At 40.6% G+C, this 70,200-nt stretch overlaps 5 protein-coding genes and 6 non-coding genes across 13 annotated transcripts in view; 5 read left to right on the forward strand and 6 right to left on the reverse strand.

The window, feature by feature from the left end:
• The window catches only part of LOC116319054 (15-hydroxyprostaglandin dehydrogenase [NAD(+)]-like), a 3,106-nt gene extending 2,692 nt beyond the window's left edge, over positions 1–414 (forward strand). For both annotated transcript variants that reach the window (XM_031738280.2, XM_039617872.1), the window contains 2 exons: positions 1–121; positions 217–414. The exon at positions 1–121 is cut by the window's left edge and continues 37 nt beyond it. In XM_031738280.2, the coding sequence (XP_031594140.2) occupies positions 1–121; positions 217–340 (245 nt within the window). In that variant the 3' untranslated portion in view covers positions 341–414. The remainder of the gene's footprint in view (positions 122–216) is intronic.
• Positions 415–3,694: 3,280 nt separating this feature from the next.
• LOC116319042 (15-hydroxyprostaglandin dehydrogenase [NAD(+)]-like) lies at positions 3,695–10,665 on the forward strand. The gene is made up of 7 exons (XM_039617871.1): positions 3,695–4,038; positions 5,200–5,323; positions 5,972–6,078; positions 6,293–6,389; positions 6,503–6,579; positions 10,153–10,310; positions 10,454–10,665. The coding sequence occupies exons 1-7, from the start codon at positions 3,946–3,948 to the stop codon at positions 10,584–10,586; spliced, it is 789 nt and encodes a 262-aa protein (XP_039473805.1). The 5' UTR covers positions 3,695–3,945; the 3' UTR covers positions 10,587–10,665.
• Positions 10,666–10,834: 169 nt separating this feature from the next.
• LOC116319031 (15-hydroxyprostaglandin dehydrogenase [NAD(+)]-like) lies at positions 10,835–26,004 on the reverse strand. The gene is made up of 7 exons (XM_031738253.2): positions 25,827–26,004; positions 25,093–25,216; positions 19,182–19,288; positions 18,995–19,091; positions 18,752–18,828; positions 18,486–18,640; positions 10,835–12,996 (listed from the first exon to the last, which is right to left on the reverse strand). Exons 1-7 carry the CDS (start codon positions 25,917–25,919, stop codon positions 12,879–12,881), a joined length of 771 nt encoding a protein of 256 aa, XP_031594113.2. The 5' UTR covers positions 25,920–26,004; the 3' UTR covers positions 10,835–12,878.
• Positions 26,005–26,030: 26 nt separating this feature from the next.
• LOC116319047 (15-hydroxyprostaglandin dehydrogenase [NAD(+)]-like) lies at positions 26,031–34,804 on the forward strand. Of its 2 annotated transcripts, XM_031738273.2 has the most exons (9): positions 26,031–26,124; positions 26,194–26,313; positions 28,490–28,623; positions 29,842–29,965; positions 30,056–30,162; positions 30,439–30,535; positions 30,649–30,725; positions 34,144–34,301; positions 34,413–34,804. In XM_031738273.2, exons 3-9 carry the CDS (start codon positions 28,531–28,533, stop codon positions 34,546–34,548), a joined length of 792 nt encoding a protein of 263 aa, XP_031594133.1. In that variant the 5' UTR covers positions 26,031–26,124; positions 26,194–26,313; positions 28,490–28,530; the 3' UTR covers positions 34,549–34,804. The 2 variants fall into 2 exon arrangements, with proteins under 2 accessions (XP_031594133.1, XP_039473804.1); XM_039617870.1 differs by lacking the exons at positions 26,031–26,124; positions 26,194–26,313 and adding an exon at positions 26,399–26,639.
• Positions 26,419–26,491, reverse strand: trnav-cac. Its single transcript has one exon. It is a non-coding gene; the product is annotated as a tRNA-Val (tRNA).
• Positions 27,356–27,428, reverse strand: trnav-cac. Its single transcript has one exon. It is a non-coding gene; the product is annotated as a tRNA-Val (tRNA).
• An 817-nt stretch (positions 34,805–35,621) lies between the features above and the next one.
• trnav-aac lies at positions 35,622–35,694 on the forward strand. Its single transcript has one exon. It is a non-coding gene; the product is annotated as a tRNA-Val (tRNA).
• Positions 35,695–39,023: 3,329 nt separating this feature from the next.
• Positions 39,024–39,096, reverse strand: trnav-aac. The gene has a single exon. It is a non-coding gene; the product is annotated as a tRNA-Val (tRNA).
• Positions 39,097–39,772: 676 nt separating this feature from the next.
• On the reverse strand, positions 39,773–39,845 carry trnav-cac. Its single transcript has one exon. It is a non-coding gene; the product is annotated as a tRNA-Val (tRNA).
• Positions 39,846–40,449: 604 nt separating this feature from the next.
• On the reverse strand, positions 40,450–40,522 carry trnav-aac. Its single transcript has one exon. It is a non-coding gene; the product is annotated as a tRNA-Val (tRNA).
• A 307-nt stretch (positions 40,523–40,829) lies between these two features.
• znf346 (zinc finger protein 346) lies at positions 40,830–48,464 on the forward strand. The gene is made up of 7 exons (XM_031738294.2): positions 40,830–40,978; positions 42,805–42,908; positions 43,646–43,741; positions 44,501–44,648; positions 44,738–44,965; positions 45,092–45,191; positions 46,798–48,464. Exons 1-7 carry the CDS (start codon positions 40,921–40,923, stop codon positions 46,997–46,999), a joined length of 936 nt encoding a protein of 311 aa, XP_031594154.2. The 5' UTR covers positions 40,830–40,920; the 3' UTR covers positions 47,000–48,464.
• The last annotated feature ends 21,736 nt before the right edge of the window (positions 48,465–70,200 follow it).

Consider the following 70,200-nt stretch of genomic DNA (forward strand, 5'->3'; position numbering starts at 1 on the left):
ATGCCCTCTGCCCGGGATTCGCTCAAACGGACCTCTTCTCCTCTGTCCAGTCCAGACTGGGACAATTCTCCAACTTGGCAGGTGCCAACCAGGAACTGATAGAAAAACTTGGCGTGTTAACGTGAGTCTTTAAAATGTCTGTACAATTGCATTATGTTTTTAAAAGTATTTTGCAGTGGACATGAATATTCATGGTAACTGTACCTCTTGATGCAGGTCTGCAGAAGTAGTCCAGGGCTTCCTTGAGCTGGTGACCGATGAGACCAAAAATGGACAAGCTCTCATAGTACTCCCGAAAGAGAAGAAATATGCAACTTTTCCAGTATCACCCACGGATTAACTCATGACAATATTTCAAGTCTTTCAGGCCAGAGTTTAAACTTCTGTACAGCAATAAAAGATGAAAATATAAAATCTGTGTGGGTGTTTGATCTGCAACATCCTGCTACTGGCAAATTTCAGTATTGTTGTTGCACAAGACTCACACTTAAACCGCGTGACAGTAGGAGCTGCTAAACCATGCTGAACTTGTAGTGTTGCAATAAAGGTAGCAGATGTATTCGTACTAATCGTTATTGGTGGCCCCACTGAGTCACCACACAGAAGCAAAATTTCATTCAGGTTTCCAAAACATTGCCAGGTCCTGGCTGAAATGGTCTTAATGCAGTGTTTTATTGACAGAAGCTTTTATAGGAATGCTTGCTTGGAGAAGGTGACCAATATTAAAATTGCTTTGTTTTATCCACATGCTGGCATACATGTGGTGTGTGGGGTTTTTTTTTTTTGGTTTTTTTTAATACTTGACACAAGTAGAATATTGAGTCCAGAAGTGTAGAAACTCAAGGGTAAGGAATCTTTATGACTGAATTTCTTATGGCTAGGCCTCACACTAGCAAGAACAAGTATTTGGCCCAAATGTTAACTGCATCTGAATACTGTAGCTCAGAGCAAGATCATAGCCTTGCAGGCACCGCAAAGATGCAGCGTCACCTGTATCTAGCTCTCCCAGTGTAACTTTTTTTTCTTCTTCCCCTATTTAAAATATTTAAACTCATGCCTGACAGGGATGTAGTCAGTCACCGTACCGGCATAGAATAAACTAATGTATCTGAACAGAAATCAACTTCCTCTGCCAATACCCGAAATGACAAAGGAAAATGCATTGTCATTGCAAAATATCACACCATATGTTTGAAGGCACGGCAGTCAGATCTCACATAGATACACACGTCTCTGTATTAAGAATTAATTATCACCCACAGTCAGCTGTCAAAGGGAAGTCACCAAAACAAAGATTTTTTTTTTTAAAAAGGGGAAGCTAGTCTGCACTCACAAGAAGTATGTCTAGACAATGGTTTTATCTGCAAGGTTAAACAGCAAGGTGGACTAATGTGAAAAGGCTACGAGTGAAATGAGAGGACGGCGAGAAGCAGTCACGAAATCAGTATTTGACCGAAAATCAGCACAATGTAGAGAACTGATGAGGAGCCTACAATTGGTATTACATGTGCAAGAGCCTAAAACAAAGATGTACTTAAACACTTGCTATTACTAATGGTACAAAAGTTTAAGTTTCAAAGTACGAGTATACATTAATCATTCATATGTCACATTGGTGCTGGGCAGATTTATCCATAACAACACTTCGTCATATTAGTAGATTTGTTTAAAAATCAGTGAGTTACTAAGTAATTAAAGCTTTTTGATGGTATTGAGTACTTTGTCTTTCAGCTGCTTCCTTTAGGGGTCGGCTTAAGAAGAAGTACTCTGTACCATTAATTTAATTACTTAGTATATCGCTGATTTTAAAATATAGTGTGTCACGATTTATGAGACAAATCATCAATTTAGAAATTCAGAACACATTTTTATTTTCCGCAGTAATTACTTAATGCAACAAAACAGGTTTCAGGTTTTCATGTACTTCAGTTGTTTTTGTAAATGTGCGTTTCTCGGACTTTGAATCAACTTTCTTTAGTTTCAATGAGTTACAGGCTAAAAATCAGACAGATGTGACAGTTACCAGTATTGATCCTATTAGGCTAGTATCAATCAGATACCAACACCAGCATTGGCATCGATACTATTGATATTTGGATCAATCTGCTCATGTTTACTCCTTGTTTGTAAGGGGTTACTGCAGTGGATGGACACGCAATACTCAAAATATACTCACATTTAATTGTCTCCTGAGAATGTAATGACACAAGGCAGAGTATTCTGGTAACATGACTAATCGCTGGTCCTATCCATGTGTATTATCCAGTTATATTGGGGGTAGTAAGATTAACAGTACTCCTCTCCAGGGACAGTGATGCTGGAGCAGTCACTTCAGGCAAACTGGTGTCACCCATGACCCCCCTCTGGGCACGCCCCTATGATGGAGTTGTAGGCCCACATTAAAATAAATAAATACATTAATTAATAAAAAAAATATATACATTATTAATCATTTTGAGAATAAAGTTGGAAATCTATTTTGAGAAAAAAGTTGACTGATTACAGTTTTTTGTTTCAAGACAAACTGCTACGGTTGGTATATCCTCCGACTTCGTGAACTCGTACTTCAGAATCGGTTTTAGTAACAAGGAAGGAAATGGTTTCTCTTTTACCACATTGACACAGCTGGTGATCCGTATAAGGACGTTGAAAAGATGGTGCAGAAAGCTGCATCTGGTCAAACAGAAAAACACACAAACTCTGAAGAGTGGATTTGTACAAAATGAAATGGCGCGTAGTGAACAGAGCCGAGGTTATCGGGGATGTACGTTGTATCACAAGATGGCTGATCAATTTGTTTAATTAAGTCATCTATACGAGGCATTTTGTACATTTGATAAAGCTGCCTAGAATTATGACTTTATTCTTGAAATTTTGACTTTATTCTCAAAATGGTCAGTAATATTTTTTTTTTCTTAATGTGGCCCTAATACCCCTTCAAGCATTATGAAACCATACATCAATACTTAAAATATACTTCAAAGATCCAAGATTCAAAGTGTTTATTGTCATGTGCACAGAGAAATAGCATTTCTCTGTGCAATGAAATTCTTCCTTTGCTGTCCATACACAAATGCCAAGTTGGGTAGGGTTGAAGGAACAAGATAAATAAGGATAAAAATAAGACAAGATATTAAGATAAATAAGGTAAAAATAAGGATAAAAAATAGTGAAAGATAAATAAGTACAAAATAAGTAAATGAAGACAAGTGAGGTATGCAGTTGTCAGTGTAAAAAGGATGTACAAAGGAGCTTTCCACTAAATTGTCTCCTGAGAGTGTAATGACACCACGCACAGTTGTCTGGTAACATGACTAATCACTGATCCCATCCATGTGTTTCATCCAGTGGCATTGGGGGTTGTAAAATAACTGTACTCTCTAGTGCACAGGTGTCGAACTCCTGGCCTCAAGGGCCAGTATCCTGCAGGTTTTAGAGGTGCCCTTGTTCCAACACAGCTGATTTAAATGGCTAAATGACCTCCTCAACATGTCTTGAAGTTCTCCAGAGGTCTGGTAATGAACTAATCATTTGATTCAGGTGTGTTGACCCAGGGTGAGATCTAAAACCTGCAGGACACCGGCCCTCGAGGCCTGGAGTTCGACACCCCTGCTCTAGTGGTATCAACCACGACCCCCCTCTGGGTACGCCCCTGCTGCACGCACCATAGAAAAATGATCGCGAGAAGAGTTTTTGCACAGTTGGGATGAATGCACATTAACTGTGCATCTAATCTGACTATCCTCACACTCTGACCGCCTCCAGTCTCTCACTCAACCTTCGCACGGTTGCCACACGTTTGAAGCCCCGCGCGTCTTTCTGGTGGGCGGCGACAGATGGGCAGATTAAAATAGCGACCAACTTCTCTCTATTTAACGTACTCTCAGTTCTTTGCGTGTGTACGGAAGCTGACCACCTCCTGGCTCGTCTTAATAAACAGCTGAAATGGCTCTGGACGGTAAAACTGCGATAGTGACAGGAGCGGCGATGGGAATAGGAAAAGCGATAACGGAGATTCTTCTGAAAAACGGTGCCAAGGTAGACATTAAGCTCGGATTTGGATTTCTTTCTTTCTTTCTTGTGTGTGTGTGTGTGTGAGAGAGAGAGAGAGAGAGGGAGATTATATGTGTGCGCTTGTTTTAAACAGTGGTGTAGAAAATATTAATTTACATTTACCGGCACCCTTTAGTTGGAAAAACAAACAAAACAAAACAACCCTCGAAGAGTTGCCAAGCTGTTGACACAATGCCAAAATGTGTCACATAAACTGTAACACTTGACTAACAGCATGTAATCCATGACTAAATGTGGAAATTCACCTGTTGCACACGTCTCTCTTTTTATTTAAGTTTTTTTCCCCCTTTTTTTTGTTGCTGTTTTCTTTTATATTGTGTTTTTGGTTGTTCATGCCCCACAGCCAAGAAGTTTCTAATCAGCCTGTGGGGCAGAGAGCAGCTGGCGATGGAGTCAGCAAGAGCCTGTATATTTAAGGGGTGTCTGAACATGTAGGTGTGCCCTTTACTTAAAAACATAAACACCTTGCAAAGCTGCCAAGTTTAATCTTAATCCTTATCTTAGATTAAATGTGGAAATCCACCTGCCGTGTCTGTTTTTGTGTCAGCGCTGCATTTGTTATGCGGTTGTAGTTTATGTATTTTTAGTTCATAAAGGTTGGGTGTGGATGAAAAGTGGGCAAAATATTGAGTTTTATGGAGAAAATAAAATAAGACACATGAAGAGGGGACACTCATGTGACATGATAACTCCTGTTTGAAGAGCTGACTTGGTAAGGCCTTTATTATGTAAGAAAATATTTCGAGTGCAGCTTCTTATGGCAAAACTAAAGTAGCCTAGTTGTGTACCTAACAAACTGACAGCTGATCTCTCCTTCATTGTGCCCACCGGCACAATGTACATTTCAAATTCCTTTAATTTTAAATATGTTCATATTGTCTATTTTGTAAAATAGTCAGATTGTCTATTCTTATTTAATTCACTTAATGTACAGAATTCACCTGCTTGCTGCATACATGCTACTACTGCACATTCACCTAATGTTCTTCCTCCCCCCCCCTCCTTTTGCACAAGTCGAGGAGCGTGTCAGGTTACATTTCACTGTGTGTTATACTTGTATAACTGTGCATGTGAACCTTGAACCGTGAACCTTGAACCTTGGCCCTTGAACCTTCTTGTTAATAGGTTGCCGTCCTGGACGTGAATAAAGTTGAAGGAGAGAATCTAGTTAAAGACCTGAATAAAGAGTATGGAGCAGACCGCGCCCTGTTCCTGAGCTGCAATGTTGAATCAGATGAGGAGTTCAAAGGTAATGCACACAAACCTGGAAAAACAAATTGTGAATGGTGGAGGTACCGAAAAGGGGGAAACAGCTGGAAATGCTAAAGTAAACGGGTCACCGCCTCGTCCTGAAGTAAACAACTGTCGAAACACATGAAACTGATCAAACGCTCTGTGATTTCGTAGTATGTGTTCCAGGCGGCAGATGTTTACCAGATGAAAGGAAGTTTCCAAAATCTGGGGACATTTTGTCTTGAGTCATGCCACTGGCATTTGATTGCAGCTGGAAATCCACACTCAATGAAATGCAGAGTAGAATGAGGTCAATGAGGTCTGAAACTGTGGGTACAAGGGAGAGAAGAAAAGCACGGGCTTGTTTTGTTTCATCAGAGCTCAGAGGAACATTTGAGTCAGATTATATTGTGTGGGAATATACAGGAACATTTAATATTTCCTAGCATTGTTTAGAACGGAATGTTTACATGTAAAAAAAACTGCCGGTCTTTATCATGACATTTCCCATGCCAATTATCCATAAAACCTATCCTAATGTCAAAAAATGTCTCGGGGTTGCCAGTTTATGAATAAGCCTAACCCTATAAAGGTGGGTGGGAAAGGTCAGCATAGTTGTGAAGTGACTCTTGTAAAGTTAAGTGACTCCTGTAAACTCTCTCAGCTGCCTTTCAGAAAGCTGCAGAGACCTTTGGAGGAATCGACATCTTGTGCAACAATGCCGGCATCTTGAATGAGGAAAAGTGGCGGGATATGATCTCCATAAATCTCGTAAGAAGCTGAAAGCACAACAGACGTGTTAGATTTGCTCTGTCTCCAGTGGATTAATTGCTGAAGATTTCAGAGAGACATTTAGGACAGTTATTGGTCTGACATAATAATGTCACAATAATATTCCTGTTATTCATTTCACAACATTTTATATGCAGGCAAGTGTTCATAGACAGTTGAAAGATTTTCGCCAAATATAAAGTTTGTGTTGTAGGCGGGTGTTATTAGGGGGACTTACCTGGGGCTGGAGCACATGCGCAAGACGAATGGAGGTCGAGGAGGGGTCATCGTCAACGTAGCATCTATGGCAGGTAAATACTGTTTAATGAAAACTTGGAGAGATCACAGACAAGAGTGTTAGAAGTCATGAAATTCATGTTTAAACTTTAATGTTTTACAATGATTGATACAACCCGTCCTACAGGTCTGGGCCCTTTGCCTACCTGTCCTGTCTATACGGCTACCAAGCACGGAGTGATCGGATTTACTCGAGCCGTTGCGGTAAGAAAGGTTTCCTCGTGATATTGTTCAAGAACATCGAGACGATATTTGTTTGCCTTGTGATATGCTAGCTAGCAGTCTCTATGAACATGCATGCGTGATGCAAGTTTTGCCTTAGTTTTTTTTTTTTGTATTAAGTAATCACATTATGGAAACATCTGAAAGTGCAGGGTGGTTTTTGGTGTGGCCTGTCATTGTGTCAAAATGGTGGAGTTTATCAAAAATTTGATCGGGGTGGTGATTAATCACTGTTTCTTATGATCTAAGTTAGAGAGGGGTGGCTAGCCTAGTGAGTTGTGGTTGTTTCTGTCGCAGCATAGCTGATAGTTGAACAGCCTTCAACTACACATAGACGCAACTCATATGCGTCATATAATTGAGTATGCAGAGGTGAGAAGACAAATGCAGAGGTGAGAAGACAAATGCAAAGATGACATGAGGCAGAATTAAATGAGAAGAGGTGAGACATATATTTGTAACACACAAAACCCCCAAAACAAATAAAAGTCCTACAAAAGTTCAGAAAAATGAGAACCAAAACCTAAGAAACGCATAAAGCAGGCAGAACACAGTGCAACTTAGCAACAATGTAATAAAAGGACATAACTATTTAGAACTGAGCATTAACTGATGAGTTGAAACAGCTGGAACTAGTCAAGTCCAACTAACTCAGGGATGTAAACTACAAACGGTGCTGAAAATCAGATATAAACAACAAACAAACTAAGAATGAAACGGCATCAAATAATCAACAAGATTTTAAAATTTAGCAAAAACTCAAGGTCCAACACTCAGGAGCGTGACAGCATGTGTGAATGCTCCTTTAGTCATTAAGAAGTTCTGAAGAAGGTCTGACGATAAAGTTACAAGCTAATCTTTACTGGTAGTACTTGCAAAGCTACATTTTTGCAGGGCAAGTACCAACTTGCCCTCTCAGAAAATGTGCATTATTATCATATTAGGATATTGTGTAATGTGTCTTAGCAAACAACAGTGCAAAGGAGTTAGCAATGATTACTCTGTTGGGGGATTTTTTTCTGTTGGATAACAAAGAGATCCAATAAAACACACACAACTGATATTAGCCTCTTAAAGTGCTTACAGCCTCACAGCTTTTTCAACCTGTTTGGTGCTAAGGACAGCAGACATAACTTATTAATCTTGAAAACTGTGAAAGTTTAAATAAGTGTCCAAACTCGTTATTAAAATATCATTCGATACTTCAAAAGAGCACAAAACATTATAAGAGACTGCTCTTAATATAACACAATAACACTTGCACGCACTGACCAGTGACTGCAGTGGTAACAGACTATTGCTGCTATTGTGCTGCTCTCTGGATAGTTGGAGTTTATTTATGCTATTGTATCATTAGTGTTGTTTTGCAGTTTTATACTTTAATTTAAACACCATATTGCAGCTGCACTCTTAAATTGTTGTTATTTGTTCTGCTTACAGTGGCAATAAAGCTATTCTCTTCCATTGAATTAAAATGGCAGCGCCTTGGTTCAGTAGGTCTAATACCAGTTTTATAAAATACATTAGATTAAAAGAGAATTATGAAATGTTCAAAGAAATCATTTATAGCAGCTATTTTTTGTTAGTGTTCCTGTGATATTATTGAAGACTGGGTGATTTAGTTATACGTAAAACCAGTTGTACACTGGTGTGTTGGTGTGCTGCCAGATGGTACTTCATTAGAATAAGCACAAGCTAAATGAAGACATCCATCACCATATAAGTGACTAACCACACAAAAAAGAAAGTGTCACTGCAAATTAGTTGTACCAGCAATTGTCAAGGCAGTGTCATTATGTTATTTTGAAATCCTTCCTCAAAATACAACCCCCCTGCACAGAAAGCCTTAGAGCTATGTTGTTGAGTCATTCATCTGATAGAACACAGTTATGCATTTATTATTAAAGTGACCTGTATGGATGATAAGAGCTTTTCTTCTATACACCAACAAAGTGGATTTTAACATTTCTTGCAAACTCTCAATGTGACGTCCAATTATATGTTGACACAAGTGAAGGAGGCCAACATTATAGTGATGGGAATTCTGGCTCTTTTTAGAGAACTGGCTCTTTCGGCTCCCAACCGGCTCTTCAGGTTGTTTTGTTGCTTTAATTAATTTATTATCAACAACAATATAAAATTATGCACAAAATGAATTAATAATATAAAAAAAAAATGTTTTTTATTTATATATGTTTATTATATAAATATGCTTTTATTTATCCACTCCACATAAAATAAAAAAATAAATTATAAAATACAAAACCAACTATTGGTTTTGTCACAGACTTCTGCAAAAACTGTCTAATAGAGCTCTGGGTTGGTTTAGGTGGTTGTGGTGGTATACTGCAAAATGCTGTAGATGCAGCAGCAGCAACACTTAATATCACACTCAACTGAGTGCGTTTTATCTTCCCATTGCACTGATGGGTGGACAATTCTCAGGTGCCTGTGCATGTTGTTTGTGGAGCCTGCTCTATATGATATCCTTTTCTTGCAGACTCTACACTCTGCCTATGTATTGTCAATAAAATTGAAATGGTTCCAGATTTTGCTTATTTTCTTGGTGTCACTCATTTTCACTACTATACCTTTCTAATGTGATGATGTTGTCTCTTGTTGTTGCCCCTGGCTCTCTTTCTCTTTCTCTCCCTCTCTCTCCTGCTCAACATCGTCACATTAGAAAGTTATAGTAGTGAAAATGAGTGACACCAAGAAAATAAGCAAAATCTGGAACCATTTCAATTTTATTGACAATACATAGGCAGAGTGTAGAGTCTGCAAGAAGAGGATATGCACAGGCACCTGAGAACTGTCCACCCATCAGTGCAATGGGAAGATAAAACGCAGTCAGTTGAGTGTGATATTAATGAAGATGCTAGTGTGTCTACTGCACAGGTGCAGTTTTAGATGTGTCCTTGATCCAACACAGCTGATTTAAATGCCTAAATCACCTCCTCAACATGTCTTGGGTTCTCCAGAAGCCTGTTAAATCGTTTCGAGGTCCGTAAGCGCAACCAGAATTCATACATAAGGCGCACCGAATTATAAGGCTCACTGTTGCTTTTTGAGAAAATTAAAGGATTTTAAGTGTGCCTTATAGTGCGGGAAATACGGTAGTCACTAACTGCAGTGAATTATCACTCAAGTATTTAAAAAAAAAAAAAAAAAAAAAGCCTCAGATTTAAAATAATGTTACTCTATCCTACTACTTTTGAGCCTCTGAAAGTGGGAGGCTGTGTTTAAACTCCACTGTGTTGGTGTATTAGAGACAAAAACAATGGGTTGTCCAAAAATCTGCTGCTCAAGTTCATTCAGTGCAGAGTTATGAATCAACATGTACATGCACTCTGTGTAGCTTCAACCTACTGCTGTTTTTTTTCAATTTCAAATGCACAAATAGTCCTCATCTATTGGGCTCTGAGCACTTGAGAAATGCATATAACTTTATTTTAATGCCTCCGATTAGAAACAAATAGTAACTTAATGGTTTTGCCTGTGCTATGCTTTACTTAACTCAAGAAGGCTAATTATGTGAATTTTTCTTTTTACTAGGCTGCCTCTGCAGCATCAAACTATGGAATACGGGTCAACGCTCTTTGTCCAAGTTTTGTTGAAACCGAACTTTTTACGACAATCAAACACAACCTGGGACAATTTGCCCACCTGGAGGGTGTAGCCAACCAGCTTGTGGAAAAGCTTGGGGTGTTAAAGTGAGTAATTTTCTTCTGTTTCTTGTTAAAGCTGTCGTAAACCTTACAACATCGACATTTTGTTTCTCTGCTCCATCTGTATAACTTGATATAATAATGCATACATGCATATTCACTGATGTCACTGTACCTTTTTGATTCAGTACACCTGAGGTAGCAGAGTGCATCCTTGAGCTGGTGACAGATGAGACCAAAAATGGAGAGGCCTTCATGGTGTCCACAGAAATGAAAGGTTATGTCCCTTTTCCATCCCTAAGTAGCACCAATAAACCTTGAAACCATCATGTTGATGTCTGATATCATTCCTTAAGTATGTAGCAGATATGTGAATAATAAAAAAACAAAAAACTTTCAACCATGATTTCTTGTGTCTTTATTTAAACTGCTGTAACCAACTGGAAATCTGACGAAAGTAGAAAAAGGTTATCTAAGAGACCAAAACTGCACCTGCTCTGCTAGATTACTGTAAAGAGTAAATATTTAAACAAGACATTCTTCAGGCGAAATAAAGACACTCAAGACAGTTTAGATGGTAACAACGTGCGCACGCTGGGTGAGCGCTGCTGTCTCAGGCTCACAACCAGCGTATGCGGCAGTTCTTTATTTATAGCGTTTCAGAGTGTATGTGTGTGTGTGTGTGTGTGTGAAGTTTATGATCTCAGAGTGTGTGTGTGTGATTCTGAAGAATGGGCCCCTCTTTGTATTTGGGAGTGTAGATAAGAACATCCTGCTCTCCCCTTCCTGGGAGTGAAACGGCTCGTAGAGAGCCAGGTACAGAGGAGATGTACTGGGTGAATCATATCTGAGAACACTATGCTTTTGTCTTTCATTTAAGCTTCACTTCAGTAAAACAGTAAAATCATAAAATACAATTAAATGGAAAGAATAAATGGGTAAACAACTATTAACACTGAAACTAAAGATAAACTTTCAATAACGTGGCAGTGGGAATAATACTTGAAACATTTGAAAATCTCTTAACAATTACAATCCCATTTATGATTCTGGTCCATTCTCAGAAAGTGCAGCAGTGCTCGTGTGACATCTATTTGCCATGGCAAAAGGGAGGATGCACTCATATCTGACACTCCTGCCCTGCCCACCTGAGCCTGAACCACAGTGTATGGAAGAGAAAGAGCCGAAAACAGAGGGGGTCACGGCAATTAGGGATAAAACTGAATTGTCTTAGGTTTACCCAAAAACTTAATTCTGTTCATCTGGACGTAGCGTTTTTGGTGGGAGAAATGTTTCATCACTCATCCCACTGACACTTTAGGTTTCCCCAACCGTATAAACAGTACATTTGCATATTGACTGAAACTAGCACCACTGACTAACATGGTGAAAGATCTACCCTTAGGCCCCTGTTTGGGTCAGAAATAGTCTTTCCCTTTTCACGTAAATGACGTCTTTAACCAGTCCTTGATCCTTACGATTTAAAAACACGCTTGGAACAATTTGTGATGGGCTCTTTGGGGCAGATGGCCATAAGCTGTGATCACTGTACTTAGCATCTAGCTAGCATTACTGAAGAGGAATGAGGATAAAATGAGTACATTTCATTTAAGCTGGCAGATAATTTCAAACGAAATGTTCTAGCAGCTCAACAAATATCAGCAAACACACAAAAGCTTTTGTGGAGTTTGTCATGCAGCGTGTCTGTTAGTTAAAGGTACAGCTGCTATATTTCCCATGCAGAGTGTGTGAGATAACTTCACTCTGAGATGGAAAAAGATGTAAGAAAGACAGGACTGTAGAAGAAGAAGAGTGGTTATAATCAAAAGTAAGGACTTTTAAAATCAAGATAGTTCCCATAGTAGTTTCTCAGCTTCCAACATGTTAAAGTACTTTATGTGAAAGTTGTCTGTGTAATTTGGACAATGTAGCTGTTTACTGGGACAGAGAACTGTTTGTTGTATTTTTAGCTTAAGAGGTCTACAAACCAGGTAAGACACATTGCTGATCAGTCAGCCATAGTTTAACAGAATTATTTAAGCAATTTGTTTAGGTGGGACAGAACTGTCATGTTTTGCATTGAATTTCTTAACATTTACCAGACCACAGGTGACGTTTGGCCCCACGATAAAGCAGCACAGCAGATTTTACTTTTCATTTTCTAATTTTAAACATTTTCCAGTAGCAAACAATCATATTTCTACTTAATATAGTGGATTTTTTTTTTGTTTTCTTATAACATGTAAGTGCACACTATAGCAAGTAGAGCGAACCATCTTGTTGTTGTTATGTTAGAAACTTTTCTTTCTTCAGTGCAAGTGCAGTACAAGGATGGAAGCTCTTATTAACATTTCTCTTAAATTTACAAGAAATATTTTCTGCATCATGAAGGATCCAAAAAGTTTAAAGCACAGTCACAGCCGTTTCTCCTCTTAGTCAGAAACTGGACTTTCACTCATTTATTGTTTGCTTCTTTCTCCTAATCACTTGTGGTGATTTACAGATTTATCTTTCACAAACAAAACAAAACAACACTGTGAACTGCAGCATTTTCCTCTAATAGTTTTAGGTTCAGACATTACTCGGGTTGTTCACTGCCTTTGCCAGGACCCACTAGATTAGTGTGGGAAAGGTCATATATTTCTTCATGCTTGCTTCCTTCATGAGGATCTCTCCATTCTTCGCCTTGTCTGTCACTAGCTCGAAGACACATTCAGCAATCTCCGATGGACTGAAATGAAAAGTGTGTATATATATATACGGTGATTTAACAGAATAAGGATGTAAATGGGTTCACAGATTTTAACCGAGCGATCCTCTTTTGTCGCGTCTCAGTTTCTCGACTCCTTTACAGTCTTTCCTGTTTCATACTTGAACAGAAGACGCAAGAAGAAGAATAGTTTGAGCCAAATTAATCATCCTCGCCTTTGAATTGAATGAAAAATATAAAAGTTATAACCTCCTTCTTTGCGATGACACCCACCGGCTGTTTTTACACACTGCTGTAAAAGGTATGTGCTCCTTTACCGATTTCTTCTTTACATGTTTCAGATCATCAAATATTAAATTAAATATTAGACAAAGATAACTCAAGTATATTCAAAACACAATTTTTAAATGAATCATTTATCAAGGCAAAAAAAGCTATCCCAACCTAAAGTAATTGCCCTCTAAACACAATAACAACAAGCATCTTTATCTGATCTAAGACTGGACTTTGACTCGGCCCCTCCAAAACCTTAATTTTGTATTTTTTGAACCATTCAGAGGTGAACTTGCTGTTGTGGTTTGAATCATATTAGTGATCAAGAGTTCTTGAGCTTAAAAGCATAAACTGATGACATTTGAAGATTTTCTAAGAGCAGAGATCAGGGATCCATCAGCTACAGCAAGTCATCCAATTTCATGCAGGTCTGGATGCTTTTTTCCCATCCATCCATCCATCCATCCATTCGCTTCCGCTTATCCTTTCCAGGGTCGCGGGGGGCGCTGGAGCCTATCCCAGCTGTCATAGGGCAAGAGGCGGGGTACACCCTGGACAGGTCGCCAGTCTGTCGCAGGGCCAACACACAGGGACAGACAACCATTCACGCTCACATTCACTCACACATTCACACCTAGTGACAATTTGGATTATCCAATTAACCTACCCCCTCAAACTGCATGTCTTTGGACGGTGGGAGGAAGCCGGAGTACCCGGAGGGAACCCACGCAAACACGGGGAGAACATGCAAACTCTGATGGTGGAATTGAACTCAGGACCTTCTTGCTGTGCGACTTTTTTCCCCTTAATAAAAAAAAAAAAAATCATGTTTTAAAAACTGCATTTTACATTTACTTGTGTTCTCAGTTTCTAACATTTAAATTAGTTTAATGATCTGAAACATTTAAGTGTGACAAAGATGCAAAAAATACATCAGGAAAAGGCAAGTACTTTTTCCAAGGGACTATATGTCAGATGTTAAAAAGCCTCCTTCTCCCAGATGGGATTTAAGTAACTGATACATGGATGAAGAGCGCTGAGGACAGATGTTGGAAGACATTCAGAGGAGGGGGAAAGCAGTAGCCATACAGTCCATACGAAGTGGATGGCTTCACTTTTCAGGTCTGAGAAGTGAAGCCATGCAGTGTGGAAGTGGAATGAAGCTACATTCTTTTTGATTAAAAAAACAAAAAGAAGTCTGTGGGAAAACTGTCCTCACTTTCACCACGAGTTTATGGGCTGAATGACTAATTTCTGATGAAATTAACAAGTGAATTTTGAACATTTCTGATCAGTGCAAGAGTCAAAGTCAGCTCAAGGCTTCAAAATGGGGCTTCACCAACCAATGGGTGACATCACAGTAGCTACATCTGTCTGTAGTACCATCTGTAGGGGTGGCACACAGGATTTTTAGAAGCACTACTTCAGTTCGATTCAATTCAATTTTATTTATATAGCACCAAATCACAAAAACAAGGCGCTTAATATTGTAAGGTAGACCCTACAATAATACATACAGAGAAAAAACCCAACAATCATATGACTTTTCATCTAATTAGAAATCCCAGTCTTCAATTAATTCAATACAAAATACTACATAGAGTGCACTATACAGGTCATCGGATGTTCAAGATGGGCTTTACGTCTACCAACAACTGCTCACACTGCCAAACCAATTCACCGGACAATTATATCCACGCACTTTGGTTCTGTCCACCAGTTCAGAAGTTTTGGCGTGAGATATGTGAAGACTTATCAAAGTGTCTGAAATGTAACATTCCAACTTCCCCTTTAGTATGTTTGTTGGGCAGCTTAGATAATGTCACTCCGGAAAAGAATATAGCCCATATGGTTTTCACTGCCCTATGCATAGCCAAGAAAACAGTCCTCATGAACTGGAAAATAAAAATAATCTTAATTCTAACCAATATAGAAATTATCTATTAGATCACATTAGTCTTGATACAGCCTCTGCCACCACATCAGATCAATTGCTCTGGGCTCCTTTGATCAGCTCCATCACCTAGTGGGGGTGGGGGGTCTTAGTTTGGTCCCATCTTCACTGTTGTGATTGGTGTGGGGGTAGGGACAGGCTTAGGGCATCGGGGGGTTCCCCGGGAGCATCTTCCTTGGGGGGCTCAACCCGGGGTAGCGGTCATGGCCAATTAGGGGCTCTGTTGGCTCTTAGGTGACGGTTTCCTCGTGGCTGCGTGCAGCAGGGCTAGGGGAGGGTCTGTGCTGACGGACGTGGGTTACTGACCTGGTAGCCTGGCTGCCCCTGGGTGGGTCCGGGATGGGCGTGAGGTTCTGGGGGCGCTCCGTCTCTGGGCTGGGGCCCTGGCCAAGCCTCAGGGGCTTGGGTCCTGGTTGGTGTGTTGCCGGGGTTGTGGGCGGATGGGTGTATGGGGGCCCAGTCCTGGCGCAGGGTGCCACCTGTGCATCGAACCACCTGGGGGCTCTTCAACTGGTGGGGAGGTTGTCACATCCTGCAGGAGCCTTCCTCTCTTCAGGAACTCTCTCTGCTGGAGGGGAGATACAGGAGAGGTGGAGGAAGATCTCAGCCTGGGCGTCTATTGTCTTGTGTAGTCTGGAAGATGAGTGGATGATGGGGTGGGTGCAGTTTTCTCTGTGGTGGGGTCGGGTGGACTGTCCCGGGCTCTGTGGGGCTGGGCGGCGCTGCTGCACTGGGCCCCGGTCCGGATGGGCCTGGGCCTCCCTTTCCCTGGCGGGTTGCAGAGTATGGGGGTGCCTACTGGGGTCAGCGGGGAGCTGACCCCAGGAGGGGTCACTGCCCCTCCCTTCCTTCCCTCCCCATCTCCAGCTGCCTCCTCTTCCCGCTCCACCACAATCACCCCCACACATGCAGGGCCTTGGGGTAGGGGTGTGTCACCAGGGTGCAGAGGAGACATCCCCCATTCTGTCCCCTTCTGGCTGCCTCTGCCTCAATTTTATCCCACAACTTAGACATTCACATTACTCACACTCTCATTACACATACATATAGGATCTTGGGGTGGGCACACTACACGGATTCCAATCACCATCAGGGTGTACACCTCACCCCTGGCGTCGCTGCCCACCTCTCAATTTTAAATACACGTAGACATTGAGGGCTAGCAGGAGGGGCTATACGCTTACCTGCTGCTCTGGCAGGTAGCTCCATGCCCTCCTGGGTTTTAAATGCACCTTAGAACACACATACATCAACACTACATATGAGCGGGTGGACGGAGGTTTGAGTCTTCCCTACACCCCCGTCTCTCTGCGGCCTGCTGGAGCGGGGGCTAGGAGGAGGAGTTGGCCGTCCGACTGGGGTCTGGAACGTGGGGCCTCCCTGCTGCTGCGGAGTCGGGCGGTCTGCTTTCCCCACCGCAGGGAAAAGGATAACACCACCTGGGTCTGGGCGCAGTTTCCCCTCCAGGGGCAAGGGTACCTAGACCCGGGCTTAGAGTATGCTTGGGGAGTGTGATTGTGTGTACAGTGTCTCTCTATGTCTGTCTCCACGTTGGGTGAGTGTTGAGAGCATGAGGGTGGGAATAGATGTTTGTATCTGTGTGTGCCTGTTTGTCTGTGTCTATATGTCAGGTTGGGTATCAGACCCCACCTCTCTGGGGACATCTCAGGCCCTCCAAGGTTTGAGGCCCATCTCCCCACCACTTCCCCTGCCGGTGGCAGACGCCCTCAGACATCGGTGCATTGGTGGTTCTTTATGTCCGGGGTGGCGCCCAGGTACCCACCGGCTCACTCCTTGGCGGCTGCTTATCGGGCATGGAGCCTGGGGCTCGCTCGGGCCACTTGGGATGGGGTGCCCTCGGCCTCTCGGCCCGGGGCTCGGTCACTCAGGCACAGCTGGCTGCCGGCGGAGCTCACGGGCACGTCACTGAAACCCCCTGGCTTCTGCCCGCGGCTGCTGAGTGACCCCTCATCTGGGACTCTCCTCGGCTCTTTCTGGGATAGTGGCGCGGCTGCCCTCTGTTGGTCTTCCTTGGTCTCTTGTGTTCTGGGGGCCTCTGGATGTCTGGAGTTTTGATCTCCTCCATACCTGCTTCATGCCCTGGAGGTCGGGGCAGTGGCCCCCCACACCCTCTAGCAGATCATTACATGAAGGAACCTCTTAAAAACAAGCGCGTTCATGCTCACAGGTGTACACACGGGTGATCACACACACAAACTACACCCTTTTGGGCTCCTACCTCAAAGCACACTGTGCGCTGTCGATCTCACGTGCTGCACCATAATGTTTAATATTTAGTATTTACTGTCATATTCCCATATATCATTGTGATCTTGTTTATTACTCTTGTCTTCTTCTGCTTGCTTTCTTTTTTCTTTCTCAACAGGTGATCCAGGTGATCGATATGTATTTTTTTTTTTGTCTGCTTATTCTGATGGTTTTTGTTTTTTGCCCTTTTTCCCCGTCCCTCTTCTCAGGTTTTTTTTTTTTCTTTCCCTCTTTCTTTCTCCCCTTTCTTTCCACCAGTCAAGTCTGTCCCGTATTCAGCAAGTGAAAATAAAATAAACAATAAAGGTGAATCAGATGGACCATTACGGCAAGGCTGGGATGGTCCATTTGGTAAAGTAAATCCGTTGGGCATCTTTCTTCGCCTTTAGACAATAATTCTGATGGCAAAAGAACCAAACGGGACAGGTTAAAAAAAAAACAAACAAAAAAAAACAAAACAAAAAAAAACAATCATATGACCCCCTATGAGCAAGCACTTTGGTGACAGTGGGAAGGAAAAACTCCCTTTTAACAGGAAGAAACCTCCGGCAGAACCAGGCTCAGGGAGGGGCGGCCATCTGCTGCGACCGGTTAGGGTGAGAGAAGAAAGACAGGATGAAAGACATGCTGTGGAAGAGAGACAGAGATTAATAACAAGTGTGATTCAGCAGAGAGGTCTATTGAGTGAGAAAGGTGACTGAAAAGGAAATACTCAATGCATCATGGGAATCCCCCAGCAGCCTACACCTATTGCAGCATTACTAAGGGAGGATTCAGGGTCACCTGATCCAGCCCAAACTATATGCTTTAGCAAAAAGGAAAGTTTTAAGTCTAATCTTCAAAGTTTGTTTGTTTTTGTTTTTTCAGATTTATGGTTTTTAGATGATGTAGTCTGATAGTGGTTTCTGTGATGTGGAAAACGAGAGGAAAAAAATTGAAGCTTTAGGGAAAAAATGCTGCATGAAATGTTTTGCATGAATGAAAAACATAATTAACAAAATAAAAAGGCACTTACTTCATTGCCCTTTGGACTGAAGAACATTGAGTAGCATAAGCCAGGTGGGAGAATTGTCCCAAATTGTCCATAAGGGAGGCAATGAGGTCAGTTTTGACCAAGCTTGGGCAAACTGCATTGAAGCGTAAGCCGTAGCCTGAGGCGGACGAGGCAGCCTAGTAAAAGAAACGCACATGACTGAGGCTCATCTTAAAATACAAAACCAAAATAAAGTCAAGTTTCTATGAATTACTTTGTTTAATCATTATAACTTATCATATCCTTACGGCCATGGCCCGAGTGAAGCCGACCACAGCATGCTTGGTGGCTGTATAGACGGGACAAGCTGGTACTGGAGTGAGGCCTGCAGGATACAAGAGGAAACAGCCCACAAACAGCAGGTCACCTTTTTGTTGTTTGGAGGATTATGTCCCATATTTAGAAGATATTTTTTTAAAAACTCAGAGGGGAAATGAAATGTCCACTGCTGTTTCCATCTGCTTAATGACTACCTGCCATGTGGTGTTTACCTGCCACAGATGCTACGTTAATCACGGTCCCTCCTTTTCCTCCATTCAACTTGTTCATATACTCTAAAGCCACATAGCTCACCCTGATTAGACCCATCTAGACAGCAAGACAGGTATGCACAAGTCACTGTGGTCCACTATGAGCATTTTCTTTTTATATGATGTAAAAATGAAACTCAATCCTTACCACGTTTACGGAGACAGTTTTCTCCCACTGCTTCTCATTCAAGATGCCGGCATTGTTGCATACAATGTCTATCCCTCTGAATGTGTCTACTGTGCTCTGAAAGGCAGCTGGAAAGTAGAAATGAACAGTTTCCTGTTTTTATTTAACCTAAAAGGTAAAATAGTCACAAAGGAGTAAATACACCATCTCAAGCAAAAAATGACTGCAGACAAAACAGAAGCCCTGATAAACCACCAGTTTGTTCATGGTTTGAATCCTTTTTCAAGTGTTCGACTCCCTGGTGTAACTCTTAAACCCATAAACTAGAGAGGATATTGCATCTCACTAATTTAGAAGATCTTTATTTAACCTGGAAAACGAGTCTGTTCATTAGAACATCTCACTATTGATCATTGGCTGAAGAAAATAAGACCAACCCAAAGTATCTCTTCAGCACTGTAGCCAGGCTGACAATAAGTCACATCCAGCCACTTTAAGTACTACTGATATTTATTTGCCATTTTTGTCACTAAATGATATTTCTGAGTTAACTTCAGTAATTACTTCCTCCAAACCATCAACATGTCTTTTAGACCCCATTCCGGGGGTCCAAAAGCCTGCTCAAAGAAGTCCTACCATTAATGAATGCTTCGATCTTAAATATGATCGATATATCTCTATTAATGGGTTACGTATCACTGGCCTTCAAGCTGAAAGTAATGAAACACCTACTTAAAAAAGCCATCACTTGACCTAGCTGTCAAGCTGTTTGTAGGAAATGATAACCCCCCAAGAACTGCAGCTCTTGTGGGGTGTTCCCAGTTTGCAGTGTCTACCAAAAGGGGTCCAAAGAAGGAACTGTGATGAACCAATGACAGAGTCATGGACGGCCAAGGCTCAGTGATGTACATGGGGAGGGAAGGCTGGGCCTGTGTGACGTGCTGCTGTAGCTCAGACTACTGAAAAATCTAATGCTGGTCTTGATAGAAAGGTGTCACACCACACAGTGCATCGCAGTTTGTTGTGTGTGGGGTTACATATTCGCAGACCAGTCAGGGCTTGTATGTGGCCTCCTCTGATGAATCACGTTTTCTTTGACGTCACGTGAAAGGCTGGGTGTGTTTGTCATTTTTTTTCTTTTTTTAAATCTTCTTGTGTAAAAGTCTATGAAAAGCTAAGTAACTACTATAAAAAACTAAGTATGCCCTTTCTGCTTTCATAGGAATTAAGAGGTTAAGTATGTGAAGCCCATCCAGGGTCTGCTACTTGTGAATTATTGTCTCACTGCAAAATGACTCACAAGTAGGAAACATTCAGATGAAGACATTTGACTTTGTGGACATCAACCCAAGGTCAGAGTGTAGATCTCTGATCTGCTTCAGTTAGCACGTGAAAGACTGAACACGTATTCCTTTTTTGGAAGGGTTGGTAGACTTGTTGGAATGGTTTCTCTCCAAAAAGAACAGGTCAACACAAAGTGGACACCTTGCAGTCATTAAGTCAACCATTAACTCCTCTGTATACCAAAGTGTTCTAGAGTCAAATGTGAGGCCGTCAGGGAAAGCTGGCCTGAAACTGGATAAACAGGTTGATAGGTTTGTAGCATAAACCTATTGGCTGGAACGTTCAGGACAATTTGCTATACAGCAAAAACAAGACACAAGTAGGCAAAGTTCTTTGTAGTACTCATGCATGAAGGAGACCTGCCTGGAGCCAAGTGTCGTTCCACCCACTTGACCTCCGTCAGACTCTCAGCCAGGTTCCCCATAGCACTCCTTTTATTGTGGTTACATGAATATGCATAGGTTCATTAACATATGACATCTTACATAGGTATACATGTGAACAAAGAATACCCTGTGTGTGTGTGTGTGTGTGTGTGTGTGTGTGTGTGTGTGTGTGTGTGTGTGTGTGTGTGTGTGTGTGTGTGTGTGTGTGTGTGTGTGTGTGTATCTGTGTGTGTATGGGGTCAAGATGTAACCCCAGGAAGACTCCCCAAAGCTGGTGCCAGGAGTCTAGCGGTACATCTGAACAAAAGGCTCTTAGACTCAAACAGATATACGTGTGTTTGCTATACCATATATCAGCAAGAGAAGATACGACCTCTCCTAGGAGGTGTGTGATCTATGCCAGAACACTCTGAAGAGGAGTGAACGCACTCCCCTCTTCATGCTACACAGAGTTGTTATAGACCTCCTAGGATGAGACATTCTTCCAATATGCCATCAACTATATACTTCTAAACACAAATGATTACGTGTTTCTTAATACAAATGACAATAATAAAATATAAACCCAACACAGGTTAACGAGCGAACCACAGCAGCAGATCTAAACCAGAAAAAAATGTGAGATTTACTGTGAGATTTACTTGGCTTAAACTCCATTGTTGCCCATTCGATGTTTTCCTGGAGCTTCTGTAGCAATCACCTAGTACATGGTTTTGTTGACGAAGGCGACTCTTGAGTCTCTCACCTCCCACTACCCACAGAGATGCCCACATGACCAACTCCGTTGCCATGATAAATGCCGGGGGGGAAATCATGCAGCCTGCCATAACTCCAATTCCCAGGTGCTGCCAGGCTGTGGTGGTGTTCTCAGCTGTCACACAAAACTGTAAATCCTGAAAGTAAGTCTTGACCAGTCCTGTGATGTGGTTTGGTACGCTGAAATAGTTGAAGGCCATCGACAAGATCTCGTGCGGAACTGGCCCAAAGGCGTTGGCAAGGTCTAAAAAGACCACATGAAGGTCTCTTTGTTCTTTCTTGGCACTTTGAATCTGGTGCCAGATGACGCTGGCATGCTCCAGACATCACGAGAAGCCCTGGATGCCGGCCTTCTCCGCTGATGTGTCAACATCGTTGTTTTTTTGCAGGAAAGTAGATAGTCTTTGGGCCAAGACTGAAGAAGATCTTTCCCTCTACGTTCAGCAGGCTGATCTGGCGAAACTGGCTGATGGATTAGGAGTTCTTCTCCTTAGGGATCAGAATACCTCCTGCTCTTCGCCAAGCCTTTGGAATCACTTCTTTCTGCCATGGTAACTTCATCAGTTTCCACAGGTATTTGAGGACTTCACTCCATGTGGGTGGTCTTATGTCCATTTGGTGTTCAGGTGCTTGGATAGGTGGCATGTCACTCAAAATGGTAACTGGCTCATGGCTCCGATCCTCAGAGTAAGTTTTCCTCAGATGATCTTCCAGGTCTTTTATGGGCATTTTGAGGCACCCACTCTTCTATTCGACAAAAAGGCCCTTAACAAAGTTGTATGGGTTGCTGTAGAAAAGGGTCCTTGTCCGTTCTTTCTTCTTACGTTGTCATCTGAGGTGTTCTGCTCTTCACAGCTTAGTAAGCTGTTGCTTTATTTCCTCTTGCAGGGCAGGAGGAGATAAAGTATGTAATTTTCCTGCTGTCTCCTGGACTTTAACTGGTTTAAAGGGCCTTTCTGCTGTCTCTGAGTCTTGTTCTTTACCCCAAACCTCTCGGCCCCATAGCTGTAGATGATGGTTCCCAGGTTCTCCAACTTCCTTTCAACGGGACCCTTTTGTTGGTCTAGTATAAGAGCCAGCTCTGAGTTTTCTCACTGGATCTGGGCCACAGAATCTGATCTTTCCTACCATCCATCTTCCTTTCTCTTGCTGGTAGTGGTTGGCTAGACTCAGTGTTGGAAGATTCTGTCGGCTGTTTCTGAATGGGCTCTGGGCTGCAACATGGTGTTGATTGTGGCTGGCTTACGTCTATACACAAATGTGTTGCTAGCTGTTGGTGGCTAAACTCAAAGCTAGGGGCTGATATTAAATGGCTTGGCCCTGAGCTAAGATCTAATATTGGTTGTGGCTGGCTAAGCTCTAGACTGGGAACTGCTACTGGCTGGATTTGACTAAGTTCCAATCTGGAGACTATGGGAGGGTCTGTGTACGACAGTTAACTTTGATTGGGGTGCTGATACCCTGGGGACTGTGGGGGTTCTCCTGCCTCTGGGCTTCAATCGACTGATTTGATTTGCTTCTTAAAAAGTATGCGTCAATGCGAGGCCCCACAAGGCTGCAGGTCCTGATGGTATCCCCGGGCGTGTTCTCAGAGCGTGTTCTGGGGAGCTTGCAGGAGTGCTCACAGACATATTCAACCTGTCCTTGGCCCACGCTGTGGTACCGGCCTGCTTCAAATCCACCTCCATCGTCCCGATACCCAAAAACTCCAACCCATCTAGCCTCAATGACTACCGCCCAGTAGCCCTCACCCCCATCATCACTAAGTGCTTAGAGCAGCTGGTCTTAGCACACTTCAAATCCTGTCTCCCCCCCACCCTGGACCCCCACCAATTTGCATACCGCCAGAACAGGAGCACAGAGGATGCAGTCTCCATCGCACTGCACTCTGTCCTCTCACACCTGGACAACAACAACACCTACGCCAGAATGCTGTTTATAGACTTCAGTTCAGCATTCAACACAATCCACCCTCACAACTCATCAGGAAACTGACAGACCTGGGCATCAGTTCCCTCATCTGCAAATGGTTACTGGACTTCCTGACCAACCGCCCCCAACATGTCCGACTGGATAACCGCTGCTCATCAACAATCACAATGAACACCGGTGTACCACAGGGCTGTGTGATGAGCCCTTTCCTCTACTCCCTCTTCACCCGTGACTGCAGACCTGCTGATGGTTCCAACACCATCATTAAGTTTGCAGATGACACCACGGTGATTGGCCTCATCAGTGACAACGATGAGGCCGCCTACAGGGAGGAGGTGGATCGTCTGGCTGAGTGGTGCGACACAAACAACCTGCTGCTTAACACCGAGAAGACTAAGGAGCTCATCGTGGACTACAGGAGGAATGCTGACCCACATCCACCCATCCACATTAAGGGGATGGCTGTGGAGCGTGTGAGCAGCTTCAAGTTCCTGGGAGTCCACATCTCCGAGGATCTCATCTGGACGACCAACTGCTCCAAGCTGGTCAAGAAGGCTCACCAGCGCCTCTTCTTCTGAGGACTCTGAGGAACCACCTGTCCTCAGACATCCTGGTGAACTTCTATCGCTGCACCATCGAGAGCATCCTGACCAACTGTATAACAGTCTGGTACGGAACTGCTCTGCCTCGGACCGGAAGGCGTTGCAGAGGGTCGTGAAAACTGCCCAGCGCATCGCCGGAGCACCACTTCCTGCCATAAAGGACATCTACAGGAAGTGGTGTCTGAAAAGGGCTGGGAAAATCATCAGAGACCCCAGTCACCCATCACATAGACTCTTCACCCTCCTGCCCTCTGGGAGGCGCTACAGGAGCCTCCGGACTAAGACCACCAGGTACCGGAACAGCTTCTTCCCCACAGCTGTCAGACTCCTGAACTCTGCCTCCTGACATCTGACCCACGTTAAACTCATGGACTGAACATACACACATCCACAACCACTAGCACTTTACCACTACTGTATAGTTCTGTGTAGATAATCATTCTGTACATACGATAATTTTAATCCCACAACTGTTTATAACTTACATAGTTCACATTCTGTATAGCTGTATATCTCAGATTTCTGTATAGTTTTTATTTCATATTTATATCCTGTTCATAGCCTGTACATAGCTTGTACTCACTACAGCCTGTACATACTTATAGTTATAGAATATTCATAACATACTTCACACTGTGTACATTATAACATACCATAATAGACCCATTTCTGTAATATACTTACACATCTCTATTATTGCTAATTTATATTGTAATATATCTATATCACGACTAAAGCACTTTCTGGATGGATGCAAACTGCATTTCGTTGCCCTGTACCTGTGACATGTGCAATGACAATAAAGTTGAATTCTAATTCTAATTCTTTCTCAGCTTGCTGAGGCACTTCTTCCGGCCTTGGTGGATTCATGTTTCCAATAAATCACTACTGTTTTCTTTGTGCATACTTTACCTTTGATCTGCTCCTCAGACTCAACATTGCACTCGAAGAACAGAGATCTCTCTTCTCCATACTGTTTGTTGAGGGCTTCCTTTAAAGTCTTCCCTGCAGTTTCATTTATATCCAAAAGGGTTACCTGCACAAGTGAAGGCGAGCAGAGGGACAGAGATAAACATTTGTGGCTTGCTACATTTGGAGTTGTTTGTAGTTTAAAAATCAATTTCTTAATAGTTAATGTTCAACTTTTAAATGTCGACTTTGACCCACTGCAGCTTGGAGTGTTCCAGTGTTTACTGATTGACCGAAGCACCAAGTTCTGGAAAATAAGTGCCAGCCAAGGACCAACTCAGTGAAACACATACATGTTATTATTATTATTATTATTTTTTAGCATGTGTTCAGTTTCAGAGACTATGCAAACTGTATTAATATTTTTCTTTGAAGTTTCAAAATAAAAATAATCCTAAGGAGTGTCCTGACATGCAGTCGAATGCAGTTCAACTTCGATATTACATTTTAAGTAGTTTTGTCAATTTCTGTGCCACAAAAAGAAAACAAGAGAATGTAGATAAGCACAAAAGATATGTTAAACTTTGATATATTCTTTAAAGGGATATAATGCTAAACAGAAAACCTGTTAGCACTTACGTGTAAAGGTGTTCTGTTCATTTTCAAAACACTGATGTAAAATCATTTCTAACTTCTTTTTTCCCCCTCTACAAAGATATACGGGTGCCCAACTTTACCTTGGCACCATTTTGCAGAAGTATCTCAGTTATTGCTTTTCCTATCCCCAGCGCTGCTCCGGTCACTACTGCAGTTTTCCCTTTTAATGCCATTTCTGCTCTTCAGTAAGAAGACAGTCGGAGGTGTGCTGTGTATGAACAGAGACAAGTTGGCGTGCTTTTATATTATACTGCAGCCTGCTGTTTAAGAAAGTTGATGTTTAAACAGAAAGCTGTTTAAACATCACTCGGGTAAATTCTAGGGCAGGGCTGGACCTGGACACAAAACTGCAGCAGTGCAGCATGTGACAATTAAAAGGTACACTTTCGCTGTTAAGGGCGACTCATTCATTGTACTTGAATCCATCTATTTTCTCACTTTCTTAAGGTGACCTCGCGCTGTCTCGTCCTCACTGTCCATCAAAGGAGTTTGCAAAGAAAAGCGTCTGGACTTCTTTGAGTTACTGTCCATCCTCCTGCACTTCTCCACGGAGTCACTCCTATGTCTGTAAGGAGTCTATACTGTTTTTTTGTCTGTTTGTTTTTTATCCCCAACAGCTGCTTGCAGATGCTCATCGGCAAGACATTTCTTTCAACCCAGACCAAAACTAAGTGTTTCCGCCCGGTTTCGAACCGGGGACCTTTCGCGTGTGAGGCGAACGTGATAACCACTACACTACGGAAACCGTGTGTTGACGCCTCCTACTCCCAGAGTGTCAGAACACCCACAAGTGCCAGAGTCGCTGTGTGCAATACTTTGCAGTTATGAAGTGCATCTCTGAAGAAACTACTCACACAGTTTGAGTGGCACAGACCGTCTGGTAAACTGGCATAGTAAGCTGCATTGTTAAGTTTGACTGAATCGCCTCGGAACACAAACACATTAGACTTAAATTGTAATAATTTAAATAAAATAATATCGCTACATTTATATGTTTGCAGGTTCAGCTGAAGTTCATTATTATTGTGTCCAGTTTCTGCTGACAAAAATTCAGCAGAAACTGTTTTTTTCTGTGGAGTGATTGTCATATATGTAACACATATACAGTACATATTTTGATGGTGATTACATAACTCATAGTACTTCACGTAACGTCTTGATGCATACTCAGTCCTGGTAGGTAAATCCCCAAAAGGTTGATTCTGTTCATCTGGACGTAGCGTTTTCAGTGGGAGAAGCGTTTCGTTACTCATCCAAGTAACTTCTTCAGTCTCAGCTGACTGCAGGTTTCCCCAATCTTATAAACAATTTACATAATGACTGAAACTAGCACCACTGGAGGAACAATGGGCTGGGAGGTCAGTTTCTTGATTATTAATATGCCAATTCTCGTGACCATTGATCAGTGGTCAGTCATTATGCTAATGTATTGTTTATAAGTTTGGGTAAAGCTGAGACTGAAGAAGTCACTTGGATGAGTGACGAAACGTGTCTCCCACTGATACGCTACGTCCAGATGAACAGAATGAAGTTTTGGGGATAAGATGTTTGTATGTATTAGTATCACAATTGATATACTAGTTGTGATTATACTGCAATGTAATATAAATGTTTCCGCCCGGTTTCGAACCGGGGACCTTTCGCGTGTGAGGCGAACGTGATAACCACTACACTACGGAAACCGCTCGAGAGGGTATAAAGGGTCCTTTCTCCAAAAACTGAACATTAGCTAGATCACTGAACTCAAAGACATTCTATAAGGACAAGGACAAATAAGTAGTTTTCAGCATTGTCTTCTACTGTTATTCTATACATTCTACATTCTCACTCAGGAGAGTGTACTTTATTTGTATCGTGACTGTAATGCCTTTTTCTAATGCTTAATGTGTTAAACACAGTCAGGTTTCAACTAAATCATGACCCGCACCAAGCCAGCAGAACTACAGGACTCTCAAAACACCCAACCCTTCAGATAATTATGATATTCAAAAAATGAGTCTTTAATTTCAAAATAAAAGCCTTCAGCTATTTATTGGACATTATCAAGATGCTTTTCTGAAGTCAAATACAAAAACAAAACAAAACAAAACAAAACAACAACAAAAAAACAAAAAAAAAACAATCAAATTTATTTTAGAAAATGAACACAATCCCCAGAAACATCTAATTTTAAAGATAAAAGTGTTCTGCCAGTGGAGATGCTTTAATGTATCAGTTTTTCAAATTAAAAGTCTACTACTTTTTAATTTTTTTTAATTTACTTGAACCTCTGACAATAAAAGCATCAACTGCTGTCTCTATTCGGCTTTGTTTGGCCAACCTGTTTGCCCCCACTTTTCAGCAGCAAGCCACAGATCAAGTCTGGCAGAGGCAACATTCCCACCGTAATTTCTCTGGAAATTGTGAAGTCTAATTTATTTAGCTGTCTTGCAGCTTTAGAATAACTGGATTAAAATATAAAGCGCATTCTTCACTGGCAGCTCTAAACAGCCCAAGAAAGTCCCCCCAAAATAAGTGCAAGCCATATTTGGCTCAGTTAGACTATAGTTGGCCAAGCTGTGTTCTCCAGAACAAGACAAGTCTGCTGACTGTGGTCCATTGATTGACACACTGTTATTGCTTGTACATTCACTTGCTCTCTCTGGCATGTCATACGTTAAAACCCGCTTGTCTTCCTGATGGGTGGTGACAAATAAAAAGCCACCAACTTCTCTCTGTTTCACATTCTCTTATTTCTTTGCAGGCATACGGACGCTGACCTTCTCAGTCCCTTCTTCTACTGAAATGGCTCTGAGCGGTAAAACTGCAGTAGTGACTGGAGCTGCGATGGGAATAGGAAAAGCGATAACGGAGATTCTTCTAAAAAATGGTGCCAAGGTACGTGTGCCATTGTAGGCATTGGTTGAAAAGGTAGACACATAATCATTTAACAGTGTAGGAAGAGATATTTATTATATATAAGATTACTAAAGTTAACTAAACAAGTTGCCTGGATTTAGATATTTTTACATTAAGTTACAGCTCACATGATCAGCTTATGAAAAGGGCATGGGGATAAAGATATCTTCTTATTAAACTAATCTCAACTGTACGTGAAGATGCAGCAGATTATTGGTGGTGTACATTTCCACGGAAAACTTACCAACACCCTTTAGTTGGAAAAAACAACTAAGAAAGTTGCTGTTGACATCATGCCAAAAACGAGGTGAAATGAATCAGTCTGCAAATAGTTCACTGTAGCCAACTCTCCTGAAAGATGAACCTACTTATTATTACACAGGATTATATATGGAATTGTGCTTCCTTCACGCAAGTCTAAAGTCTTACGTGAAAGTATCCCCAAAAGTTGATTCTGTTCATCTGGACGTAGCGTATCAGTGGGAGACGTTTCGTCACTCATCCAAGTGACTTCTTCAGTCTCATCTTTCCCCAATCTTATAAACAGTACATTTGCATAGTGAATGATCAGTTGTCACGAGAATTGGCATATTAACTGACCTCCCAGCCCATTGTTCCTTCAGTGGTGCTAGTTTCAGTCATTATGTAAATTGTTTATAAGATTGGGGTCAGGCAAGGCCACGGCACACCTCTTTCTACCGGTCAGGCGAGGTCATATATGGGTTAGCAAGCTGCCTCTCCTTTTCAGTATAACAGCTTTTACCCTGGTTACCAGGCTTCACTTCCCCATTTCTGTATGGGCCTTCACACTGGATTGCACAAACAACTTCTAAATATGCTCAGGCATAGTGCAGCCAAATATATGTATGCAATAAGATGCAGAGATGTAGGTGTGAAATCTAACTATGCGTACGTGCAGAATTAAACTACAAGCAACAGTAACAGTGGCCTGCATGCCCAACCTGGGCTTCATCACAGCTCACCAAGCTACAGGCAAAATCACAAAAATAAAGTAAGATTTCTAAAAAATGGTCGACCTCACAACTCCTGTAGGCGGTGTCGGAAAAAACAGTTTTCAAAGAAAACTTACCAACACCCTTTAATTACAGCAAGTCTGTTGAAGTAGTTCATATGTTTTCAAATAGCCTAGATGGGTACCTAACAAACTGACAGCGTATCTGTCCTTTCTGTCAACAGGTTGTACTTCTGGATATGAATAAAGCCGCAGGGGAGAGTTTGGTCGAAGCCCTGAACAAAGAGTACGAACCAGATAGAATGCTGTTCAAGGAATGCAACATAAAATCAGACGAGGACTTCAAAGGTAAAACACATGACATTGGAAAAACAAATTATAAATGTTGGAGGTACAAAGGTTAACATAATTGTAAAGCGCTGTTTTCTCCTCTCTCAGCTGCCTTTCAGAAAGCCGTAGAAACCTTTGGAGGAATCGACATCTTGTGCAACAATGCCGGCATCTTCGATGAGTCTGAGTGGGAGAATGTGGTCTCCACAAACCTCGTGAGAAACAGAAAGCACAACAATTAATTATATTTATCTTGTTTCAAATTTATGAATTGCTCATTCATTCAGAAAGATGTTCTTTTTATTAGTTAGCCTGAAAAAAACAATTGGCAACCTGACAGTAAGTCTAAATTTAGCAGGCTTGGGTTATATTATTCTTCCTGTTATTCATCATAACGTTTTGTATGCAGATGACTGTATGAAGTGTTTACAGAGAGAAAAAAGATTTTTACTGTATGAACTGATGCCAAAATAAGTTTTTTTTTCCTGTAGGTGGGCTCTATTAGGGGAACTTATTTGGCTCTGGAGCACATGAACAAATCGAAGGGAGGTCAAGGAGGGGTCATCATCAATGTTTCATCCTTGGCAGGTAAATACTCTATATTAAAATTGGAGACATCCCAGACTAGAATTGTAAATGTCATTACATTAACAACACTAAACTTAAACCCTGTACAATGATTGATATAACCCATCCTACAGGTCTTGGACCTTTGCTTACGGCTCCTGTCTACTCGGCTACTAAACACGGGCTGGTCGGATTCACTCGATCCGTTGCAGTAAGAGAGATTCCCCCATGAGATTGTTTAAGAGGATTAAAGAAAATTATATCAAATTTCTGCAGAAATTAATTGAAACTAGAGCAAATTTAATACTAATAAAATGTTTGCCTTTGTAAAAAGATTTTTATTAAATGCATTGCTGTTTGTGATTCATATTGCTTGCCGGAAGCTCATCCTTGGACGGCCTGCTGGGCGGGAGAGCACGCTGTGTAACATGTCTTGATAAAAAGAGGAACGGAATGTTCCAGTAAGATAGCCACATACTGTTGTATAGTCATTTTTCTGAGAAGAGCCCTCACTGTAAAAAAAAATTGTTGCGACAACCCAGAAACTCAAGGCAACCGACTGCATTTACGTTTTTAGGTTCTGATGGATAACTCATAATTTCAAGTTTAGGAGAAAAGTTGCTTCAATTAATGTTTTTGTGTTTACAAGACTAATAACTGTGCTTTTTCTTAACTCATATTTTATTGTTTTACCAATGTAATTCCTAAAGTTTACACAACATATATTTTTTGTGTTTAGGAAATTGATTGGCAAAACAAAAAAATATATGTTGTGTAAACTTTAGGAATTACATTGGTAAAACAATAAATTATGAGTTAAGAAAAAGCACAGTTATTAGTCTTGTAAACACAAAAACATTAATTGAAGCAACTTTTCTCCTAAACTTGAAATTATAAGTTATCCATCAGAACCTAAAAACGTAAATGCAGTCGGTTGCCTTGAGTTTCTGGGTTTTCGCAACAATTTTTTTTTACAGTGCTGTTATGTGGGCACCAGTGACTATAAATGCACAAATAAAAAGGTACACGGTGTGACTCTCACTTGAGACGTTCACCCATATACATGTGATTAAGTATTTTGTCTCACTGTGTTTCTGTTTACCTTGGCAGACTTCTGTTTGGGATTATCCCTTAACAGCCTTACTTTTTAATTTTTAACTTTATTGTTTGGCATTTCCTGCACATTGACCTCACAGTTCAGTAACATCAAGTGAAAAAGAAAGCGTTCACAGGACTCTGCAGTGAAAAACACCACATTATTCAACAGCTTGTAGAGCCACCTTTTAGCAGTAATAATATCCAGTAACCATCCATGTATGACTCCCATTGCTGTGGGGGAATTTAAACTTGCTCTTCTTTACAACATTTTTTCAGGTTTATGGAAGTTTGCAGGCATTTGTTTATGCACTGATCTCTTTGACTGCAAGTCCTTCATTATTTTCTTTTTGGGCTATTCTGTTGTAGATTTGCTGCTTGGGAGCATTGTCCTGTTGCATGAACAAATTTTAAACAAACCTGTTCTGGTTCTGGACAGACAGCCTCAAATTTCAAACTGGTTTCACTTCTACACCAGCAAACAGTTTGTGGTAAACTCAATGACTGCAAGGTGCCCAGGTTCACCCCTCCACCACCGTGATTGACAGGTGGTATGTGGAGTTTGTGCTGATATGTTGTATTTTGTTTTCTCCACACAGGACATTGTTCCAGAAGTCTTGTGGTTTTTTCAGATGCAACTTTCCAAACCTAAGCCATGCTGCCATGTTATTTTTAAAGAGACGAGACTTTCTCCTGGAAATCCTTCTAAACAAGGCGTATTTGTTCAGTCTTTTGCTAATTTTAGTGCCAGGAACTTTGACATTTAACATTCTATCACAAGACAGTCCTGTGAAAGCTTTCTTTTTCACATGACTGGAAATGTTGGAAGGATCAACAAATGCCTGGTGTTTCAAATGTTGAATTGCTTTACAAAGAACCCACACACCACACTGACCAAGTTAATCGAGAATGATTTTGTGCCGATGTACACATTCTGCTGCTCCTGCAACAGAAGTTGTGGGATGATGCTATTTCATCATGATGAAATGTATTGAAAAATGGAATAGTGCCACTCTTGGTGGCCTTGCTTGTGGTAAAGGATGTAATTGAAGTGCAGGGTTTCAGCTTAAATTCGAGACATTTAACAAAAGAATTGGACTAACTGTTTTGGAATTTGAGCCATTTTTATTCATAGTTCCTCATTTTCAGAATCTCAAAAGTAACTGGACACTGACAAACAGTTTCATGGCCAGACGATGCCTGTTCCCTCAATATTCTATGACAAGTTTAGAAGATAAAAGATCTTGAACTGATTCTAACTGATTCTAGGAACTTTAATTTGGTATCTTTTTACTGGAACTCTATGAAATCCAAACAGATACTGATGCAAGTGAAAGGGTAAAAGAAAAAAAGAAAATGCAAAATAAACCTATCAGAGATAAAGACAAAAACTTTAGAAATGGTCAAATCAACAATCTGAAACATTCTTAAGAAGCATGAATGCACTGTACAGCTGAGCAACACAAAAAAGGCCCGAAAGACCACAGAAGACAACTAAAGTGGATGATCACAGAATTTTTTCCATTGTTTACAACATTTAACAAAGTCATGAACACCTTTAAGGAAGTCCATCATTGCCAATGTCTACAATTTAGAAGCATCTTCATGAAAGAAAATAGAGGATTTACCATTAGTCCCAAACCATTGGTTATATTCATGAACAGGAAGCCCAGATTAGACTTAGCCAAAAAACATCTGCACAGTTTTTGGAAAAATTCTTTGGTCAGATTAAACCAACATCATCTTGAACCAGATTGATGGGAAGAGAAAATTGTGAAGAATGAGAGAAACGGCTCATGAACTGAAGCATACCACATCATCTGTTAAACAGATGAGCAAACAGTTTTTTTAGTATGGCTATGTATGGTTGTCAAACACTTTAAAATTGTATGGCACTTTAGTGCAAATGAATAATCACCCAAAGTATACTGCAAAAGTAACCTAAGACTTTCTCAAGACAATGACAAAGGATGTTCTTCAATCCAAACTAGACCAATAGAGACCAATAGAGGATAATTTTCAGTTATAAAATACACAATTGAATTCAGAGAGACACTCAAACAAACAGTAACCTAAGGGGGCTGCAATAAAGACCCAACAAAAACACAGCATTTCCTGATGTCCATGGGTTCTAGACTACACGCGATCACTGATTGCAAAGAACTTTCACTCATGCATTAAAAAGCAAGCCATCATATTTTATTTAATGTTAGCTTGTTTAATTACTTTTGTCTGAAAATGTCTGTAATTCCTAAACGGTTACTACAATTCTTTGGATGGTTAAATTTGTAATCCAGTGTGGAGGTGTACAAAATTAGAGGCAAAATTAGAAAATGTGCAAAAATTGTGCACATGCACTATACGTGCAGGATCTTTCAGACTTCATCTTTAAATTTGAAACTTTTGGACACTGAACTCCAAAAATGCAAATGTGGAAACAAAGAGCACTTGTTATTTATCCGCACGCTACGCTTTTTGTGTAGATGAAATGTGACTTACAGAGCCTAACTATGTGTTGTTGTTTTTTTTAATAGGCTGCCTTTGCAACATCAGACTATGGTATACGGGTCAATGCTATTTGCCCAGGTTTTGTTGAAACAAACCTGATCTCTGAAATCAAATCTCAAACGGGTCAATTTGCCCACCTGGTAGATGCAAGACATCACATACGAGAGAATCTTGGGGTGTTAACGTAAGTCTTTGTTTGTAGTAACCCCTACAACATCAACATTTTGGGGGGTTTCCCCCTCTACAACTGGATTTAAAATAATCTTAAAATGCATATTGTAACTTTTTGATGCAGTGCAACCGAGGTAGCAGAGTGCATCCTTGAGCTGGTGACAGATGAGACCAAAAATGGAGAGGCCCTCGTGGTCGTAAAGGACTCAAAATTTTATGTGACTTTCCCAACGCTGGATAAGAGCAGCGACAAACCATAAAATCATCATGTCAGTATCTGATTTCATTCTTTAAGTATACTTGAAGTTAAAACACACAAATAAAATAAACAACAAACAAAAAAATATGCCTCAAACTATGTTTTGTTTTGGTTTTGCCTCTCCCTGTAAGATTTTTGGTATTGTGTGTCATTATTCTGTACCTTGAAAAGTTTTGAATGAATTCTGGTAAAACTTTGTAAGTGTTTGGAGTGAGGTCATGTTAACAACCTATTAAAATATGGATTACATCCAACAAGGTTTTCATGGTCAACTTAATGATTTGTTGGTTAAAAATGGGCAAAAATCCTTATTACTTAGAGACTATGAAGTGTGTTGTCAACATACAGAAAGCACCTCATAAAGATTTTAAATATCATGTCACATTTGACGTCTGACCTCTCCTTCAAGGTCAAATAAGGTTAAAATATTCATAAAATGTCTTTCATCTTTAAAATGTGCTTAAAGGACTGTAGTGTGGTATCATGTTCACCTTACACAAGAAAGTCTGGTTTCAGATCACTACAGTGAACTAACAATCTTCATGAACAATGAGGCTTCCGAACTGCTTGATCTCTCTAGTAATACACTATTAAGTATCATTGGAAAATAATGTAAGTTATTTATGAGCAGCCATCCACGATTGACTGAAGTGGCTGCTGAGTAGTGAAAAAAGGGATTGTTGTTGAAGCACTGATTGATTTATTAATCATAGTGAGGGATGTGTGGATGCAAGCAACCACTAAATTGATGCAAGAACTGTACTTACTTATAATTTCATTTAATATCCTTATGCTTTCTTGTGATGGGCATTGTATTGACATTCATATCGAGATCCATGCAGACAACAACCAGATTTTGAGATACAGATTCACACAAACAGCCAAGACTAGATTCTTTTGACTAATTTTCAATAAAATATTATCTGTTACTGTTACTACTATTTTAGAACATATGACAATTTTGCATATCACTAATATAATATAATATTGTACATTTAAAACGTGCATCATATTCTCGTTTCTTTACATCTGCTGCATTTGTATTCCGATTGATCCCGCAGTAACACGTGCGTAGTTTCCGTAGTGTAGTGGTTATCACGTTCGCCTAACACGCGAAAGGTCCCCGGTTCGAAACCGGGCGGAAACATGTTTTGTTTTTTCTTAAAACATGTGTCACAACTGTGTTTTCAAGGCAGTTGTGATACAGCGAGCACGCAGTGCATAAATATTTTAAACTTTGTTTCAGTGTTGAGATTTACAATTGTTCCCACTGTGTATTAGTGGTTTTCACATTTGTGAAAGGTCAAAGTGGAAACACACTTTCACTTTTCTTTACACTGGGATTAGATGGTGCGGGTCTTTCAGAGCTCCAGCACTTCAAGGCGTTCAAACTTCAAAACAGCCCGCAACACAGTTTTGCAGTTTTCAGTTCCCATGAAGGAGTCACTATAAGTCTGCTTTGAAATGCACTTCCTCCTGTTTGGTGTATGTGTCAGAAGTCTCCCAATCGTATCACACACAATATACCAGGGGCCACAGATGTAATGCTTGGGGAATGTAACACATTAGGATTGATTATTACAGGATGCTGTTTACACACGCACCGGCCATTTTTCTTATCTGCACCCTGCTTGTTGGACCTCCTCTTGCCTTCAGAACTGCATTAATTCTTTGTGGCACAGATTCAACAATGCACTGAATACACTTCTCAGAAATGTGGGTCCATATTGACCTGATATCACACAGCTGCTGTACAACAGTGATAGACCACAATACATACTTCTCCAAAAATTCTCTCTTTATGTGAGTTTTAGTGATAATGTATTAGTACTACAAAATAAATAGTGTGTAGAAAAACATATTAAATTCCCAAGCATCCTCCTGCAATTACACACATTTTTTGACATAAATAAACTCACCTGCTTCTTCGGATATCAGTGGGACTGGTTCAGTGTCTGGAGTGTGAGTATGGGGAGATGGGAGTGGGACAGCTAAGCTTCATGTCAATATCTGATATCATTATTTAAGTATTTGGCAGATACTTGAAAAAAAAAAAAAAAACAGCAACAAAAACCCAAATAAATAAAACAAACAAAAAATTCCTCAAACCATGTTTTCTTTTGGTTTTGCCTTCTTTTGCCAAGAAGGTTATGTTTTTGGTATTGTGTGTCACTATTCTGTATGTAAACACTTATGTAAAAACTTATAGAAAGTACTCCATAAAGATTTTTAATATCATGTCACATTTGACCTCTGACCCCTCTTTCAAGGTCAAATAAGACCAAATTTTCATAAAATGTCTTTTATCTTCAAACTGTGCTTAAAGGACCGCTAAAAAAACATCACAACATCAAAACCAGTCTAATAACCCATGTCTGTGGCAGAAACATTCTCCTTTTTGGAAACTGACCTCAGAGTGACACTCCACCAGCGTCTGTAGTGTGGTATCATGTTCGCCTTACACAAGAAAGTCTGGTTTCAGTGAAGTAACAATCTTCATCAACAATGAGGCTTCTTAACTGCTCAAATTCACAAAGATTTAATGCAGTTCTGAATGCAAGAGGAGGTTCAGCTAACAGGGTGCAAATAAAAAAAGTGTCCGGAGTGTGAATAGAAACCATCCTGTAATAAAGAATCTTAATGTATTACGTTACTCAGGCATTACATCTGTGGGTGTTGGTATATTTTGTGCATGATCAAGTTTGAACGCGTTGAAATGCTTGAGCTCTGGGAAACCCGCACCGTTTAATCCCAGCGTGAAGAAAAGGAAAAGTGTGTTTCAACTTTGACCTTTCACATGTCAGGCAAACATGAAAACCACTACTCTATTTACGCTCCATTTAATCTTCTTGTGGCTCCTGTTCTTGAAGAGAGAGATCTAGAGAGGAAGAGGAAGTCAGATTTCCCAATAAAAATACATTAAAAAAAAAAAGCAGAATGGAGTTTTGCATCAGAGAAAAACAAGAAAACATAATTTTTTTCTATCAACCAGAAATGCAATTTTCGGCTTTTGATTTATTACCTTTGAATCTCTCAGAATCATATTCAGAAAGGGTTTTTTTGCCAAATGTTGGGCAGGTTTACAACATTAGCAAATTGCTGCAGTACTTAGTGCAAAACATACTGTAAGACAAACACATAAATAAACATAAAAATAAAAATTAAAAGTGCTAAGCAGACTGATATATACATGTACGCAGGTAATGATCAGTGCAAAAATGGAACAGATGCAGAGAACACAGTATAGGTTCATGTGTTTGTGGTGGGAACAGTCATATGGTTATTGTTCATGAGTCCAACAGCAGAGGAGAAGAAAATGTTCTTATGGCGAGAGGTTCTGGTCCGAATGAACCGAAACCTCCTGTCTAAAGGGAGCAGTTAAAATAGACTGTGTCCAAGGTGAGAAGTGGGGCTGTGTGCTTCCTGAAGTCCACAGTAATCTCCACTGTCTTCTGGGCGTTCAGCACCAGGTTGTTGTGGCTGCACCAGGACACCAGATGTTCAATCTCCCTCCTGTAGAGACACTCATCCCCGTCCGAGATGTGTCTGATAACAGTGGTGTCATCTGTAAACTGTAGCTTGACAGACTGGTGGTTGGAGGTGCAGTAGTTGGTGTACAGGGAGAAGATCAGAGGAGAAAGAACACAGCCTTGGGGGGAGCCAGTGCTGATGGTCCGGAAGTCCGAGACATTCTTCCTCAGCCTCACATGCTGCTTCCTGTCTGTCAGGAAGTCAGTGATCCACCGGCAGATGGGATCAGGCACATTCATCTGGGAAAGCTTGCCTTGGAGATGGTCTGGAAGGATGGTGTTGAAACAAACAGGCACAAACAGGATCCTGGCGTAGGTCCCCGGGGGGTCCAGATGCTGCAGGATGAAGTGTAGAGCCATGTTGATAGCATCATCTACAGACCTGTTGGCTCTGTATGTAAACTGCAGGGGGTCGAGTAGGGCGGCCGTGAGGGTCTTGAGGTCTTGATCTCTGCAGGGGTGAACGTTCTTCCTTCAGTGGAGAGGTCAAGCTGGGCCAGTTGCATTTTGCAGAAAGGATGGAAATTACTGTGGTGAACATGCCCTTTTATGAAGAAGAAGGAACACAGGGTGACATAGAAGAGTGACTGAAGGTGTACACAGGAGGATATCTTATGCAGAAGGTGCAATGTGAAAGAGATGGGGGAGAATGTATGTAGGCAGCATCGGACGGCAGTCTGTAGGATGACTTTGGAAATCGAAAAGAGGAAGAGAATGAGAGGTGGAAGAAACTAGCCCGACTTCACCCTAACCCCTGAGACAAGTTTTTGTTAGGAGAGTTACCAGATTGATACCTTGGGTGTCTAACAATCTTGTGAAAACTCAAAGACTTATCTTAAGGGGTTAATAACGATACGACATCTTAGGAGACTTACCATTTCACGTCATGGAATACTTATGAAGACTGTGACTTTACTGTAGTTTTTTCAAGTAAACCAAAACCATATGTTTCCGCCCGGTTTCGAACCGGGGACCTTTCGCGTGTTAGGCGAACGTGATAACCACTACACTACGGAAACCTGCTAAACTGCCGGTTGGTCACCATGGAACAGGTCAGTATAAAAATAAAAGCCCACAGTTAAAGTAATTTTCCAGTATTATCTACTAATCCTGTCATACCCTGTCTGCTGCATTAATTCTTCATCTCGTCGGCACATACGGACTGCGCAAATTTACTACACTGCTGTATTATGCTAAAACTCAAAGTTGCACGATGCTGCAGAAATTATACAAAGGAAACTTCTAAATGCATTTTCCATTAACCAGTATAATGCTACAGCAACTCTCCTTCCGTCGCCGTTGAGTTTTTTGTTAATAGTTATTTGTCTCCACCTAGTGACTGACTCAGATTCAGCAGAAACACGTGTGACTGCGATCATTAAGAACAAATCCTATAAATGTTTGAATGTTGGAGAAAATCAGACAATAAGATATGATATGAACTGTGCTTACTGTGATGTGTCTCAGTATCTGCTGTGACACAGATGGAAAGCATGGATCCATCCTAGCAACAATTTAGGACCAGTGTGGCCAGTGTGGACCTGCAAGGTGCGTTTCCAGCACCTTGTTGGATCTATGTCATGAAGAACAAAGGGAGATCTGAAGGCACAATGTACCTAATAAATCGTCAGGTGACTGTTTAGTAATTCTGTTTTCTTGATAACGTGAAGAATAATTATAAAGAAAAAGGTATGATGTTTCCGCCCGGTTTCGAACCGGGGACCTTTCGCGTGTGAGGCGAACGTGATAACCACTACACTACGGAAACTCAGTGCGATACGTCCTCTCTCACTTTCCAATAATATATTGTTTTACAATGATATACATGTCACAATATACATGTCACAATCTAATATTGTCACACACGATTTGGCGACATGCAAAAATACTCACTTTTATAAAGTTACAGGCCTGCTGTTGCGAAAATACAGTCTAAAAGACATGTTATAATTACAATTTCGAACCGGGAAGTCATTCAAGTCATATAAGTCATTACCGAAGAGGATTAGGTCCACCGGAAAAAAAAAAAGGTGGGCACGTCTTTTTTTTTCTTTTCCGGAATTCTGAGAAAAAAATCAGAATCCTAAAGTCAGAACTTTTTTCTCAGAATTCTGTCTTGATTCTGACTTTTTCTCTCAGTATTCTTCTCAGAATTTCTCTTTTTTCTCTCAGTATTCTGAGAAGAATTCCGACTTTTTTCTGAGAAAAAGTCAGAACTCTGAGATTAAAGTGGGAATTCTTAGACTAAAGTCAGAATTCTAACTTTTTTCTCAGAATTCTGGAAAAGAAAAAAAAGACATTCCCACTCTTTTTTCCCCCTGGGGCCCTAATCCTCTTCCGTAGAAACGATACAATACAGAAAACGAAAAACATGTTTCCGCCCGGTTTCGAACCGGGGACCTTTCGCGTGTTAGGCGAACGTGATAACCACTACACTACGGAAACTTCGCTTCGTAACCAGTGGCCTTGTCACCCACAAAAATCCAAACACACAACAAAGAACAACGTGTATATGGACGATTTGGCCTGAAAAAAACATTAAATCGAGTGGCTTGTCGTTTGTACCAAATCATTTTCCATTGTGGAGAGGACTGCCTGGTCTGCATGCTACCGGGGAAATATTCCGACATGAGATGTGAATAAAAGGTATTTCTACAATTGGTATCCCACTACGGATATACGCAAGTCCAAACTGAGTGTGACAGGTAAGAAACAGGCTCAAATGCACTGAAAACTGTCTGTGCTGCCTGCCTGTTAGAGAACAGCCCACAGTGGGAAGTCCTTTTGCTCTGCCTGCGAGTTGCGCATGCGTGTTCGGACGCCGCTGGCTGTGAGTAGAATCTATGGCCGTCGCGATGCAGACCGACGATTTTCCTTACTTACCTTCGGGACCAGCAGAGAGTATGTCCTGTTTATTTAACAATTTAACGTTTGTTTTAGAAGAAAAAGGCGCGGTTGCACTGTGTAAAGGCCCTCCCTGTTATTGCTTAAAATACCGGCGCTGTTGTTACCTTCGCAAAGCTAGCGTTAGCCGGTACTTCAGTAATAAGCGCATCGAGTTGCTAAAATGTGCTATGCTAGCTGTAGCCGTTTCGGTTCCAAGGTCGACTAGAGCACGTCTGCATCCGATGTTGCTTTTCAGTGACTGTGAAACATTTGGCCTGAATGGTTACTAATACAGACAGAGGGAGGCATCTTTGGCTTGGCATCAGCTGAAATGCGTCTTTCAGGCCATGCGGATTGCACTTCTGCTGGTCTTGCTTGTGTGTTTAGTAATGCAAGCAAGATACATGTGAGATTTCAGCTCAGGACAGTGTCATAACCACAAGTGTATGAATTATCTAAAAGTTTTTGTTTTAAATTTATGCGTGCCAATATTCGATTCGATGTATTTCCAGATAATTATCCAGGGTGTAGACTTTAGTGTACATGCTCTTTATGTTAGTCTTGGAGAGTCTGTTTTGTTTGTTTTTTTCCCCTCCTCTACTTTGGAAAGGATGCCACGACCATCCAGTGTGTCTTTGGTGGACATGCAGATTTTTTTCTCCAGTGTGTTCTTTCATTCTCGGAATACATCAAATCGTTGATTGGGCGACTTATATTCCCACTGCACACTTTTTGCAGCCTAAATGGCAACTGTGACAGCGATCCAACCACAGATTCAATTGTCCATTTAATTTTGGTGCCTCGAAAAAGACTGAGCTTTGTAATTCCTAAAACCTTCCCACAGTTTGGCTATGAAATGATAATAAAAAACAAACGAACAACAACAACAACAACAACTTTACATAACTTTGCACTTTTGCTGTAACAAAACAAATTTCCCACCTGTGGGACTAATAAAGGCCATCTTATCTTATCTTATCTTAACAAAAACTATGCAGTTTAAGACCTGTAAATGAGAAAGCTTTTGGTAAACAGCTAAAACAACATTTACTTTTTGCATATGCAGTGTTTTCACTGCAGTTTTTTTTCCCTTCTGATCCTTTTTCCATTTTGGTTCCAAATTCCACATGAGCATTGCAGCGTCTTCTGTTGAGGTCCTGTCATCTTCAAAGCTGTGAGGAGTGTTTGCATAACAAGACGCCCAAGTCTGAATAACAAAAAGCTGTGACTTTAACAGGATTCTGAATCCTCTAATGTGACACATTCAGATTGTAAATGCTTAAAAATACACTGTGCTCCTACATGTGTAAAGGCGACGTGACATGCCATGCCATCTTCCTACAGAGCTGTAACCAACCAATTCGGCTGCCTCTCAGGATAATACACCACCTGTTTTGTGTGTGTGTGTTTTTTTTTTTTAAATTATTTATACATATATATTTTACTTTTGAGATATCAAGATGAATTAGTGATCTGCTTGGTATGAGCCAAGAATGACTAAGACTAAAAAGCAGAGTTGGGCCTAAAAAAAACCCAAAAACCATGCTTCTGTGTCTTGTAGTATGTTATTCACAGATGTTTGCACAGGCATTGCCATAAACCCATAGGCAAGATAATGGTTAATCCAGAAAACTGTTTGTATTTTCCATAACACTATTAAATAAAACAGAATAGTGCATTTGAGCTCTTACATCCTTGGTAAGTAAAAGGAGTAGCTCGAGCAGATATGTTGTTTGAACTGCTGCCACAAATAGTCTCTTCACGTTGTGTTATAATTGCATTTTCCCAGATGATGTAACCTGATTTGAAGTTTCTCTCTCTCCCTTTCCCCTCCTTTGCAGTAAATAAGATGATAAAGGAGCATGGCGACCTGTTTTCTGACTCCCAGTGTAAAGTCTGCAGTGCTGTCCTAATTTCTGAATCTCAGAAGTTGACTCATTATCAGGTCAGTGAGCCCACGGTCTGCTGCGTGCTGCTGTGTTGGTGTCAGGGGACTTAGCTTTCATTAGATGGTGCTACAGTTTTCAGCAACGAGAGAAAAAGTGCACACTTATCACTTATAAGCTGTTATTATTGAATGGACTTGGCACTACATTAAAAGTTTATTAAAGCTGTAATAGCACATCATCATTAGGCTGTCCAGTAAATCACAAATATAGCAAAAGAGGGCTGAAGGGCTGTTCAACTAGCTGAGAGCAAGTGGACCTTTGGCTACACTGCTGACCAGATGTTTGCTGTGATGCACTTCTGTGTTTTTCCCTGCTGCAAAGTGGATGATGAAGAGGAGACAATTCTAAGTTATTCTAAATTTTGACAAATCTGCAAAAGTAAACAGCTTTTCAAATACTAATGTCTAGTTTAAGTAAAATGATTGGACATTGTTTGATTTATACATTCATTTGTGATTGCTGGCTCTCTTTGCAAAGAATCAAACCAAAGAAAAATAGGAAATACTTGCATCTAAAAACGTGTAGTTGCTGTATTTGGCATTTATTGTGTAGTAAATTAGCAGTAGTAGATTGATGTCGATCCATAAATGCAACACTGAAAAGGTTATATTAAATACAGTTATATTTTACCTGAAATATTGATATGCTAAAGTTTGGAGACATAAACGTGTTAGAAATGTGCAGTGAATGTTTGTGTCCACTGTGGAATAAACCTTTGTGCTTGTCCTTTCAGAGCAAGAAGCATGCCAACAAAGTGCGGCGCTATCTTTCCATCCAAAATGAAAAAGAGCCAGCACTCAAAAAGCTGAAGCCCTTAACGTCTGACAGCGTGAGTAAAAAGTAGAGAACTCAAACCAGCACCGAGAAAACTTTTTATGAGTCACTATTACCTCGCCAACTATAAATCTGAAACAAAGTACTTTTAGAGATATCTTTGATCTTGAGCAGTTGGCTCTCCCAGTGTGTCTTGCACTTTTTCAGTGGGAGGTTTGTGTATTTTAAGACCATCAGTGAATGTTCCAGTCATATCTGCCTGCTCTTCAGTTTATATAAAACCTGCTCACATCAGCCAGCCGGGGCTGTCAGGTTTTCAAAAATGATGATGAAATTATTCAGATGAATTTAACACAGTTTAAATAGTTTATCCTGAAATGCTCCCCAGCAGTCGTGGAACAGACTGAGAATTTTTTTTACGATTGCTTCATTCACCATCAGGATGCCTAAACTAGGACTAGACTAGGATGTCCTCATGAACGGGGGGGGGGGGTTACAGCCATGTCCCACCGGTAGGAGGCCCAGAACAGGACACGCTAAAGAGATTATGTCTCTCGGCCGGTTTGGGAATGCTCAGTGTCCCCCCGGATGAGTTGGAAGAGGTTGCTGGGGTACAGAATCTGGGTATCTCTGCCTAAATTGCTGCCCATACAACCTGAATCTGTATAAGGGTTGATGGGTAGATAGGTGGATCCTTTTATTCAGAGATCAATTATTAAGTCATACAAGTTGTGCAAATTAAACTTGCTGACAATCTGCTGAAAGTTGAGGCTTTTTTTGCAGTAAAATTTGATTGCTTTATGTTCCTGTGCAGGACTGTAACAATGGAGACACAGACCGGTTTAAGGTGTGTCATGTATGTAACATGACCTTCTCTGCTCCAGTAGTGGCTGAGTCTCACTATCAGGGCAAAGTTCACGCCAAGAACCTGAGGTTGAAAGCAGTTGGACCTCAAGCTCTAGGTATTTAGCTTTTGCATTTATTTCCTGTGGGTATCCTTTATGTTACCCTTTTATGAAGTCTTTTTTTAATTCTGTCTCCTCTTCTGCAGTAAACTCTCAAATAGCGCCAACACCTCAACTAAAGAAGAAACCTGCTGATGATTCAAGCGGCACTCCAGTGACAGGAAACAACAACAATCCAGACCGTTTCTGCTCCATATGTCAGGCCTCCTTCAACAACCCGCTCATGGCCCAGCAGCACTATGTAGGCAAGAAGCATAGAAAACAGATGACAAAGCTTAAACTGATGGAGACGTACGGGCCATCCACAGCACCAGGTCCGACTGCAGAAGCATGAGTTTGTGCAGTTCTGGTTTTTTTTGTTTTTTTTAAAACTAAACTTTCATTATGCAATAAGAGCGCATTCAATTTGAAATTATTCCCTACTTTTCATTGATCTACAGCTTCCACACTAAATGGCTATCCATGCACCATCTGCAACATTGAACTGAACTCTGTGGAGCAGTACCAGTCACATATCAGCGGAGCCAAGCATAAGAATCAGTAAGTACAACATTGGGGTTAGTTTTGTTTTGAAAACAGGACTTTTGGCACAATGTTGTTAGTTTTGCGTAGCTCTTTTCCTCAAATTGAAACCACAAAGAGTCCACAGAGTCCTCAAACAAGCAAACAGAATATGACATAGATGTGTAGCTACTTTCCTGTTGGCTGTGTACATGTTTGCTTCCCTCCTACTCTCTACTCTCACTCATTCTGCATTTTGATATAGCCGAATTCACAATAAATCTTTCATCACATACACATTTTTCTGTTCCTGTTGTCAGAAAACAAGATGACAATGAAATGCTGATTGATTGATTTTTTTTTTTTTTTTTAGCACAGCCCAAAAACTACAGGGAGCCATAACATTAACTAGTCCACTTTGTTCTGCTGTGACATCAGACTCACATGTGTTAACAACAAAGACTGCTGAGAACTGGGCTGTATTTAAAATTAAAGTTATTGTTCAAAGAGAAAGTTAACATGCCATGGAGCTGGAGCCATAGCAGCTAAGTGTGGCAGTATATACTAAAAGAGCTGAGTAGCTCCCGTTGGCTGCATCTCAGGGTTACACACAGACCTGAAGGCAAGCAGCTGTTCCAGTTTGAGTTAAAGTTACAGACACTGAAACTGAGCCCCAAACCAGGCATATAGAAACATATTATACAAAATGATATGTCTGGTGGTATTTTGGGTTGAAATTTCAGATATAGAATCAGGGCACATATGAGACTAACTAACTTGGCGCTGCAGCTTCACAGCAAGAATGTTTGTGGTTCGAACTTACTGGGTCTGATCTGTGACTGGTTGCCTGTGTCTCTGTTTTAACCCTGAAATAGACTGACAACCTTTCAGGGTGTACCCTGCCTCTTGCCTAATAATAGCATCCATTCATTTTTTTCTTCTTATCTGGGTTGTGGGGGCTGAAGCCTAAGCAGAAGAGCCCAGACCTTCCTCTCCCCAGCCACCTCCTCCAGCTCTCGGCTGGCCTTGATCTACCCCAGAGCCTCACCCAGGAGGCATCCTTGTTAGATGCCCAATCCATCTCAGCTGGCTCCTTTCAAATTTACCAGTGTATCCGTGCCTGGGATAGGGTTACCAGGGCCCCCCCCTTCAGCCAGGGGAGGGAGCAGCATCTGGTGGCCTGGCACGTCCTTTTGAAGCCCCACCACCCACAGGGGGCGCTGTAGGGGTAGGGTGCAGTGCGTGTCAGGCGGAAGTTGAGGGTGGATGCCATAGCGGTCTGATCCAGCTGTTGAGGCTGACTATCTGACACTTTGAAACAATAGTAAGAAAACTGAAAAGAGTAAAGCCGGCACAGAAATTAATGTAAAAGTAAACTGAAAAATAAAAATAAATACAAAACCATCATACCACAGATGGAAGACAGTGGGCAGTCTCCATTCTTTACTTGACCACAAAGAAGTTCTTTACATATTGTGGATCCTGTCTTCTCTGTGGCAGGGACTAAGCTAAAGCACCAACACCCACATGAACAAGTGCATTTTTGAGACTGCCCCAAGTTGACGGTGCACAGCTAAAACATGTAGACAACACATCCTCTGGAAAAAGAGAAATGTCCTAAAAATAATTTTCTTTTATTTCAAAGAGTGAAGAAATCGAGCCTGAAGATCACAGAGAACAAACACCCGGCAGATCAATCGTACAGCAGCGACAACCAGTATGCTGCCCCCGGTGGCCAGTACCCGCCCGGGGAGGAGCAGTTTGGCAGAGGCGACAACTACGTAGGCGGAAATAACCAGTATGCTCCAGAGGACACGGCGTACACAGAGGAGTACCAGTACACTTGAGGCTGGACTGGGATGGACTAAAGAGGTTTCAGTCAGGACTTGGAATGACACACAACAACCAGCCCCTTTAACGTATTAACAAAACATCAACCTCTATGAACCTTCAGCCCCTGTCAGTCTCTTCTGAGTAGGTGTTTCCCTGGAACACAGTAATGTAGCTTTGGATCCTGGAACAACATTTTGAGTTTCTGACTGAAACGGTTTAAAGAATGTGAGTTTTTTTTTCTGTTTTAGTTTTTTTGTTTTTATTTATTTCTCTTTTAATGGAAAAAAAGAAGCTTTTCACTCATGGAAAGTTATTTAACCCTTCAGTGTGTGATAAAGGAAGTGTAGTCCAACATCCGGGCGTAGTGTACAAACACCAGACACTAACAGGGGAAAGTCTGCATTGAAATTTTTGTCTTAAAGGTGGGCAGCAGTCAGCCCATGTTTATCCCTAAACTAACCAGTATTAACACCTCATACCTGAGCCACATGCAAGCAGTGAACTCTACAAAGCAAAGCAGCTTCATACTTCTCATCTCACCTCTTCGGTTTGGGTTGTAGCTCCTGTAAATGCATTTATTGAGACACGCCCCTTTTCCATGTCTCAAGACACAGTAACTGAGTCAAACTGAGGCTTTATGTCTGGATTTAACAGACTAAAGCTGATGTTTTTAATGTCCTGGACAAAGCTGATATTATCGTTCAAGTGGCCCACAGTTTTTCTTTTTTACTCCCCTTGTCTTGGTAGCTGCAGTTTTTACTGTAAAAACACAAGAGTAGGTGAGCCTCAATTAGATCATTTCAGTACTTCAAAAGGTATCCAAATGTGTCAACAACAACCATAGTATTCAAAGAGTTTGATTATTATTATTGTTTTATAAAACATTATCTTTCTAGACTTTAAGCATACAAATGTTATCATGCAAAGTTTTAACATCATCACTGACTTTTGGAACAAAGTATAATTTTCTTTTTTTGTACTGTTGAGTTAAAGTCTCCTTTTCTTTAAGGGTGTTTCTTTAAGGGTTTATTAATTATCCCACGTGTCCAAACTCTGTAGAGACTGATAGATGCTTTCTGAGCTCTGTATTTACCACGGAGAAGAAAAGAGTGATGTCAAATTAGGAAGTGATGTCAACATAAGAATAACAATAATGTTTTATTAGTCTGCTTTTCCTCATAAAGAATTGGTTCAATATTTTAATAATGAATGTCTTCAAGTTTTTGGCTAAAGGGAAAAAAAGATTTTGTTTGGATGTAATTTATACCAAGAGGGCTTGTGCATACTGTACAGTACATCCTGTATTTAAAAAGAAAAAAAGAAAACAACAACAAAAGTGAGCTTTTTGTTTTTACCCTCATCGTTTGAGTGTTCGGTGTTTTTTGTGATTAAGATTTGCTTTCGATATAAGTTATGTATCGCTGAGGGTACAAAAAATGCTGCAAAGGTGTGTATAAAGTAGAGACATGTTTTAAAAGAGCTCACAGTTTCATGAGTCTTTTCGAGAAGGAGGAACACAAAGGAGATTAATGCCAAGAAGTAAAATGATTAAATGCATCTGCTTCTAAAAAGCAAGATCAGTGATGTGTGAGGGCACGGCTCAGTGGAGAAATGTGCATGTAGGTGTGAGGTGAGGTAGGGGAAAAATAAAATCACAAGGGAGACGAGTGTCTGGAGATTTCACAAACCAGCAGCATCAGTGTGGCTCGCACCCTGTTATCCACTCTAAAAGAAGGAAGGAGTTTAAGGCAGCCTGGTCACAGTTTAATAGTTTATGTCTATGAAGTAGAGCGGGAACATTAAAGGGAAGTTTGTTTTTGCCACTTGAGGATTGAATTTGAGATCAAAACAAAGCAGTAAGAAAAAAAGGTCTGTAATGGTTATATGCACCCACATGCTCCATCAGTTTATATGAATCTGTTTAACAGATGAATGTCAAAAGAAAGTCTTTATCTTATAAAGCACTTTTCAAATTCCACAGTACAAAGTGCTTTACAAGGGCAAGAGAATAAAGCAGGAGTAACAGGAAGCACTCCGAGATCGTGAACCTCTGCCAAGGCAGCTCACTCTGTGGCCAGTATTTACTTTAGGGTAGCATGACTTATGTTTATTTTGATTATATAAACATATGTAGGAGTAGGTATTGGATAATGGGTATTGATTTGTAAATACTGACATGAATAAGTTATTATGTAATATACTACAGTATATCTCTAACTGGGCAGCTCATGACAATCCTTTCTGGTCAGCTTAAAGGAAAGGCACATCTGAAGTGCAAAAGTGGAATCAGGAGAATTTTAGGTGCAGTTTTAAAGATAAAACTTTGACCTTCAGATCCTAGATCAAATGTGATACATGTTGACACACACCACACTTGTACGACTCAAAATTTGAAGGTATATTCTTTATAAGTCAACTTTTAAGGCATTTTTTCAAGTTACAGTTTTGAAATAGTAATCTGAATTTTCGACTCTAGGTTGGCACAAATTGTTTCATTGTTGTTTTGTTCGTTTTCAGTGGCGGAAACAAGCTTGAGTAGAAGCGAACAAGTCGACTGACCTGATTTCCACAGACGGGCTCTTCCCAAGCCTTATAGCCCTGACTGCAAATGCTCCTTTCCCCTTTAGTTTTCAGCTGGGCCACTAGAACAGAAAAAAGACCACAAGCTTAAAAGAGGATAAAACCAACCAAAACAACAGAATACATTACAGTTAAAGACATACAGCAGTAACATGTGAACACACAGGGAGTGGAAAGAGGTGAAGAAATCATCAGTCCATCATAGCTGTCCCCTGGTAGCCTGTGCCTATAGCACCATAAATTAAGGACTAGTTCAGGGTCACCTAAACCTGCCCTAATTATACATAGAGATGGTGTTAAAGATCTTTTTGGGTTTCTACTGAACCAGTCTGAGAGAAAAGTACTTTAGTGGGGTAATATAATATGATGCCTTTAAGACAGGACAGGACCCAAACATGCAGGACCTTGAGGAAAACATACTTTTAGGTGAGGTTTGTTCCAGGGATTGATCATGTGCTTCATTCTCCTCTTTAGCATGGGTAAAGTCCCCATGGTTTCATGGGGACTTCATTTGGGGTCTGATGAAGGTCCACCCAGGCGATGAGAGGCCTTTCTCTTGTATATTTCCCGGTTTGATGTGAAAGAGCTTGACCGGTCTGCACAGAAACTGTGATCCAGAGCGGTTTGAGCAGTTTGACCTCTCTCACACTTTTGTGGTTGTTAAGTCAGTAGATTGTCTTTGGAAGGAGAAGTTCAGCTCTCACACATGGGTGGATTTATTTTAAGGATTATAATAAAAACAAAGAGAATAAAACTGAAACATTTAAGGTAAAAAACCAAAGGCCAAACAGAGTCTGTGCTTCAAAACTGACGACACGTTTATAACTTGAGAAAATTGTGTCCCAACCTTTGTGAGCTTCCTACAAGATTATATGCAAGACTTTATCCACCTGGTGGCGCACTAGCTCTTTGCTAGTGCTGGGTCAGAATGAGATGGGACACTTTTCCATAAAGAAGAAGGAAAAATGCTAGTGGTTCCAGAAATATACTTGAAATTAAAAACAAACATGAATGTTTTCCTTAATGCACAGCAACTTGTTTTATTTCTTTTCAATTCTAATTTGACATCATGCAGGATTTTCATGCAATTTCCTGTTACTGCAGAAGAGCAAACTAACAAATTCTGAATATGCAGCCTGTAGATTTGCATATTGTTTGACAGAATCTATAAAACTATAACCAAACAACCCCAAATAATTATTTTATTTGGGTTTAAATCCAGATTTTTCACACTTCAACCCAGTCAAAAAAGGACAAGAACGCAGGTATGTCATGTGCGACCTGCCATGAATGTATCCCAAAGAAAGGACACTTCACTGACACATTTTGAACAAACACCTGCATGATGTTTTATTTTTCACCTGGTCCTGATGCAAAAGGTCAGGTTGGCACGAATTTAAACATTTTCCTGCAGTAAAATAAATGTAAATTAATGCTTCTACAAAGACAAAAATCATGCACTGCATGTCTCCAAAGCCCTTTCAGACAGACATTTGAAATATAAAGGTTTGCACTCTAGAAGTTACAGAAAGCCTAAGGAAACTATACAACTATAACAAACAAACAAAGTCGCGAGTGGTCTAAGTTGATGAGTATCACAAGTCTCACTAATCTTCTATTAATCACTTATTAATGTAATAAATATCAAATAATTTATTACATGCAATTCTGCTACTCAGTGTATGAACAATGCAGAAACAAGAAGCATCACCTTCTCCCCTTTTGTGCATTTGTATCACTTTTACCAGCGTAAATGTGATGCGCAGAAAGACATTCACAGTGCAGCACTGCAGCTGTTTGTACAGTATGTATGAGTGTCTCGCATACAGTATGTGGAGCGCACAGGGTGACATCGGGATAATGTCTAAGAGCTGCCAGACAAGATGATTTGTCTTGGTCCGCTGCAGGCTGAATGGGTTTCACCGGCATTGTAATTCAATTAAAAGAGGAATGTCAGTTTAAAATGCTCCCAGTCTGGTTTGTATATGGCATCTGTATCTTTTTTTTTTTTTTTTTTACAGCATCCACCAACAGACAATGCTGAATAAATTGTGTTTTATTGTCAGTTAAATTTGTCTACTTGCCCTAAAAATGCTCTGGTTGCCAGATTGTGTTTGAGAGACACTTTAGCTGCCTTGGAGCTCTAAATTTGATCATTGTCTGTATGTAAACACAATGCGGATTTCTACTGATTTGCATTTTAAGTGCAGCATATGTTGCATCCAGATGTTGCTTCTGCTTTAGAGAGAAACAGATGCATTGGATTAGGAGTTCAGCATCAGCACGCTTCAAATAGAGTGCTCATTGTATCATAAAACTGTCTTCTGTTTAGCGATGAGAAAAAAACAACAGAAATTCCCTGCATGTTGCTTCAGTTAGACAAGCGTCAGAGGAGAACAGTGTGGTGAATGCAATTAGAGCACCGTACAGCATGTCAAAGTAAGTCTGATAGGGGCTGACACAGCGCCCTTTGGTTTGTCTTTACATGACCCAAAAATGACTATTCTAATGCTGCTTCAGTATGTGGTGACAGAGGGAATATAAAATATGACACTAGTAGTAGTTTTTGGCATATTAGTGGTGCAGGTGTGTGTACCTTTGCGTGGTTATCAAGATCAACTCACATTTGACATTTCATATCATCTCCAATCCAACAAACATAAAAAATATATACAATATTTTCATAATTTGCCTGGTTGTAATAATATAGAGCCAGACGCAGCCTGATTTTTCATGGTCAGGGTAACTCTATCAGTGATGTGGTAGAGAAAAGTGATTGTGGAAGTCTTATTAATGTTTAATTGGAATTCGGTGTTTCCTTTATTTATTATACCAAAAACATTTACCTGTAAAGGTATTTACTTAGACTCAAGATACAAGTTAGCTGAGCTTGTTGGTGATATTTAAAAACCTGCTGCATCAGTGGTTCCCCTGAACACTGTGTTTATTAGCAGGTAAGTTAATTTAAAGATCGTGTAGTGATCCTTTTAATCCCATTTAACTCTCAGCTGGTCTAACAGCGCAAAAGCATTTTACTCAGGAGAATTATGAAAATTAGCGGTGACCCCTGCTGACGTTTGCAAAGAATGCAGATTTAAGGTCACATCTGCATTGATGTCCATCCATTTTTTATATACAGTCTCTGATTACACCTGTGTGCTAAGATAGGTGACTAATGTAATTTGATTATCAGGACATAAAGGAGATTTCAAGTAGGCTTTGGTGGATTTAATTGTCTAAAAACAACACTTTACTGTTTCCTTCCTGTTTTCTGTATAATTTTTTATTTTACAGAAGAAATTACATTTTTGCAACATCCAGCACGGCAATAGCTTGTAACCTTAACAAAGTGGGCTAGTCTTTTAATCCAAACCATGATTTATCCCTAAACAAATGAATGTGACATCACTAAATAGATCTATTTTTCTGCAAATATGGTTGTGTGTCACTGAGAGCGGTGTCCAATCAGAAAAGGCTTATGTTTATCTATGTGGACTTTTTTGTATTTGTTGCTTATTACTGCATTTAAGCATTAACTTTTTGATGACTGATCATTTCTGTTAAATAATGCAGTGAGAAGCAGCTCATGTCTCTGGGTTAAAAAGGAGGGAGAACGTACAGTACATGGCTTTTTTTCCCCCAATCTGGTGTCTTGTTCCATTTCCTGTACTGTGTAAACCGTGTCCTCAAAGGATCAAAAGAAAAATCAATCCGGCAAAGTAGCTGAAGGTTTTCTGCCATCGGATCTTTGCCTCCTCTGTTTGCAGGATAGGGGTTTCTGATTTACATCTCAGATATGAAAGAAAACATCAGTGTCTGACTCTGTTTTATTTAATCACGCAGAACTACACACTCAGGAAGGAAGAGTATAAACCTCCAAAATCCTGATGTAACTCTAGATATTTAAAACAGACCCTTTTCCCTCCCTCTGACACTGTGAAGCTGGAGCTGCTCTGCATGTTTAGCATCACTGTAGAGTATTTTAGGAAGGTTCATGCACCATAACTAGATTTGCTTTTATTCATTTTTTAATTGTTTCCTTCATTAAAGTCACTTTGTTGTGCATGTCTTTCATGTTTCTAATTTTATAATCTATGACAGAAACGTGGTATTTCATGGCTTTACGTGTCTTGTTGCATAGCTTGTTTGCGAGTTTTTGTGAGCATATTATGTTGCTGTGATCATTTTTCAAATTTTAAACACTAAACTTCTAAGAGCAGAATGAGGCAGACTGCCGGCTTGCACTCTGTAACAGTTTTCGGAAGATTTTTGAAATGGAGCCATCTGCAGGCCGAATGCATCTCGATGTTTGAACAAGAAACAAAAAGGAAAAAAAAAAATCCTCCTCTTATTGAGGCACAGGTGCAGGAGCTGCACTGCACATAACGGGATTGCATTAGGGTGATGAATTCTTATTAGATAAGGTGGTAGATTGTACTTTTCCTCTATTACTGCCGAGGCTATAAAATAATTATCTCTGCAGTTGTTGCTCCACTTGGTATTTAACATTCTAATGAATCCAAGCAAGAGGCTTTCAGCCTAGTCTTTATATCCATTAAGAAAATTGACTGAATTATCTCAACCAGATGGCTGTGGCTCAGGAGGCAGAGTGGGTCATCTACCTATCACATGATCACTGATTTGATCCTGGATCCCGATCTCTGCAGCTCGGGAATACTGAATCACGATGCATCTGTGTGAGTGAGTGAGTGTGAGTGTTAGGTAAAGCACTTGGAATGTGTGTGTCAATGTGTGAATGAGGCTTGTGGTAAGAAAACTGCTTTGAGTGCTCAAATTGAGTGGAAAAGTGCTAAATAAGTACCAGCCCCCTTTAACATATCTAATTTGCTAATGCACTAAAATGATACTCATTTATTTAACAATGAATGTAAAAGGAGTAGCTTGTAATGACAACTCCCCTCATAATTTTAGCAGATCTGCTCAGCGCTTCAGAGAGCTTTACCACCCATGAACTAAATCTTGAAGTGTTATTTCAATTCTCACTTTCACTAATCTCTTTCAGAACACTGCACACTGATCAGCACCACACAGCAGCCAGGCAAAGTTAACAAACAGCTATTGTAGTTTGCGAGTGCATAGGAGATAGCTTAGGACATAGGTGTCAAACTCTGGCCCGCGGGCCAAATTTGGCCCACAGCCTAATTACATTTGGCCCGCGAAGCCATACCAAATTACTATTAATGCTGGCCTACTGGTATTATACAGCTAATATATATATTGTTTAGTATTAAGCTTTGCTTGTTCCATATTCAGTTTTTCAGCAAAACTTGTTTGAGTCCATAAGAAAAGATTCATTCTTATATCTGGAGGAAGATTTTTTTTCAATAAATATTAATGTTGGCCCGCGACTTTGTTCCAGTTTTGAATTTTGGCCCACTGTGTATTTGAGTTTGACACCCCTGGCTTAGGATGTTTTGCATGGAAATAAGCGCTCATTTATGGGATGTTAACAGGACTTCAGTGATTCAGAGCCCATGAAACCATCTTACTGAAATATAAAAACATAAAAATTCTTATGATGATCCATAAATGTTCCTTCAGGTATTCGTTCAGGGCATCCTGTTGGATTCAGTCATGAATCCTCAGCCAAACAATCAGCAGATTTTAGCAGAATGTTGGCGTTTCATGGCAAAAACTAAACATCATTACTACTCTCTCATAACAAGTCTGACCGATAATTGTTCGCATTTTGCAAAAGATAAAATAAAGGTTGAGGTTTTTGTCTTAAAGTGGGTTTAAATAGTTTAGTTTCAGACAATTTTGGTACCCTAGAGTTAAACTGAACAATCTTCCAACAACTGGCCCTGGTTGCTGTCACCAAACTCAAGCACCATGGGTGTTTTTCAGCTTTTTGACCAATGGGACTATTATGGGATTAGAAGCCATAGTAAAAAAGGAATAGGTTACATATGCTTGACACCGAGACACTGTTTGTGTAGATGCACCTCTAATTTATAACTTTCTGTTACACTAAAGAAGCTGTTAGGATGGCCTCCCACGAAGTGGCTGGTAAACATAGTCAGACATTAGAAACTGAAGAGCCAGATATTTCCTTCAGAAGATTCCTCAAATCATAAGAAAGGATTCATAAGAAAGAATAATGATCAAACTTTAAATGGATATTTAAACTTAACCATCAACCAATCACCCAGTGGTTATTATCTATAACAAGTTTAAAAGATGATAGTATTTAAGAGTGCACAACTCTATCTGCCACTGCAGACACACTTTTGCATATTCTTCCACAATATGCAAAAGTTATATTTGTGCACAGTCATGTGGGACTCTTTTTTTTGCCCCTCTATTGCTGCACTGTTGTTCGTGCATACTGCCGAAAGAAAACAGCCAATCAAAGGGGGTGGGTGGCTCAGGCTTTCAGCAGCTCGTTCCCCAGCATGCACCAGGCATATTTCCCATCAGCCATCAGTCAGTGAGCCAATCTATTACTGACAGACAGGAAGCACCCACATCTAGATCTTGGCCTTGAAGAAGAAGCCGTGTGACACAGGTGTAGTGTGCGAAGTTTTGTCTGCTCAGTAGTAATTTCAACACTTCATCCATGTGTAGGTGTGTATTTGTGTCTCTGTGTTGATGTTTTGTCTCTTTTACCAACTTTCTATGTGTGAATGTTTATTAATCCTTAACAAACACAGGGTGGTTTTCCAGATTTAAACCCGCTTTCACTGATTTTCTCAGTATCATTTAGTTGGAGTTATGCTTCTGTTCCAGCAACATACTCGACATAACCTGACGTGCAAATGTACCTACACATCGTGTTGACGCAGCTCACAGCTGCTGTGATTGGAAAAATTTCTTCTTTCTGTGCATTTCTGGCTGTTTTTCACAGCAGTTTAATATAAAATAAAAAAATCACTGGGAATATTAATCACAACATCAATATAAGGACTCACAAATGTCAGCAAATTCCTGGGGGGGAGACTGTTGGAAGTATCCAAAGAGGAAAAGTTTGAGAGACAAACGTATTTGGTCCTGAAAAATGACACAAACACAACAAAGAGCCACGACCCGGAAGAGAAAGAGTCCCAGTGTTTCATTTTTTTCTATCAGCTGGCAACAGATATAAACACTGGGACATGAGCACACGGTAATTAGCACATAGTGCACCATAAATGGTTTGTCCACTAACATAGATTGTGCTGGGTTACGTCGGTCATAGGCTCTACAGAGATTCACCCCCTTTGGTTGGACTTTGTTTCTCATGGCAGTTTCATTTTAAGGACGTGACCAGTGCCCACGATGCACAGAGTCACCCTAATGTGAAAAAACGATTATGTAACACTTCAATACCTGATACCTCATGACAGCTGCTCGTGCACAGGTTATTGATTATAGATCATCTGTATTGTCAGAGCTTCACAGTTAATCTGAGTCTGACTGATAGAAGCAACCACGAGAAGTAACAGTGAAAAAGTAAAAGGTGTGAAATAATACGTTTGATATTTTATAAATAAAATATTTAAGTGTAAACACGATGACATTGAACAATAAGACACCACATAGTGTGGCTAATTCATTCACCAAAAAAAGAGCTAAAAAGAGGCTCTGAACACACACGTGAATATTTTGTATAGCTATCCCAAGAACACAGTTGCTGTTAATTCTGTTTAAAGCCATGATTGTGCATTAAAACCTAATACTGTGTCCCCCCCCCAAGGAGAGCAAAATAAAAACAGCTGTTCGTCATGATTTCCTTTTTTCATATTCAGCTCATGCAGTAAGCAGATCCTTCTCATGCTCAGGCTGATACTGCAGGACTTAATAACTGTGACAGTGCAGCTGTAAAGTGCACATACTTGGACTACATGTTTCGTGAATGGGCCAAAATGAACCAGGAAAGGCAAATTTTGAAAAGAAAAGGGCAACACAAGCGTCTTGGCTGTTTGTTTATTCAGTTATTGTTTTCATTTAAAAAGTTGATATTAATTGATCACTTTGGCACCACTGCTGAAGCTACTGCTGTGACTCCAGCTGCCATCTCGCATCATCTGCTTGTAGCTTTTTTGATAAGCTGTCTGATTATTCTCTGCAGTTGTGGATTCTTTGGAAGGTTGTTCTGTCCTCGCTGTGATCCCAGTGTGAGTTTGTTTCTTTGGTAAGCCAAAAATGAAGCTGCCGATTTCTGTGGCGATAAAGCTTCAGATGCCCCATATTCTGTACGTGTTGCTTAAATAACAGCTCAAAGTTTGTTTGTATAGCAGTGGCAGATGGTCTGTGGAGGCTGATTGGGTTGTAGCAGCTTCATAGGACAGAGGGAGATTTGTTAAAGTAAAAAAATCAATTTCTTCTCATTTTTATAAGCTTTAAGTTTCCCCTCTTAAGCCTAAAGCTTAAGAGGGGAGTAGTAATTATGGTATCATTACTACGCTCACGTCTACCATAAACAGTGGGACCTCTCGAAACGTTCGTAACTCATAAAATATGGAAATATATAGCGTGGTAATTAATTAATGAAATAATGAAATATAATTATCTTGTTTGACTTCAGACTTCACGGAAATTACACAGTGTCATCTCTCCTTCTGCTTTATTTAAATGGGCAGTTCATCCAAATTACTCAAGCTGGCTGAGGTTTTGCAGACATGTGACTGCTAGCCATGTGACAATAACTTGTCCACATCATGGTGTATTCCCCAACCAGCTGGTTAGTGGTTGCTGGAGGTTGATAGAAGTTGCTGGGAAATCATTTTGCTAAAGCCCCCTTCCTGCAGATGGTTCAGTGACCACTTTGATTGCTCCTTGCAAGTGTTTTGGTTGCTTGCAGACTGCTGCAATCTCCTGTAGTTGCATGCAACAGGCCATCTTGTCAACATACATTCCTTAGCTGCTCTCTAAGCATAGTGAAACTGTGCATGACACAAAGGAGTTTGCCTTCAAAGTAAAAGCTACCCCTTTTTGAAATGTGTTGGCTTTTGTTTTGAAGGCGAATATTCCTTGTTTCGGTTTCCGGCGCATTTTTTTTCTGGTTTTACTACAGCTCGGCTGGTGGTTGGCGAGTGTTTGCGGACAAGTTGGCGTCTTCCAGTCAAACTACAGGTGACTGTGGCAATCTGCCAGCGACCAAAGCAATCACAAGAAGGTTTGTAGTGCAGCACCCTCTTTGTGACTTTATATCACTCAGTGATAGCCAGAAACGTTGGGCAACCGCTCGCCAGCCAGCTGGAGAATACACATTTTTCCCATATTTGACGGGTTGTATCACATCAAATATGGGAGGCAACTCTCAAGCAATGTGCGCATGACATCACGTGAGAAATCTCTATTTACAGTCAGGCTTCTTTTTCTTGAGATTTCTCAGCCATCTACTGCAGGTGGCTGGGTGGTCGCGTTACAACCCCCCTGACAGTACACACACTTTCTCTCTCTCAAACACACACACACTCGCACACAAACAGAGAAAGTAGCTTTTCCTCCTTTCAGAGGACATTATGTAAATAATCAGTGATTGGTATTATGGGAACATTCTTTTTGTCCCAATATGGTGACTCAGTAAACAGATTCATATCTCCACAAGAAGACACATATATGCAAACACACACACACACACCAACCCTCTCTCCCTCTATGGCATCTGAAAATTCCTGTGGATTAGATCTAATTCTTGTGACAGATGGACAAATGGTGGTGGTAGTTTGTGTGTGCATGAGAGAGCAGCTGGGAGCACGAGGTAAAACCTGCATCCAACAGGCTGCTGGGGCTGTCAGCAGACACCTGTTTGAACCCCGACCCCCTGCTCCTCCTCCTCCTCCTCCTCCTCTTCGCCCACTTCTTCCCCCCCGGATACTTGATATGTGGAGGAGAGAGAGGGAGAAGGGGGTAAGACAGATGCAGATAGAGGAGGAGGAAGGGGAGCTAGGGAGAAAACAGCTGGATCAACTGAATGTTTCCGTTTTCTGTTTCCTGTCTCAGATTTGTCAGGACTGTTTCTAGCAGGGAGAGACGAGTTTTACTAACTTCTGTCCACCACAGGATGGTTGATGATTAACACTGACATGCTGTGCTACATTTTACCAGATGTTGAGGTTTCTGACTTAGATTTATATCCTTTTATAGCCAGAATTGAAGTTATCTGCTGAATATGTACATGCCAAATATGTAAATTCTGAAATCTGAAGCAAAAATGTGTGTTTGAAAGTTTTAGCCTGCAGACTATAACTTTTCAAAGGATGTTTAGGTCCCAAAAATGATACTATGTTGCTAAAATAAGCATTTAATAGACATCTCTCAGCTTAAATCACCTATGTTTGATTTAAAGGTTAAATAGGTACGTTTTATTTGAACAAAATGACTAAACAGTGCAGCTCCTCTAACAGCCACTTGTGTCATGGTTGATGGTGTTAAAATGCCTCCATATTAAAACATGTTTTGGCCACTTGTGGTAAAAGAGAAAAATGCCATAGCAACCTTACATCATACAATAACTCACTGATTTGAATTTTGTTAAGACTTAGGTTTGCTGACAAAAGCAGCTGTGGTTGGCAGCCGTCCGCTTCGTCTGGCCTCGTCCAGCTAAAATCACTGAACCACTACGTTTGTGCTTTGGTTCCCTCATTGGGAATATCTGACAAATAAGAAATAATATTGGATTCTAGTCTAAGAAGCTTGTATTCTAGTTTTAGTGAGTAAAATTCTAACTAACCTTTAGTGACTTTGTTAGCAGTAATTAGCAGATATGTGTCAATGCAATATAGCTGTATAGTTACTTAATGTATTTGAATAACCAAATTAGCGAGCATTAGTGGATATCTTTTTTTATTATCACTTTTGGCTACAAAACTTGGTAACAACCAAAAAGCAACAACTTATCACTGAAAAGTCACAGTGACAACATCCATCTTTTTTATACAGTCTTTGTTTTTATTTGTAGTAACATTATATGAAATAGTAATTGCTTCAACTAATGTCAATTTAAAAGCAGTTTAATAACATCATTGTTTAATTGTAGTTGTAGTTTATTCACACAATGTGTGTTTTAATAATTTCATAATAATTTCCACTAAATTGTTAATTAATTAATTGACACCACTTTATGTACTAACTGACTGTGTATAGTTCAGGACTGTTTTTAATTATCCGCTTCTCTTCCTTCTTGTAGACATTAACAACATGATCTGCCTTCCCTAAGATACACTTTGCTCCACTTGTTCAGTCCATTCAGTCCCTGTTTTCATGATTTATTCAGTGTCAAAACTGTTTGCCGGGAAACACGGGACAGACAAAGTCAAGAGGAAACTGAGGCGGCCTCCTGACCGCAGAGAAACAGTGCCAAAGCCGCAGTCAGACAACAGGTGAGCGGTTACGCTCTCGGGCACGTCTCATTGATATTCTAACCTATTGCACTTTCCCAGAGAGAGGACTCCCCTGTGGAAACATATTACTGCCTTACAGCTCTCCCCCCCAACTGCAGGCTTTGATCTTCTCAATGTGAAGCAGATCCCAGGCGAGGCTGAATGGCAGTTAATATGACCAGTGAGGCTCTGAGGATAAATACGTGAAAGTGTATGTCCATTTCTGTGAGTGAGTGAGTGCATGAAGAGTGAAAAAGAGAACACCATTAAAATGTGTTCACCAAAAAAACCAAAACAAAGGATGCTTTCCTGCAGCATACCCATATTATTTCTGTACACCCTAAGCAACTTGCTGGATTCCAGTAATTTAAAATCTTTTTACAGTATGTATAATTACAGTATATATAATTATGTATAATTGTATTTATAGTAAATTTACTGTAACTGGATTTTACAGTAATTTTGTTTTTTTTAACTTCACTTTACTTTCTTTGTAGATCAAACTTAAAATACAGACTCTTTTGGATTAAAGAAGGGTAATTTATGTTACAGTTAAACAGAGTTCGTAACTTTGGGTTTTCAAAATCGGCATGTTTTATCATCCTACTGATTAGTAGATGAAAGTGAAAACAATCACAAAGAGAGGCAGGCAGGTTTCTCGAGTCATACAGTACAATGGCTTTCTTTCAGGAGGCAGCAGCTCAGAGTTTAGTCAAGCCCTAAACATGCTGTGGTGAAATGAAGCCTCACCTGAATACAACACCTTTGTTTTGTCTGACCTCTGTGTGTTTAAAGACCCACGGTTCACTTCCCTCCCTGCTTTCAGGTTGATGGTCTGCGGACATCCGCTCACTGCACAAGGCATCTTTGCCTCACCTGTGGGTGGAGATATTTTCCTGGAAGAGGGATTAAATGCTGGCGAAATATCTGGAGAAGCCACTTATGAATCAAATCCGCAGTTCAACAAGACTTAGATTGTGGAAAGTAACATAAGCAAGTTGTTTTGTCATGTAAAAGAAGTATTTAAACTGTTCAAATAAGACAGAAAAAACCCCCTATTTAAATAAATATGGGTTTTTTTTAAGTGAAAGCAGGACTTCACAATTTATAGCTATCACATGAAAATGTAATTTGGAGATTTGGAAGTTTTAAATATATGAAAAGGACTGCACAGTCCTTCATGTGTTGTCTCGTAAAATTATTTTTAAGTCACCTGGTGAATATATAATGTCTGAAAAACAAACAAAGCAGGTTCTCCTTTGTGAAAAACTTTACAGATGCAGAGATTTTGGAAGGTTCTCAACTCAAGTTTGTGAAAACGTTTCCTGTCTCATCCAAGGGGCTTCTTCAGTTCTAAAAACAAAGGGTGGAGAATCCCAGGTATTTAACCCCTAGTGGGGGTCGTCCCCTTGGATGTGGTCCTGAGGGTTGTTGACCCAGTATTGATCATGTGCGTCATCACATGAGCCAAGTGTGAAAAAAGGCGTGGGTCATTACCATCACCAGGGGTTAAGGGTGAAAGCACTGTGAGCCCCACTCCATCATATGACCTACTGAGGTCACCTGAGGCAAGGTATGAGTGGGGGGTTGAAGCACCTGGGAACTGATCACAAGACTGCATTGTAGGTGGCTGATAGGTGGTGTCATAAGCCGCCTCTTCTCTTCAACACAATGGACGTAGATGGTCTCCTTTACTCCTCTTACAAATCTGTTTTCTTAGTGCATAATGTGAACATTGCCCTCCATAGAGTGACCTTTGTTCTTTAAATGCAGATGTTTTGCTTTGTTTCCCCCTTACATAAATGGATAACTATTATACGACAGATATCCGATATCCCATATTAGAGATCGTTGGATTCTTAGTGCAAGTAAACCTGCAGAGTCTTTTCAGGAACTCAAAAACCCAGTTTGGACAGAATGAATAAAGGTAAACAGTCATTTTAAAGTCGCAGGAGTGTTTTTGAATTCTTGAAGTTGAGCTGTAATGATATGCTACAGGATGTTTGGTCCAGTGATTGAAAAGTGGCATGTCCAGGCTGTACCCCACCATTCACCTCAAGTTAGCTGGGATACCTTCTATCCAACACCCCCCATGACCTTTAATTTAAGTGGTTAAAAAGATGATTGACTGGATGGAAACCCACCGGTCTCGGTCAGGTTATGTCTTCAACATACGTTGCCATGGTGAAGAAGGAGGTGAAAAAAGAGCCACCTTCATGATACTGAAAACTGTGATTTTATGCTTAGTTTACCTTGTTAACCCATTAATCTGGTTTAGTAATAGAAAGAAAACAGGTTTAGCACCCTGGGTTCATTTTTGAGGTGGACTCCATCTTTTATAGTTTATGTAAAAGTGTCCCCTGTGAGCATGTGAGCAGTAGAGTTAACCCTTGGACCCTTTGTATTTTATCTTTATCTAGCTTGATCTTCAACATCATTTGTCCAATATATCTACTATCCCTCCTCTGCACATCCAAACCATCTCAGCTTGTCTCTCTAACTGCTCACAATGAGCTGTTACTCTGATGTATTCATTTCTAAACCTGTCCATCCTGCTCACTCCCAATCAAAATCTGAAAATCTCCAGATCAGCCTTCCAAAATATCCAAAATATTACAAACTCCTAAGAAAAACCAGACTCCAAAAAACACAAGGAAGTTAACCAAAAACACTGGGGGCCTCAAAAAAAACACTGACACAGGGCAGAAATAAGCGGACAAGGGACACAGGATGGGACACAGGATGATAACGAGAAAAAAGTGAAGACAGCGGAGGACGTGCAACTCAAAATAAGACACAAGGAAACAACTAAAAGTAAAACAGCAAAGGAACAACAGCCATAATTAAAATAAGGAAATGCTGAAACATGAATAATCATACCGAGGGAAACAAAGACCTAAATTCATCACTGTACAACACAAACAGAAGCCAGAGACTCGTTAATGTAACAAAGTAACAAAGTCACAGTTGAATAATAAGGAAGTTAAAAACAGCAAATAGAGAAACCGAGAAACTAAACAGAAAAATCAGTTTGAATATATTAAGTATGAAATTGAAACACATAATAAGGATCAAATGCAGGGACCAAGGTGCCACTTTGTTTTTCATCCACTCGATGCCTCAGCTTTCACTCTGGTTGGTCAGAGTCGGATTTTTCTCCATCCTCCTGCCAGATTTGACTTATTTTTATTGTCAGACCTGTTTGATCACCTGCGGACTCGACGATTAAACTACTTCTGAAAGAGTTTTCACCAGAACAACAAGCAAGTCAACTTGAATTCCTGCATTTATCTTTAACACTAAAGTTCCCGGTATCACTCAACACAAAGTCTCTATGAAGGTAGGGGAAAAAAGGAAAACACTCAACTGTACTTTGAGAAATTAAGAGTGAGATTAGGATTTTTTTTTTTCACAATATACCTCTCCACATCTCCAGCTCTCCCTCGGAGTCACACTCATGAGGAGCTTTTGTGTTTCAAATCAGGAGGGATAAAAGAGCATGGTAGACTTCAGAGCCTTGTTTGAGGGTTTTAGGAATGAAGGGATCTTTTTGCCTTTGGTGCTGATAATCGGCGGCTTCTCTCGTTTCCCTTCAGCACAAAAACCTCCCCTGTCTGCCTCCTTATTCTCAGAGGAGAGTTTTCACCTCCCCGGGGTGAGACTGAGCCACCTGTAAGCCTGGATTTATACTCTGGGAGGAAGAAGCTGCTCTGGTCTTTTCAGCTTTTACCAGTGCCGGTCAGCTGTCATGTGGTTCAGCAGTTCTTTGGTTACTCACTCCTTCCTTTATCTGCAACATTATTTTAAAAAAGTGAAAAAAAAAAAAACAGTATCAGGTTTTGGAGGAAAGAACTTTGGATTTCTTTATAGTTTAGACACAAGAAAAGAGAAAATCCTCCATGCTTTTGGCAGATTTGTTGTTTCCTTCTCAGACACAAACTTTTTTTTAAAGCAGTATGTTGTAAACAGTTTGTGGGCCACTCAAATTCCCTAAACCCTCTCAATAAGAGGCTTATCTTCCCCTGCAAAGACAAGAAGGAAGTAAAGGATAAGGGGCTGGAGAGAGAGAGAGAATGAGAGGGCAGGAAGGATGAGGGAATCCCAATGTCATGCTCATCAGGAGATCACAGGACTTTACAGGAAAACAAAGGTGATTGCAGCAGTGAGTATAAGTTTTGTCAGAGGAAAATATGTAGTTGGAAGTACCTGAAGAGGAAGCCAATCAGCGCATTTTTACAATCGTGTCATCCTTAAAGTGCAAGTCAAAAATCAACTAATCTTACAGACTGACCGGATTCTAAAGTTAGTGGGGGGTTACTCATCTAGGGCTAAAATCGGGCTTAATCGGCAAAGTGTCTGCACAGCTTAAGTCTTGATCAAATGCTCAAAAAAGGCTTGTAATCTTACTAGTGCAATGAAGTGCAAATGCAAATGACCTCATAGTAAATTCTTCAAATGCCAAACCCAGTCATACAGATGTGCTAGTACAGTTTTAAGATTTTAAGATGACATTGCTGGCTAATGTGCTCTAATCTGTTCTGGGACAAACTGATAATCTACGCTTGGTTCCTTCCCCTCATCCCCGCTCCAGTCTCCCTCATGCTGACATTTGCCCTCCAGAAACTTCAGGGACAAGATGCGTGCATGGAAAACTGGTACCAGACAGTCAGACGGCTGGGACGGCAGACAGACTGGCGGTGGGTGTCCCACCATTAACGAGGCCTGACAGCTTCCATGCAGGCTCATGCGACAGTGAAAGCGAGGATTGGGTCAGACTCAAAGCGTTTGATGTTGGGGTGGCGTTTCAGTTTGAAGTCACCGCTCATTTCAGCTCTGTTTGGATTTTTTAAGCCCTGTTGTGTCAGACGGCCCTATCTGACCGGCGCTGGGGCAGGCAAACCGATCCAGTAACTCACAGTGACAGTCAAAAACAAACTACCTACGATATCTGCCCCGCTAACTGCCCATTTAAACCCCCCAAGCAGATAGGAACACCACTTCCCTGGATTGTAGGGATTACCCAACATGCTCGTTTTTCTGGTACATACAAGAGTTTCATTCTTTTTTTTCTGCAGCCGGAAAAGTCAGATTTTTTTTTGTGGTTTAAGCCAGGAAATCCTGAGCTGGCGTGCTGGCCTGGACGTGGTATCCATTGTCTGGCCGCTCACTCACTGCACCCATTGATACTCTTCATCCAGCTGTAAAATCTGGTGTGGTGGTTAAGTGTGCATGTTTGTGTGTGTGTGTGTGTCTGTGAGCGGTGTGGGTGTTATGAGGGCGGATGCAATTCACTCTGAAAACAAGATGTAACCCCCCCCTCGGATGGGTCAGAGTGGGTAAGAGTGTAGAAGCATTGGCACTGAAGGGATAAAAACACGCCGTGTTTGCTTCCTGTGTGCTTCCAGTGCTCTGTGTCCTCTCTCTCCCTCTCTCTCTCTCTCTGTGGGCCACAGCTGTAGGTTTTCATAGTGCATTTCCCCTCTTCCATAGGAGACGTTCTGCAGTGTTTAACAAGGGGGTCAGATTAGCATAACAGCCTCCACAGGAACCCTGTCAGCATTAAAACACACTTCCTCTGGAAGTGGTTTTCTGCATAATCTGGTCCTCCCACCATCACCACCACCACCTTCAACCCTTCACCCTCCCCAGTTCCAGTATAAAAAAAATAGAAACAGCAATCCCTCTGCTCTCTGTCCCTCATTATCTACCCCTCTTTGTCTGAAGGCCCTGCAATATCTTTCTTTACACATAAACCTTTCTTCAAAAATAGAACTTATATAACTGTAACTGGAAATCACAGTTAGCAGCTGTGTGGAGTTTGCATGTTCTCCCCTTTGTTTGTGTGGGTTCTCTCCGGCTACTCCAGTTTCCTCCCACATACCAGACATGCAGTTAGTGGGGTTAATTGGTGATTCTAAATTGCCCATAGGTGTGAATCCAAATGGCCCTGCAAATTGTCCAGGAGGGGCTATAGTCCCCCATAGAAATTTTATTTAGAACCTTTTATTATAATCATTTTTGCCTTTTCTCTGCATTGTTTGATATATTTTTGTTATAGACTTATTTGTTCTTCAGAAACTGACTGTCTGTATTTGTATTTTTTCTTTTTAAAAACATGGAATGAGGCAATCAACAGGAAAAAGTCAACTGGTAATGTATGAGGTCTACTTAATGTCCTCTAAGCAGGAAGCCCAAAACTGCATTTGACAGCAAAACACACAAGAAAATACAAGCCAACAAAAACACAAAAAGCGAGCACACTCTTTGTTCTGGGATATTAGAGGCATAGCAAGTCTTTTCATAATTTCAGCTCTGCTGCATTCCACCACAAAACCCATCCGGAGAATAATAAGAGAGACTCCACACATTAAAAAAACTGAACTTGTTTTCCTTGCAGAGTCATCCATATTCTCACGTTCCCACATCCGGATCAGGAAGCAGCTCTGTGCACGAGGAACAGGTGGAAGGCATGGGAAGGCCTTTGCAGAGGGCTGTGATTTATTCTTTACTCCACTAACTTTTTAGTTTTTCTGCTCTGATATACTTGTCTCTAACCAGCTCTACTCAGTTATAGTCATTGCTTCTTCTTCTTCATTGCTTTTGGTGTACTCCACTCTTCACCCAAGATATTAATAATTATGCTATAATAAAAAGAAACTATATATATACTGGATGTATTACTATTGGATGCATTACTGTGCCTTGCACACTGAACTGCTCTAGTCTGTAAAAGGAAACACTGCAGAACATAAACCTCTGTCTGACAAAGAAGTCTGCCTTTTATCAAATGACTAGGAATAGGAAAGTAGAAAGTAAACTGTCACTCTCTATTGCTGCCTGTTTAATCTGCAGCCAACAGGGACAATTCAGAGTCACCAATAAGAGACTGCAGATTTTTATCGAAGATGATTAAAACTACCTTAATGAAGAGGAAATGCGTGTTTGTTTAAGACTGAGAAACTACTTATAAATGAGTGAAAATAGCATCTTGTTCTAATGTAAAAGAAAAATGGAAACTGGTTAGAGAAATGGAACGCATGCATGTAAGCTGAGCATAAGACCACAGAAGAAACTTTAAGAAACTTTGGAGGACGGCTGGACAGAGATACAGACAGATAGTTGTTGATAGTTGTAACCTTCATATTTTGTGTCTATTAAAGCAAGAAATATTAAAATTTGAGTCCACCTTTAAGCATTAGTATAGTTCCAAAGTTCTCTCTGATAAACATACTCTTTCACATTCAATATAAATTAGTTTATTGGGAACTGATCAACATATCCATCAACATAGTAGTATTTTTCACAGTACACTTGCAGTGGGCATTAAGTGCAGCATGCCAGAAGCTGAGAGGGAACAGACTGAAGAAACAGTCCGAGTGCATATTTTGGACTTGAGATTAAGTTTCAGCCTCTCGGCCCGCAGCACCGGATAGATTTGATTACGGCAACAACCAGAGGCCAAATCTAATTAGCACATTATTCACAGCAGGATGTCAGCCTCGAGTTTCAGTACAAGCCACAGTATCTATACTGTTTCACGGTCATCGGGGAAAAAACTGATGGTCTCTTGGCATCACGCGTCAGTGTTTGTATTGTCTTGAACGATTCCAAAGTCTGTAACAAAAACCAGAAGGACACAGTACTGAAATCTAAACAACTTAAATTCATTTTGAAAGTAAACACAATAACATTTTGAGAAAACCGGAGGTACTTCACATTAATTTTTATCAAAGTCAAATCTAAACTTAAACATGTTAGCGGGTTGTCTAAAGTTGTTTTACAGTAAAAGCTTTGAATTCAAATTCCCTCATAATATAACTGAATTTCTCCTGCAGGAATTATAATCAGAAATTCCCAGTTACATTCTGACAGCTACATTACTCCACTGCTAGCAGCTTGGTAGGATATGTGTGTGTTATGCAGCTAACGTAGCACAGTAGTACAGACTTCTGTACTACTGTGAGACGGTGAGACATTTTTCAGACTGCTAACCTGAACACTTCTGGAATATCCAGATTGATATAAGAGACAATACAAAGCAAAACAAAAACCAAAAACAAGGAAACCAGATGTACGGCTGAAAGATGTAAGGAGAAATCAAAACAGACTAACACAGAAACATTAGTGTTAGTTGTTCTTTAGTTGCAGCAGCTAATGCAGTGGAGTTGTAGATGTTTAACTTGTCTGTACAACAGTTAATAGTTGTCTGAGTGTTGCTTGTGGAATGACTAAACTTTGTAATAAATGAACCCAAAATATGTCAGAGGTGGCGCCACCAGTTGCAAGTCTGTGCACCTGAGACTGGAATTGTGGCATCAGTACCATGTCTGTGCTTCCATGACATCAGTCTAAGACATCAAGGCAATTAAGCTCATTAGGAATTACCCTACAGTCATAAAACATACAGTGGGAAGGTGGGTACAGCCAGGGCAGGCTTGTCTCTCTGACAGACAAGCATTTACACTCAAATTAGCAAATTTAGAATTACCGCTTAATTTAACATGCAGGAAACCAGAGTACCTGGAGTTACTCACACAGGCACAAGGAGCATAAACACCCCAGCTGACCCTCTTGCTGTCAGATGATGGTGCACTACTGTGCCTTATAGGAAACAAGTTTAATTAGCCACCAGGTTTCTCTGCAGAAAGGTTTCCTGAAAAATGTGTCTCGTCCTGCGATTCATTTTGTAAATACATCAGATAGAGGCTTTCTGACAACTACATGATGGCATATATCTATCTGAATGCAAAACCATGGCAACTACAAAAAGCTGAACTGCTCAGTGTGTTATCAGTTCTGCTCACCTCCATCTGCTGCGACCTTACACATCAGGGTAACAAAAATCATTTTGTCGCAGCATCTGTTTTAAAGCCTCGTGACTCAGTTGGCCCATTAAACTGACCGTATTGGTCAGCTAATCTTATAACGCTGGTGTCATAAAGGTTAAGCTGAAATCTACAGCCCTCTTTAAATTAGCTGCAGCCTCTTTATGTAGCTAAATGAGCTCAGAGTGCATTTTTAACAGCTACTTTCAGCACATGTCGAAGGTTGTTCAAGCAATCAATCAATTTCTTCCATTTCAACCTTCAACCAAGACCATCAGCAACAAACTTGGTGACAAGGTGACAACTGTTGGTGCAGCATGTCAACAGTTATGGAAGAAAATGACCATCAATCGGCCTCAGTCTGGAGCTCAAAGCAAAATCTTCCCTCAAGGGGTGAAGATGATCGTGAGAAAGGTGGTGGATGTGCCCAAAACTACACAGGAGAAGCTTAATTCTAAATTTAACAGCTCTAATTTATTGCTG

Source organism: Oreochromis aureus, linkage group 10 (assembly GCF_013358895.1).
Source record: "Oreochromis aureus strain Israel breed Guangdong linkage group 10, ZZ_aureus, whole genome shotgun sequence".
Lineage (NCBI taxonomy): Eukaryota > Metazoa > Chordata > Actinopteri > Cichliformes > Cichlidae > Oreochromis > Oreochromis aureus.

Bases quoted from the DNA above. Each gene is read 5' to 3' on its own strand.
- LOC116319047 (XM_031738273.2), top strand. From the start codon at position 28,531: ATGGCTCTGAGCGGTAAAACTGCAGTAGTGACTGGAGCTGCGATGGGA. The intron at 28,624-29,841 runs GTACGTGTGCCA...TTCTGTCAACAG, and splicing joins TTCTAAAAAATGGTGCCAAG to GTTGTACTTCTGGATATGAA. The intron at 30,163-30,438 runs GTGAGAAACAGA...TTTTTCCTGTAG, and splicing joins ATGTGGTCTCCACAAACCTC to GTGGGCTCTATTAGGGGAAC.
- LOC116319031 (XM_031738253.2), bottom strand. From the start codon at position 25,919: ATGGCATTAAAAGGGAAAACTGCAGTAGTGACCGGAGCAGCGCTGGGG. The intron at 25,217-25,826 runs GTAAAGTTGGGC...TCACTTGTGCAG, and splicing joins TTCTGCAAAATGGTGCCAAG to GTAACCCTTTTGGATATAAA. The intron at 18,829-18,994 runs GTAAACACCACA...TGTATCCTGCAG, and splicing joins TAACGTAGCATCTGTGGCAG to GCCTCACTCCAGTACCAGCT.
- znf346 (XM_031738294.2), top strand. From the start codon at position 40,921: ATGGCCGTCGCGATGCAGACCGACGATTTTCCTTACTTACCTTCGGGA. The intron at 42,909-43,645 runs GTCAGTGAGCCC...TTGTCCTTTCAG, and splicing joins AGAAGTTGACTCATTATCAG to AGCAAGAAGCATGCCAACAA. The intron at 44,966-45,091 runs GTCCGACTGCAG...ATTGATCTACAG, and splicing joins CGGGCCATCCACAGCACCAG to CTTCCACACTAAATGGCTAT.
- LOC116319042 (XM_039617871.1), top strand. From the start codon at position 3,946: ATGGCTCTGGACGGTAAAACTGCGATAGTGACAGGAGCGGCGATGGGA. The intron at 4,039-5,199 runs GTAGACATTAAG...TCTTGTTAATAG, and splicing joins TTCTGAAAAACGGTGCCAAG to GTTGCCGTCCTGGACGTGAA. The intron at 5,324-5,971 runs GTAATGCACACA...AAACTCTCTCAG, and splicing joins ATCAGATGAGGAGTTCAAAG to CTGCCTTTCAGAAAGCTGCA.